General features: G+C 34.2%; 2 protein-coding genes across 5 annotated transcripts; one reads left to right on the forward strand and one right to left on the reverse strand.

Annotated features, from left to right (window-relative positions):
* Positions 1-16,815: 16,815 nt before the first annotated feature.
* GET1 (guided entry of tail-anchored proteins factor 1) lies at positions 16,816-36,148 on the reverse strand. 4 transcript variants are annotated; one of them, XM_074300507.1, is made up of 6 exons: positions 35,969-36,148; positions 35,169-35,281; positions 27,884-28,049; positions 27,081-27,148; positions 21,427-21,541; positions 16,816-17,725 (listed from the first exon to the last, which is right to left on the reverse strand). In XM_074300507.1, the coding sequence occupies exons 2-6, from the start codon at positions 35,190-35,192 to the stop codon at positions 17,652-17,654; spliced, it is 447 nt and encodes a 148-aa protein (XP_074156608.1). In that variant the 5' UTR covers positions 35,193-35,281; positions 35,969-36,148; the 3' UTR covers positions 16,816-17,651. The 4 variants fall into 4 exon arrangements, with proteins under 4 accessions (XP_074156608.1, XP_074156606.1, XP_074156607.1 ...); XM_074300505.1 differs by having other exon boundaries at positions 35,249-35,281; positions 35,969-36,143; XM_074300506.1 differs by lacking the exon at positions 35,169-35,281 and having other exon boundaries at positions 35,969-36,137.
* A 503-nt stretch (positions 36,149-36,651) lies between these two features.
* HMGN1 (high mobility group nucleosome binding domain 1) lies at positions 36,652-43,459 on the forward strand. Its single transcript, XM_074300509.1, has 6 exons — positions 36,652-37,145; positions 38,046-38,078; positions 38,175-38,204; positions 38,280-38,330; positions 41,094-41,225; positions 42,511-43,459. Exons 1-6 carry the CDS (start codon positions 37,131-37,133, stop codon positions 42,556-42,558), a joined length of 309 nt encoding a protein of 102 aa, XP_074156610.1. The 5' UTR covers positions 36,652-37,130; the 3' UTR covers positions 42,559-43,459.
* The last annotated feature ends 14,517 nt before the right edge of the window (positions 43,460-57,976 follow it).

Consider the following 57,976-nt stretch of genomic DNA (forward strand, 5'->3'; position numbering starts at 1 on the left):
AATAAAATATTAGCAAAAAGACTACAGAAAATCATCTCCAGGATAATACACTGACCAAGTGGGATTTATACCAGGAATGCAGGGCTGGTTCAATATTAGGAAAACTATTAGCATAATCGACTATATCAATAACAAAATTAACAAAAACCATATTATCATCTCAATAGATGCAGAAAAAGATAAAATCCAACATCCATTCCTACTAAAAACATTTGAGAATATAGGAATAAATGGACTGTTCCTTAAAATAATAAGGTGCATATATTTTAAACCGTCAGTAAACATCATATGTAATGGCAATAAACTGGAACCTTTCCCAGTAGGATCAGGAGTGAAACAAGATTGCCCACTATCACCATTACTATTCAGTATTGTACTAGAAACACTAGCCTCGGCAATAAGAGCTGAGAAAGAGATTCAAGGAATTAGAGTAGGTAATGAGGAAATCAAACTATCACTCTTTGCAGATGATATGATGGTATACATAGAGAACCCCAAAGACTCTTCTAAAAAGCTATTAGAAATAATTCAAAACTTTAGCAAAGTTGCAGGATACAAAATAAATCCACATAAATCCTTAGCATTTTTATACATTACCAACACAATCCAACAACAAGAGATACAAAGAGAAATTCCATTCAAAATAACTGTCGATAGTATAAAATATTTGGGAATATATCTACCAAAGGAAAGTCAGGAATTATATGAGCAAAATTACAAAACACTTGCCACAAAAATAAAGTTAGATTTAAATAATTGGAAAGACATTAAGTGCTCTTGGATAGGGCGAGCGAATATATTCAAGATGACAATACTCCCTAAACTAATTTATTTATTTAGTGCTATACCAATCAGATTCCCAAGAAACTATTTTAATGACCTAGAAAAAAATAATAAAATTCATATGGAAGAACAAAAGATCGAGAATTTCAAAGGAAGTAATGAAAAAAAAAAAAAATCAAATGAAGGTAGCCTAGCTGTACCTGATCTAGAACTATATTATAAAGCAGCAGTCACCAAAACCATTTGGTATTAACTAAGAAATAGACTAGTTGATTAGTGGAATAGGTTAGGTTCACAGAATAAGATAGTGAATAAAAATAGCAATCTAATGTTTGACAAACCCAAAGATCCCAACTTTTGGGATAAGAATTCATTATTTGACAAAAACTGCTGGGAAAACTGGAAATTAGTATAGCGGAAACTAGGCATGGACCCACACTTAACACCACATACTAAGATAAGATCAAAATGGGTCCAGGATTTAGGCATAAAGAACGAGATCATAAATAAATTAGAGGAACATAGCATAGTTTACCTCTCAGACTTGTGGAGGAGAAAGGAATTTGTGACCAAAGGAGAACTAGAGATCATTATTGATCACAAAATAGAAAATTTTGATTAAATCAAATTTAAAAGCTTTTTATACAAACAAAACTAATGCAAACAAGATTAGAAGGGAAGTAACAAATTGGGAAAACATTTTTACAGTTAAAGGTTCTGATAAAGGCCTCATCTCCAAAATATACAGAGAATTGACTTTAATTTATAAGAAATCAAGCCATTCTCCAATTGATAAATTGGTCAAAGGATATGAACAGACAATTTTCAGATGATGAAATTGAAATTATTTCCACTCACATGAAAGAGTGTTCCAAATTACTAGTGATCAGAGAAATGCAAATTAAGACAACTCTGAGATACCACTACACACCTGTCAGATTGGCTAAGATGACAGGAACAAATAATGATAAATGTTGGAGGGGATGTGGGAAAACTGGGACACTGATGCATTGTTGGTGGAGTTGTGAAAGAATCTAACCATTGTGGAGAGCAATCTGTTATTATGCCCCAAAAGTTATCAAACTGTGCATACCCTTTGATCCAGCAGCGCTACTACTGGGCTTATATCCCAAGGAAATACTAAAGAAGGGAAAGGGACCTGTATGTGCCAAAATGTTTGTGGCAGCCCTTTTTGTAGTGGCTAGAAACTGGAAAATGAATGGATGCCCATCATTTGGAGAATGGTTGGGTAAATTATGGTATATGAATGTTATGGAATATTATTGTTCTGTAAGAAATGACCAGGGGCAGCTAAGTGGCACAGTGGATAGAGCACCAGCCTTGAATTCAGGAGGACTCGAGTTCAAATCTGGTCTCAGACACTTAATACTTCCTAGCTGTGTGACCCTGGGCAAGTCACTTAACCCCAGCCTCAGGGAAAAAAAAAAAAAAAAAAGAAATGACCAGCAGGATGAATACAGAGAGGCTTGGAGAGACTTACATGAACTGATGCTGAGTGAAATGAGCAGAACTAGGAGATCATTATACACTTCAACAACAATACTATATGAGGATGTATTCTGATGGAAGTGGATATCTTCAACATAGAGAAGATCTAATCCAGTTCCAGTTGATCAATGATGGACAGAATCAGCTACACCCAGAGAAGGAACACTGGGAAATGAGTGTAAACTGTTAGTATTTTTTGTTTTTCTCCCCAGGTTATTTTTATCTTCCGAATCCAATTCTTCCTTTGCAACAACAACAACAACAAAATTCGATTCTGCACATATATATTGTACCTAGGATATACTATAACATATTTAATATGTATGGGAATGCCTGCCATCTAGGGGAGGGAGTGAAGGGAAGGAGGGGGAAAATTCGGAACAGAAGGGAGTACAAGGGATAATGTTGTAAAAAATTATTTATGCATATGTACTTTCAAAAAATGTTATAATTATAAAATTAATTTAAAAAATAAAATAAAATAAATTCCTTTGTCTTTTTACTTGTAAGTTAAAACTAATCATATTCTGGGGTTTCCTACATATAGCAAATACCTAATAATTGACTCATTGTGTTGATACTTATTATCTTTAAACCATTATATACATTTTTATTATAACCAAGACTTTCAAATTCACTATTATAGTAAACTAATTATGTTTTGCATCTCATTAAATACTTCATTTTATAATTATCTCCTTCCATTAAACACTCAATTCATATAATAAAATCAAGATTAAAAAGTTTTGTCCAATATTTTTGTTACATTGCTTTCTTAAATTTTACAATATAATTTAGAAATACAGTAACACAATATCATGTAGCATAAAACATGAAACAAAACCAGAAGGCATTTCATTTAATTTTCAAATTATCCCATATAAAAATCATTAATCGTAATACCTTTGACATTTTAAACCCACTATACAGTTATCAGGCAGAGAACAATTACATTCAGTTAAGTAATAATAGAGGGCTTAATATATGTCAATCACTTTGTTAAGCACTTTATAATCATTACATTATTTTGATACTCACAACAATCCTGATAAATGGATATGATTGTTATTTTTCCATTTATAGGAAACTGGGGCAGAGAAGAAAACTTAAATTACAGTTAATTTCTGCAACTGTAACACAAGTTTGCGTTTTTCTAACATTTTTTCCTGATCTGAGATAAGAGGAATTAACAGGATGAGAGGGAGAAGATCTCTGAACTGGGAAAATTACAGGGGATTTCTTCTTTAAATACAATCTTTTTCTCTTTTTCATGGTCAAGAGAGGTTAAGAAGTGGCTATAAAGTATAAACTATATGCCTTTTTTCCCCCTTTTAGAATCAGCCAATGGTATTCAGTTTGAACAAGTAGTTGGAATTTCATAGTTTAAATCTGGAGGAAACAAATCTCACAAGTAGATTAAGCCAAAAAAAAAAAAAAAAAAAGAATAAACAAAATTGGAATTAGTATGGGGGTTACTAGAGACAGTAACCAGGAACCCCACTCAGAGGAAGACTGAGGGGAGGAGATAAGTCTATCATGAAAGTTTCTCACCCAGACAGCTTTTCCTAGGGTAAATACCAAAGAACATTTCTCAAAAAATCCCTGCTTTTGTTTCTTTGAAAGAGATGGGTAGAAAAGTGACATTATACACAGTGAAAAAAGTGCTCAGGTGACCAAGCACCATAATGTTGGGTAGAAAGGATGACATGCAAAGTGAAGATCATTTTAAATGGATTTGATCTCCTTTAGCAAAAACTTCTGAGCCTTTTCAATCTTACAAGGGAAGGCTTTTACCCAATTAGTAAAGGTCAATAAACCCAAAAGCAGTTTGAAGCCTCTGTAAGGGGTCATATGTATAAAATCTGTCACTCCTCCCCTAAATATGTTCCCTTCCTCCTGATGGGCTTCAGGATTGGTGGGGAGGAGGGAGAGGTTTAAAAGTCCTTTCAGGATTTACTTGGGCACAAACTGGGCAGGCCCAATAGATCTGTTTAATTGTTTCTCTAGCTTGTGACCAGTGAAAATAGGTTTCACAAGGATTGGAGGGCATTTTTCCCCAGTAGCTTGGTGTAGGCCAAAGAAGAGCTTCCAGTGGCTGGCCTCTGGGATTAGAAATGGACCTGAGGATGTTTGAAACCACCCAAAAGGAGAAAAGATGTACCCTCTTTCTTTAGCAAGTGCTTGTTCCTGGGAACTATGAGGCAATATAGGAGTCAGGGAATTGGAGAATTAAAACTGACATGGTCAGAGGCAAACAGGCAGCAGCAAAGGCAGCTAAATCTGCAAGCCTGTTTACCTTGGCCAGAACTGAATCCCCCTTCTAGGGTGTAATAATTATAGAATTTCCCCTGCATATTTAATGCGGTAATTATTTTTGCTGTCAAAGTCTCCTTTCTTTCCATATAGCCCTATGAGTATGCAAAACATTAAATGCGTATTTGGAGTCAGTATAGATGTTCACTCTCATTCCTTTCCTCAATTCTAAAGCTCTTGTGAGAGCAAAAATGATCTGAATCTGGTAGGGAGTTAGGTGGGCTTAGAGGCTTCCTCATTTAGAAAGGCTGTGACAGTCACTGTTCCAAAGCAGGAGGGTCACCCCAAAGACACCAAATTTGAGAAGTAAGCAAAGGGTCTTGGATCAAGTCCTGAGGGCAGAGTCAAGACCCCTGGGACCTGGCCCTGCCTTTCATCATCATCCAGCATAAAAGACTTTAGGTAGGACTAAGGCTAAGACAGTTTGAGCTTTCAGGGTCTTAAAAGTGATTAGCCTGATCCGGGACCCCCCCCCATTCAAGGGGAATTTTTTCAGGGCCTTGAATAGAATCATAGAGACGTTTGGCAATAACCAAAGTTAGGTATCCAGATTCTACAAAATCCAGCCATGCCCAGGAAAGTACCCAGCAATTTCTTTGAGGAAGGTTCAGAGAGTGGTAAGATTGTCTGCTTTCTCTGTCACTGTGGGGGGAGTAGGGGGTGGGAATTAATTCATGGCCTAAATACTTAACAGACTGATAGGCAATGTAGGCCTTTAGACAAGAAATTTCATAGTCCTAGCTGGGAGAAGGGACTAGAAGTTAGGGGTTTATATGCCTGTAGACAGAGAAGCCTCTCTGGTTGGGCTGCAGATCAAGCTATTATTATTACATACTAGATAGCCAGTGCCTTTCCAAATATGTGGGAGGCTGTCACAGAAGCACTGAGCTTCTTCCATGTTATGGACATGATGGCCCATGTTAATTGGTGGGGGGTTATATTTCCCTGGATTTGCCTCTTCAAAGGCAAAAACAAATTGTGAGTCCTTATACAATGGTATGGGGGGGGGGGAAAGCATCTTTAAGATCTAAAGCAGAAAACCCCTGTGTCCCCTCGGATACTTATACTGATAACCAATCATGTAGTAATAATTCTATCCTATAGCTTTGTCTTCAAGTGGAAGACAAAGACACAAAACTGGGAAACTGAGTCAGAAGGATCCCACCTTGAGCAGGGGCTAAGGTTGTCTTTCCAGCTCTTGTCCAAATAAGACGATCACTTATGACAATTCAGAAAGGCATTCCTCTTTAACTTATGGGCATTCCTCTCTAATGGTGAATTACTGGCTTAATGATCAGACAATCAGACTCAAAACTGAAGAGAATATCAGTTACAGTCCTAAGAGATTTTATCTCTAATAGCAAATTCTACAATTGTAGTTTAAGGCTAGATAACATTATTTTAAAAAGTTTACCAGGATCTGAGTTCAAATTTGATCTCAGACACTTAACACTTGCTAGCTGTGTGACTCTGGGCAAGTCACTTATTCCAACTGCTTCAGAAAAAAAAAAAAAAAAAAAAAGTTTACCAGGACTTTCACATATAGGAGATTGTATGCAACATGTAGATTCTTAGTAAACACATTCCTTGTTTAGAAACTATACTTGCTAAACAGGCTCATTTCTCAGGACTGATGACCTTGCTTACTTACCCTGATGATTTCAAGAAAACTGGCAAGCTTACAAATTAAGGGGAGTTGGCAGAGACCCCAAGGAAGGGGCTAAGTTTGCTTGCCCACCCCAAGCATTCTTAGTATTTCTGTGGGCTGTACTGTTTGATACCTCTCCCCATTCTGTGAAGAGGAGAAGGGTGCTGCATACCCTCATACTTGAAGCTTTCACCTCATCCTTCTCATTCCACACACAGTAATTACCTATTTTGGGTTTAACATGATGACAATGACTCCAAATAATTTCGTTAGCAATTTTAGAATTTTCCCAATAGCCAAATAGTCTTAGCTATAATTTCCTCTTAATTTTCTAGCAAAGGTGAAAATACCTAATTCCCTAAATTATATGTGCAAAATATTATAAAATGAGATTAGCAAGGCTAAATAAATTTTCTACCTTCTATTAGTTGTTCAGTTTATTCTGTGTCCAAGTTGTTGCAACTTTGGAAGTATTTAGGGAGGATCCCTGTTCCCTTAAATAATTTTCCCTTTTTGTTTTAGGGAGAAAACAAGACAATTCTTAAAATTGAGATAGAATATATTTTTTAAATTGGTTTAACTTTAGTTCATGAGATTTCCTAAATTCTAATTAAATCTTCCAGACATACTAAATTGCCATTTGGTTATTTTCCAGTTTACACAAACCAACTCTCTTTTATGAGCCAGGAAAGAGTTAAGATACCAGTTTTTACTGACAGGGTCCTCAGAAATCTGACTCTCAATAACTTAAAAGCAGGCTGTTTGTTGACAGAGTTTTTAAAGTAGTAGCAAACTGTTTTTACTATCTTAAATAGCAAATTTCATCAAACAATATATTTTCTTTCTCTCCTCACCCCTTCATGATATAACTCTGCTGCAGTCAGGGAAGTAGGGAAAGGGGAAGAAAAAGAAAGAGACTCTCTTTCCTCTATGCACTATCCTCCTAGTCCTGGGAAGGTCTTAATTTAGTTGAATTTGCTTCCAAATTACTTTACACACACATATATAGAAATCATTTATCTCAATGCTGACATTCATCATATGTTGGTCACATATAAAAACCCATAAAGTTGTCAAATATGAAGCAATTGTATCCAAAAAAACAGTTGATATTCATATTGCATATTTTATGCCAAGCACTTTTACAATTATGTGATCTTTACAACAATAATTATTATTTCTCTTTACAAATCAGAAAATGGGGCAGAAACAAATAATTTGCCATAATTACATAGTTAACACATATCTACAACTGAAACAGATAATGGTGGGCTTTCCAAATGGGCTTTCTCACTTCACATTGCCATGCTGGGTATTGTCAGAGGCACCCGGATTCTTCCCAGTTTTTTAAACAGAAGCTGCTGAAGGCTGATGTGACTGGTGCCAAGATCTCCTTTTGATGGTAATTTTAGGTGCCAGGGTCACAGAATGCTGATCATGGAGACTGATCCCCACTCCATTCCCATTCTCCCAAGCCGGATTGGGGAGGTGATTGAATAAGGTTATGTAGGGTCCCAACGGCTGTTGCTGCTTCCCCTATTTCTACAGGTGAGGTATAATTTTTGTTTTTCTACAATTCTTTAGCATTCCCTTTTCTTATTCTGATCTGAGATGAAAGAAGTTAGCAAACAGAGAAACTTGGGTTATATTGATCTTGTTAGCAATCCTCACAACTGAGATACACTCAGGTCTCCCAAGAATGGAATGGAGAGGGTCCCTTAATACCTTCTGGGGTGCTTTTGCAAAGGAGCAGAAAGGGACTCTGAACAAGAACAGAGTCAAGGAAGGATTAGCAAAAAGTTGCTATTTTCCTACTTTGTTTTTTTTTCTTTTTCTTTCAGAATAGGGTAAATTCCTGGTATGTTTCAGGAATTTTTCTTGCAATCTTAAAATAACAAATTGCCAAATTTCTTAATCATTGCTCTCAAAACTTTGAGAATCTGCTAAGATGTTATTTTATTTTTAATTAGCTAACTTTATTTCTTTTTGTAGCCCCCAGCTTCACCAGAGCTGAAGTCCACAGAAAAAAAGTTAGGATTTCTCCCTTTTTGAGGTCAGAGTCAAGGATATCAGGAAATCTTTCCCAGAATTCTAACTACAGCATATGAGTTTTTTCTTGTTGGTTGCATTTTAAATCTTTCCAGGCAACAGAATCTATCTCACAGAACAAACATGATAAACATTCTTCATAGAGAATCTGACAAGACAAAAATGCTATTTCCCTTAGGAGCTGTATCCCATCAATTTCAGACTGTGTAGTTCTCAGATCAAGAAGAAGCTACAATCAGAATAATACAAAGATCTTGCACTTCTAAATTAAAACATGGAAGAGCTTGGAACATTATACTTTGAAGAGCAAAGGAATTGGGTTTGCAACCATGAATAACTCACCAATAAAAGCAGAATTTTAAAATCATGAATTTTTTTAAAAAGGTCCTTTAATGAATTGAAAAATTTGCAGTTTTTATGACAAAAAGGCCAGAACTCAATGGAAACATATAACATATAAGATCTAAGAGGTAAGTAAACATAAGGTAAACATTAAAAACCAATTGGCTTTTAATGTTATATGGGAAAATGTTATCTATATTTTTAATAATGTTATCATTGCTTGGGTAGTTTAAAAGAGCATACATAGAAATTTTGAGACTGAGTTGAGTATGATGGAAAGATTCTAGAAAATAAAATTGGGTAATAAGAGGCAAAATGGAAAAATTATTCTATACAAATGAGGCATGAATATAACTGTTACATGAAAACAGGTGGGAGTAGAGAGCTGGTAGTGCTGGAACCTTATTCTCAACGTAACTGGGTCAAAAAGGGAATAATATATACATCTATAAGGGTGTGAAAACATTCTAAATTTATAAATAAATAAGAGGATGATTTGACAGAATAAGGGAGAAACTTTTAGAATGTTTTGTAGATCAAGAAGTAGGATGGTGGGGGGGAGGATAAGGGAGAAATTCTTAGAGACGTAGAATAGAACATGAGGGAAGTGAGGAATTCTTTAAAAGGGTGCAAATTTAGGAGGTAGCATTAGAAATAAACCAGATTGTGAGGAGGAATAGGTTAAAAAAAAAAAAAAGAGAGGGTGAGAATAAATACGAAAAATAGGATGGAAAGAAATTCATCACTAATAATTATAACTTTGAAGATTGTTAAGGACTATGCCTAAGTGAAGGGGCAGGTCAATTCTTCGAGAGCCTCCACAGCTGTGAATCATAACACTTGAAAGAGTTGCAAAGCAGCCTTTACTAATACAGATATACCTTGTGGATTGGGAATGAAATAAATTGGAGACAAGAGAGAAGAGGAGAGAGGTCAGACAATGCAACTGCTTCTCAATGGAAAAGTCAGAGAACAGCAACTCCCTCTCAGTCTCCTAGTATCATCATCCTCTCACATGAAGAGATCCATTCTACAGGTCTGAGTTAGATCTCCAGCAGCCACTGGCAGGTGGCTCTCATATCATAGCAGAAGATGAATGGAATGAACTCACAAATAAAACAGATGAATGGATTAAAAATTAGAATTCAATATGTTGTTTATAAGAAAATACATTTTAAGAAATTTAGGAATTTAAGACATATATAGTTAAAATAAAGGGTTATAGTACAATGTATTATGCTTTAGCTGAGGTTTAAAAAGGTGGGGGGATAGCTATCATGATCTCAAAGTTAAAGCTAAAAGAATTAAAATAAAGAAAATTATGATAAAAGGAACCATAGAAAATGAAGTAATATCAATACTAAAAAATACCAAAAGCTATAGCATCTACATTTTAAATGTTAAATGAATTATAAGTGGAAATAGTAATATTGATGAGATCTTCAATGTTACGTGTGGTTAGCAGAGGAATTAATAAAAATTAATCTCTGAAGCAGGCAGGGAGAAGGCATAAGGCACGTTAGAGATCAGTTTGGTCTCATCCTCTGGGGAGGTCATCCTGTCTGACATCCAAGTTATGTCAAACTGCTATACATCCTTTGTAGGGATCTCAAGCAGTCTCATCTTACTATGCCTTGTCAGAAATCCCAGTTATGTCCCTGAGGTTAAATTTTCCCTATAAAATCTACTTATGGGCCATTTCATGGCTGCTGACTTTCTTTGGGTCAGTCCACCATGTCACTCTGCCTCCTGAGGTCTTTCTCCTTCTGCATCCCCATGCCACATGGTATCCCCCCCCCCTAACTCTATTATGTTTGTCAATCTCATTCCTCATCTTTACAACTAACTCTTGCAGGGTGCTAAGGCCCTTTCACAATTTAGCCTGCCAGTTAAGGACATGCCCCAAACTCATGAGGTGTTTCCTTTCTCTTGGGTAATTGTGAGTTCTAATGAGGAACTTATCTTTCATATGTTCTCACAACTCTATGTATCCCTTTATTTTGTCTGTAAACTATTCCTCTAAATGAATTTATCTTTTTCCAAAGAGAATGACCATTGTCATTGTGAATTCTTCACATGATTGAACCCTAACTTTTGGTGCCTGCCATCATTGGGTGTCTACATCACATACATCATTTGGTCCTTGAACATTTTCATGGAAGTCATATTGCAAAAGAAAATATATTAACTCTCAGGAAAAATAAAGTTAAAAAAGCATCCATCAATCTGCATTCAAACACAACCAGTTCTTTTGCTGGGCATGGAAAGCATTCCTTCAAGTAGCCTTGGATCATTATATTGCTGAGAATGGCAAAATTATTCACAGCTGATCATCCCATAACTCTGCTGTTGCTATTGCTTGTACAGAACACATTTCACTTTGCATGAACTCATGGAGGTCTTTCCAGGTTTTTCTACTCATCATTTCTTATATTACAATAATATTCTATCATAATCACATGCAACTTATTCAGCCATTCCCCAATTAATAAGCATCCCCTCAATTTTCAATTCTTTCTCATGAGAAAAGAGCTGCTATAAGTATTTTTGTACATTTCCCTTTTTTTAATCTCTTTTGGGATACATGACTAGTAGTGATATTATTAGAACAAAGGATATGCATGATTTTTATAATTCTTTGACCATACTTCCAAATTGCTTTACAGAATGGATGAATCACTTGACAATTCCACCAACAACGCATTAATGTCTCATTTCCTCCAACATGTGTCATTTTTCTTTTCTGACCCATTAAGTCAATCTGATATGAGATAGTACCTCAAAAATGTTTTAATTTGCATTTCTCCAATAAAAATGAGTTAGAACATTTTTTCATAAGGCTATAAATAACAGGATTAGTTCATCTGAATAGTTCAAACAACAAAATAGATAAGCCTTTGTTTAATTTTATTAGAAAAAGGGAAGAAGAAAAACAAATTACCAGTATCAAAAATGAAAAGAGTGGACTTACCACCAATAAAGAGAAAATTAAAACAATAACTAGGAGCTAATTTTGCCCAATATATAATCTAAGTGAAATGGATGAATACATACAAAAATATAAATTGTCCAGGACAAATAGTTCCATTTTAGAGAAAGAAATTAAACAAGCTATTAATAAATTCCCTAAGAAAAAATCTCCAGCATCAGATGGATGCTATGAATTCTATCAAACATTTAAATAATGATTAATTCCAATGCTATATAAACTATAATAAAAATAGGGGAAGAAGGAATCCTACCAAATTCTTTTTATGACATAGATATGGTGCTGATCCTTAAACCAGGAAGGACTAAAACAGAAAAAGGAAATTATAGACCAATTTCCCTAATTCATGCAAAAATCTTAAATAAATTATTAGCAAAGTGATTACACAACTTACACCAGGATAATACACCATGACTAAGTATAATTTGTAACAGGAATGCAAGGCTTGTTCAATATCAGTAAATATCAGTAAAATTGACTATATTAATACCCAAACTAACAAAAATCATATGATAATCTCAATAGATGCAGAAAAAGCTGATACTTAGTGTTTGACCTATATTGGATTGCTTGCTTTCTTGGGGAGGTGGGGCAAAAGGAAGAGCAGGAAAAAATTGGAAACACTAAGTTTTGCAAAGATGAATGATGAAAACTGTCTTTGCATATATTTAGAAAAATAAAATACTAGTAAGACTTAAAAATTTTAAATAAAAAGATGACATTTGACTTTGTTTGTTTCAGTATATTTGTTTTCATTCAGTTCCATATTTTATAGTCAAAAATTTCAATATTATCCTAGATACTAATTACAAAAAATATGACTTGTATATAAAAGATTAGCATTACTCAAAATTTTGTCATTTTCACTCTTAGTAAAACTGGAACACCAATTTGTTAAAGCAAAGTTCAGAATTGATTTTAAAGAAAAAAAAAGCTAGACTATAACAAAAAGTTACAAAACACAACTTAAGAGCCTGAATTTTGAATTTTTTATTATAGTTTTTATTTACAAAACATATGCGTGGGTAACTTTTCAACATTGACTCTTGTAAAACTTTCTGTTCCAAATTTTCTTCTCCGTTTCCCCACTCCTCCCCTAGATGGAAGGTAGTCCAATACATGTTAAATATGTTAAAGTATATGTTAAATCCAATATATGTATACATTTTTTAATTATCTTGCTGCACAAGAAAGAATCAGATCTAGAAAGAAAGTTTTTCCTTTCTTGAGAAGGAAAACAAAAATGCAAGCAAACAATAACAGAAAGAGTGGAAATGCTATGTTGTGGTTCACACTTATTTCCCATAGTTCTCTCTCTGGTTGTAGATGACTCTCTTTGTCACTGAACAATTGGAACTGGTTTGAATCATCTCATTGTTGAAGAGAGTCACGTTCATCAGAATTGATCTTTGTATAGTCTTGTTGTTGCAGTGTATAATGATCTCTTGGTTCTGTTCATTTTATTTAGCATCAGTTCATGTAAGTTTCTCCAGCCCTCTCTGAAATCATCCTATTGGTCATTTCTTACATAACAATAATATTCCATAACATTCATATACCACAATTCATTCAGCCATTCTCCAATTGATGGGCATCCATTCAGTTTCCAGTTTCTAGCCACTACAAAAAGGGCTGTCACAAACATTTTGGCACATGTGGGTCTTTTTCCCTCCTTAAGATCTCTTTGGGATATAAGCACAGTGGAAACATTGCTGAGTCAAAGGGTATGCACAATTTGATAACTTTTTGAGCATAATTCCAAATTGTTCTCCAGAATGGTTGGATCTGTTCACAGTTCTATTCCCAGTTTTCCCACATCCCCTCCAACATTCATCATTATCTTTTCCTATCATCTTAGCCAATCTGAGAGGTGTGTAGTGGTATCTCAGTTCTAATTTGCATCTCTATGATCAATAGTGATTTGGAGCACCTTTTCATATGACTAGAAATAGTTTAAATTTCTTCATCTGAAAATTGTCTTCTTATCCTTTGACCATTTATCAATTGGAGAATGGCTTGGATTTCTTATAAATTTGAATCAATACTCCAAAAAGCTTTTTTTTTTTTTTTTTTTTCCTGAGACAATTGGAGTTAAGTGACTTGCCCAGGGTCACATAGCTAGGAAGTATTAAGTGTCTGAGGTCAAATTTGAACTCAGGTCCTTCAGACTTCAGGGCTGGTATTCTATCCACTATGCCATCTAGCGACCCTCTCAATTCTCCATGTATTTTGGAAATGAGGTCTTTATCAGAACCTTTGAATGTAAAAATGTTTTCCCAGTTTATTGCTTCCCTTCTAATCTTGTCTGCATTAGTTTTGTTTGTACAAAAACTTTTTAAATTAATATTATCAAATTATCTATTTTGTAACCAATAATGATCTCTAGTTCTTCTTTGATTACAAATTCCTTTCTCCTCCACAGGTTTGAGAGGTAAACTATCCTATATTCTTCTAATTTACTTATAATATCATTCTTTATATCTAGATCATGAACCCATTTTGACTTGATGTTGGTACATGGTATTAAGTGTGGGTCAATGCCTAGTTTCTGCCACACTAGTTTATAATTTTCCAAGCAGTTGAATTCTGAACTTTTTAACAACTGATAATGATAAATAGGTAATTGAGAAATAACAAAAACTGATTAGATTATTTTCATACAGTATGTTAACTAAGATAAATCAACAAAATAGACCAAAAGAGCCCAAAAGGCGTTTTAATCAAGAAACAGGATTTATTTATCATGTAAACAGAGATGGTGGCCAAAATGATAGTGTATGATATGAACTCAAACATGAAATCTTGTGAAGTATGATGGATTAAAAGCAGTACTGATTCATAAAAGCAAGGAGAAGGAGATAAAACCAGTTTAAAGTAAATTTGTCAAGAGATCCAAGTGAACAAAACATTTTGAGGACTAACTTAAGGATGAAAATATAAGGACAACACAAGAAAAATGAAAAAGCCTGGCAAAAACTTTTATAACAATTTTCTTATCAATGGTAGAGCCACCAAATTTGGACATCACAATCCCAGATATGTTTGTGGAGTAGATAAGACATGACACTATAAGAGAAATAAAAAGATTGGAACAAAAAATAGATCCCTAATAAGGGCATTATTAATATGTAACAAGTTGGCTTTCACAACATTTTACAGTGGATCAAATGTTTATGAAAGCTAAGTGAATAGAGCACTAGATTTGGAAAATAGAAGATCTGAGTTCTAACCCCTCCTCTTACATACACTTGCATATGACTAAATAAATCACTTAAAAGTCTCTTGGCATTAGTTTTCTCCATCTACTTCATAAAGTTTTATGATCAAATAACTTAATATATGTAACTTCCAAACTTTAAAAATCAATTAAAAATTTATCATCTTATGGAGAAAGCAAGAAAGTTTTCTAGCACACTGGATGGATTCCCAGTGGAAAGCACTTAAGAAAATAAGGACAACAATCACACAAGATGCAAAGCTATTCATGGGTTGGCATATGTATCACAGGAAGAAACATCCAGAGAGAGAAAATCATGCATCCATTTAAGTAAATATTTGAGAAAAGATTAATTGGATCTGTGCCAGAGGAAGGAAAAATCCCAATAATGCTAAAAAGGATATAGTGAGGTATAACTTACGGACTTTGCTCAATACTGATCCTCCTTGATTTCTCAGCACTATTACGTTCTTCTAGATTTTTAGACTCTTAAGTTTTTGTGACACTGCTCTCTCCTGGTTCTTCTATCAAACAGCTTCTTCTCAGTTACCTCTGCCATGTCTTTGGATAAAAGTGTTTCAAGCTAAAACTGGCAGTCTCTTATATATCCTGTTATACATCTGCTATCTTGACTATGAGAATTTCATCAACTAATTGTTAAAGTAACACTTCACATGTTAACTACTGAGGAGAAAACAATGCATCAATTTCCTTTTGAATATATCTCACACTGAATGTATCATATATCTCAAATTCAATATGTACAAAAAAGAACTTATTCATTGTCATTATCTCAAAATCCTCCCACCTTCCTTATACTTTCTAGGGCATAGTCATCCTCTCAATCACACGGGCTTGCATCTCAATATTATCCTTGACTCCTCACTCTTACTAATCTATGTATCCAATCCATTGCCAAACCTTGTTTTTAACTTCCCATCTTCTCTTCACTCATACAGTTACAACCATATTTCAGGCCTTCACCAATGGACTATTCCAATAACTTTCTAATTGCTATTTCTGTCTAATGTCTTTTTCCACTTTAATCTATCCTCCCCTCAGATACAAAGGTGATTTTTCTAAAGCACAGATCTGATCAGGTTATAGAACCTCCCTATCCCAATTCCTTTTGTCCCCTATCCTTTCCCCTGGAATTAATGAGCTCCAATGGCTCTCTATTTCTTCCAGGATCAAATAAAATCAACTCCCTTTGGCATTTAAAGCTTCCAATAATGAGGCCCCTCTCTATGTTTCTGGCCTTCTCATACTTTGTTCCCCTCTGAACACTATACAATCTAACTATACGAGACTACTTGAAAATGACACTCTAGCTCCCATTCTCTATCTATGACTTTGCAGCCTGTCCTTCATGCCTGGAATGCCCTGGACTTTCATCTTGTTTTACCTTCCCTGGCTTCTAGCAAGACTCAGCTCAAATTCCACCTTCTACAGGGCATTTTTTCTGGTTATCTTATTATGTCTTCCCTTTTTGGATTATCTCTCGTCTAACTTGTATATCTCTTGTGTGTACCAGTTTCATGTTGTCCCTTCCACATAAGCATGGAGTTATCTCTTTCAAATGAATGAGATCCTTTAATGCAGGGATTGTTTTTGCTTTCTTTTATATTCTCAATACTTATCATAGTTCCTGATTCATGATATGCACTTAATAAAAATGTTTTGACTGACAATCTAAAACTAAAAGCATTCTAGTATTGTAAAATGAATTTAAGTGTTCAGATCATCTGGGTTCAAATCCAATTTCAACATTTATTAACAAGTTTTAACTTCCCTAAACCTTATTCTACTCACCTGTAAAATGAAGACAATATTTGCATTATATCATAAGGTTTTTGTAAGGAAAGTGCTCTGTGAACTATGTAACCCCACATACAGGCAAGCTATATGCCTACAGTGATTTAGCATAATGAACAAATGTTGGTTAAGTAAAAATTACTATAAACCTTTGAAAAAAAGCTTTTTAGTTACTATTAAGCCAATAACACAGGTTTAACACAATGTTGTTTTATAGACAGTCCAAATGGAATCTGATATAATAATTTAATCAGATTTCAATTAACTTTTTTTTTTAACAGAACAAGGCCATTTCATGAGCATAAATATTAAATTCAGTCTAAATATTAATATAAATTTCATAAAAGTTTCACATACAAAAGCAGTTCATGCACAAAACATATAACAAACATTTATAAAAAATGAAAATCTAACTTTTTTTTAACAATAAGCTAAACTTATAGTTAATCTATAGTTTAGCCTTAGAGAAAAGACAGATAAACAAAGATTTAACACCAACAACTATCACAACATAAAGTGAGTTTTGGCAATAATAAGAATGCTTTGAGTATTAGTGAATATATTTTGTAGACCAGACTAAAAAAAAAAAAAAGTCATGTTTTAGTACTGGTATCATTAAAGTTATTTCCTTTAGCAAATCAGGATTTAAAACAACACTTTATAGTACTTTTATGGCAATTTAAAAACATCTAGTTTTCTGACAGTGCTTACTAAAAAAAAAAATAATAATAATCTTAGATTATATTAAATATCTCATAAATGCCACCATTATTAAAGAAAACAAATTAGCATTGAACTTATGATATGTATGTATATTCAGACCAAAATGTTTCTGGTTCAATTATAACAATAATAAACAATTTTTTCTTAGCCTTGGTATACCTACATTCCAGAAAAAGGTATATTGTAGAAAGAAAAACTTTAAACTAGATTCTTAATTCTGATAGTGGAAAAGTAATTTAAAGTCCTGGAGTTCATTCTTCTTTTCAACTAAAAGGATGAAGCATGATAGCCACAACTTTATTACAAACGACAAGCCAACAAGTAATTCCAACACCACCTGAAAAATGATTAAAAAAAAAATCTACATATAATAGGCTGATATCATTACTAAATTTATAGCTAATTTAGAATAGACAAAATTTTCCAAAGAAAGAATTCATATTTTCTTATTCTCAAATCATTTGTTTGTTTTTATACAAGCAAAGGTCTATATTCCTAAATATAGTAAAAGACATTTCACAATTTGTTTTTGCACTTTTTAAATATTGAAGTACTCTGTATATTACCATTTGAGAGATTTACAAAGCAACTATAAAAAAACAATATGATGGGGGCAGATAGGTGGCACAGTGGATAGAGCACCAACCCTGAAGTCACACGTCCTAGCTGTGTGACCCTGAGCAAGTTACTTAACCCCAATTGCCTCAGCAAAAAAACAAAACAAAAACCAAAAAACCCCAATATGATAACTAAGTTCAAAAATCTATCTCTGACCAACACTATAATTATTTCCAAAATTCTAAATAAGCCACTTAATCTCTCAGTGTCCCAAGCCCCAATCTATAAAACTATAGATTGAAGAACATTTGCCTATTTTCATGTGTAAAGGGAGTTTCCTTCTAGAAAAAGTACCTTTCTCCAGAAAAATCATAGCTCTGGATCATATATTTGTGGGTATTCATTTATTTACTTTTGGGATGGAAAATATGTATACACACATATATATGCATACATACATATATGTGTTTATATATATATACTTATATGTCTTATGTCTGACATAAAATCACTACCAAAAAGTGTTGACATTCTGAATTGTTCAAGAAAACCTTCAACTAAAATAACTTGGTTATGGGTACAGGGCTGAAGCTCTGAAAAGGTGTACTTGAATCTGAGACAGCAGAGCACTTAAGGCTAATTATCTATTTGATATGAGATAATGGCTCTATATACATATATTTAGATGAGATGGTGATGTGATGCCTCTCCTCACAATTAGTGCTTGCTGATTGTGTGGTGGTGAGGTTATCGTAGGCAATAACTGTTGGGCTGAGGGAAAGAGGTCAGAGTCACTCTGCAAGCTAGAGAGAGACTTCAGGCTCCAGACTACAGAGTCTAGGATTCATCTTTGGCAAGCTGCATGGCAGCTTGCCTGCCTCCTTCACTTATCCTCCTAAAGACCAAGGACTTTGACTGATCCTGACTCTGACCGATTCTGAGGTCCTCCAGAGAGCTAGCCTGGACATTATAGTTATGCACAAATGCAAATCAATGCATTAAGAACAGAAAGGAAACAATTAAATTGGGGGGGAAAGTCTTCATAATTTTCTCTAACAAAGGTCTCAATTCTAAGACATATAAGGTATTGATTCAAATGTTTATAAAATAGGGACCATTCTCCAACTACCAAATGATCAAAGGATATGGGGAGAAAAAAAAAAAAACGAGCTACCTACAACCATAGAAAAAATGCTCTAAATCAATGACAATTAGATAATTACAAATTAAAGCAACTCTGAGGTTTCACCTCATAATCATCAAATTGACAAGGATGACCATAAAAGGGAAAATTACAAAGGAGGGAGAGGCTATAGGGAGAAAAATACCTTAATGCAATTGTGCTGGAACTATAAATTGGTCCAGTTATTCTAGAAACCAAATTGCAACCATCCCTACAAAGTTACTTAACTATTTATATAACTTTTAATCCAGTAATATCTCGATTGGTCCTATACGCCAAAGAGATTAAAGAAAGAGGAAAGGATTTATATGAATGAAAATATTTGCCGTATCAAACTAACAATTGAGGAATGACTACACAAATTATCACATATGAATGTAAGGGAATACTACTGTGCCATAAGAAATTATGAAAGGGAAAATTTCAGAGAAATGTGAAAATGTATGAAATGATGCAGAATTAAGTAAGGAGACTCTGTAGGACAAATTATACAATAACAACAATATTGTATAATCAAGTAACTTGGAAAGAATTAAGAATTCCAACAGATACAATGATCAACTGTGATTCTAGACAATCACAAATGAAGAAATGTTACATGATTCCTGAGAGATGATAGGCTCAAGATGCAAAATAAGATGTGTGTATATATTAAGATCTGGCTATTTAAAAAATTGTTTTAATGGGCTATACATATTATTCAGAAGATGTCTCACTCGCAACCCCCAGGAGGGGTCTAATCTAGGGGGAAAAATATAATTCAGATATAATTTCCTTAACAGAAATTTTTGTTTATAATTATAAAAATATTTGAGCCACATTTCTCTTCTCCTACGTACATGTATATTAAAATTTACACTACTTACACTAGTATATATTTTCATTAATTTTCACCACAGAACATATTTAAATTTTTTTTTGTTTTCAGTTTCTATTTCTCTCCCTCCTGAACTTATTAATATGGCAAGAAATACAATATCCATTATATATGTAAGATTGTGAAAAACATATTTCCACATTAGCTATGTTAAGAAAAGAAGGTGAGGCAAGAAAAATAAGCAAAGGGAAAGAAAATAATTGAGTTCATTTGAAATTGTCAGAGATCAATGTTATGATCAAAGTAGCAAAGTCTTTCACAGTTGATTGCTGTTACAATATTGCTGTTACAGTGTACAATGTTGTCCTGGTTCTGCTCACTTCACTTTCAGCTCATACAAGTCTTCCCAGGTTTTTCTGAAACTAAGACTTAGCAAAATTGTATTCATATTCATATACTGCAACTTGGTCAGCTCTAAATCAATTGATAAATATTACCTCAGTTTCCAATTTTCTGCCACCACAAAAAAGAGCTATTTTTGTATGTATAGGTCCTTTTCCTTTAGTTTGTGTTAGTAATGATGTTGCTGGGTTAAACAGCAGGCATAAGTTTAATATCTTTTGGATATAGTTCCAAATCACTTTCCAGAATGATTAGCCTAGTTTACAGCTTCACCAGTGCATATATTTTCCCACATCCCCTTTAAAAATTTTTACTTTTATTAAATGTCATCTTAGCTAATTTGAGAGGTATAAGATTGTACCTCCCAGTTATTTCAATTTTCATTTCTCTGATTATTAGTGATTTTGATAACTGTTTTTATATGAATAATGATAGTTTTGATTTCTTCAACTGAAAACTGCCTATTCATATCCACTAGACATTTGTCAATTGGGGAATAGCTCTTATTTTTATATAATTGGTTTAATTATATATATAAAATATAAACATTATGCATGTATTTAATTATATGTCTAGTTTAATTCCCTATGCATATGAGAAATGAGACCTTTTCTGTCAGAGAAATTTGCTGTAAAGATTTCCCCAGCTTCCTACTTTTCTTCTAATTTTGTCTGGACTGTTTTTGTGTAAAACCTTTTAAATTTAAGGTAATCAAAATTATCTATTTTACTTCCTCTTATTTGGTCTTCCCTTATAAATACTTCTGTCATGTAATTTTTCCATAACCCCTTAATTTGCTTATCATATCACACATTTGTCAAAATCATGTACTCATTTCGATCTTTCTAGATGTACAATATGAGATGTTGGTCTATTAGGTTTGCTTTCTCCCAGATTGAATAAAAACTACTGTAAAATTAGAAAACAATGTGAGTTCTTGCCCCAATTACTTGGATTCTGGGATTTATCAAACACTAGATTACTGAAATCACTTATTTCTGTATTCTGTGCAGTTAATCTATTCCACTGATCGATGACTTATTTATCGAATATCAGATTGTTTGCCAAAGGGTCTTACCTGCTACTCCAGTAGGAAATGCCACTAACCGTTCTAATGGAGCTATCCATTTACTTGGTAGCACAGTCACAGGATCCGAATAATACTTCCAAATAAGTGAGATCATTAATAAAGCCTAGGAAAAAAATTCTGGTAAGTGAAACATAGCATTAATACAAAATTTATGGAAGAATAATAAGAAGTAACATATCAAAACCTATGGAATGCAGCAAAAACCATAAGCAAAAGAAAACCTGCATCTCCAAATGCTTACATCAATAGAGAAAGAACAGCTCAATTAACTGGGTATGTAATTTTCAAAAAACTAGAAAAAGAATAAGTGAAAATCGCAATTAAAAATCAAATTGGAAATCTTAAAAAAAAATTAAGATTAATAAAACTGAATTAAGAAAATCACTGAATATATAATTAAATTAGAACCAATAAGATAAACCATTCATTAATATGATTTTTAAAAAGAAAGAAAACCAAATCACTAGTATTAAAAACAAAAACGGTAAATATATCATGATTGAAGATGAAACCAAAACAATTATATAATGAACTATTTTGTTCAATTACACATACAACAAATGTTGAAAGGAATGTGAAAAACTGGGACACCAACTCACTGTTAGAATTGTGAATTAACTTTTTAGAGAACAATCTAGAATTATACTCAAAGATTTACAAAACTGATCCTGCAATGCTATTATTAAATCTATTTCCCAGATTATCAGGGAAAAAGGAAAAGAATCTATATGTTCTTAAACATTTAAAGCAGTTCGTTTTTGTGATAGCAAAGAACTGGAAATTTGGGGGATACCCATCAATTGGAAAATGGCACAAGTTGTGGTTTTTGATTATGATGAAATACTACTGTGCTAGAAGAAATAATGACCTGGTTGATTTTAGAAAAACATAGAAAGACTTGCAAGTAATTTAGGGTAAAATGTGCAGAATCAAGAGAACACTATACACCCATAGCAGCAATATTGTTCAAAGAACAACTTTGAATAATTAATTCATTTTGAGTATTACAAATATTCAAATCAACTACTAAGGATCAATGAAGGAAGATGCTATCCACTTCCAGAAAAACAACTGATAAAAAGAAATATGGATAATAGTTTTACATAAACATTTATATATGCACATACATATATCATATATGTTATACACACATATATTTGTGTCTAATAGTAACCTTCTCTAGGATAGAATGGGGAAGGAGAAAAAAACAAAAGTGGCATTAAAGAGGATAAATGAAAACTTAGAAGGAAGCACAGAAAAGTAGCATAGCTTTGAAACTATATAGATTACATAGGTTTTTTAAAATAGTTTGAAATGGAAATATATAGTTTTATATTGAATCTTTTTTATTCTGTGCTATATACACAGAAATATCCTTTTTTAGTCTCTTTGTATTTAAGTTCAAAATGAATAAAAAAAATTTAAGGTTTATGAACAGGTTTTATTTATGTAAGCTTATTAATATAATTATAAAAAAGTAGATGTTAACTATACATAAAACATATAAGGTCTTTTTTCTTTTTCTTTTCATAGTATTTTATTTTTCTAATTACATGTAACACTAGTTTTCGATATTCCTTTTTGATAAGATTTTGAGTAACAAATTTTTCTCCTTCTCTAATCCCCAAGAAGGCAAACAATCTGATCCATGTACAATCACATTAAATACATTTCCTCAAAACAAAACAAAACAAAACAAAAAAAACAAAAAATGAAAACAGTGTTTCAATCGGTGTTCAAAATCCATAGTTTTTTCTCTGGATATGAATAGAATTTTCTATCATGAGTCTTCTGGAATTGTTTTGGATCATTATTGCTGAGAAGAGTTAACATTTATCATAGCTGATCATCACAAAATGTTGCTGTAACAGTCATAAAGCATTCTATGAAATATTTCCATTTCACTATATTACATGCCAATATCTACAGGGATTACTGCCTATAACTGATGCATAACCAAAACAGCTAATGCCTCATTAACTCATTGTATTTGGTCTCGACTTTTTTCAATCTAACATATTGTTTTTTCTTCTCAAATTTAGATAGAATATATTCTCTTTGAATTAGTTTGGAAACAAAGTCAAAAGCTCTTCCCCAAACTTTTATCTTATATTTTCTACTGGGAAACTTTTTTTTTAATAGTTCAACTCCCTGATCCATGGAACAGAACTCAGTTTATATGAACTTTATAAATCCTCTAAATTTCATCTTACCAGATTTGGTCCAATATTCTACCCTGTCACAGAATTACCAAGTCCACTGTATTACACTATTCTGGAGGTATAGAAGTGTTTGCTGCTTTTAAGGGAATGCGAAGTAAGGAAGATATGGTCACTGCTCTCTGATATACCTTCTGATTTTTATCCAAAAAAAATTCCTGATCCCTTAGGACTTAAAGTGATACTGACTTGGATGGTTTCTTTAACTGAAAGTGCTCCTCCATATTCTTGAATTATGACCCCAAAGTGGTACAGACAATGGAATTGATAGATTCCCCTCAGAGTTTCTCTCCCTCTTGACTGAAAATAATCCTCCCTGACCTTGAAATATGACCCCAAAATAAGCAATAGGCAAAGTAGGTAATAGGCAATGGAATTGCTAAAAAGTGATAGGTTTTTCATTTAGTGCTAGCACAGGGGTCCCCTATAGTCTCTCTTTCTCACCAGTTTCCAAATCTGCTTAGCTAAGCATTTCTGATTTGGGAGTTCACAAAGCAGCTGCTCCTTCTCTCAATACCACCTAGTTCCACCATAGTTGTTTCATCTACATGGGCTCCACTCCTGTATAACTGCTAAGCTGTCTTATACTAGAACGTCTCACTCAGACCTTTTTTATTGGCTCCTGCCACTGTAGAATGTTTTGAGACATTATTTTAAAGTTGTTTGAAGGGCTCAGATGAGTGCTTTCTCTACTCTGTCATTTGGCTCTACTCCCAGAAGACTATCAGTTGAAATTCTGAGTAAGAAGTGACACCTAAGGATAAGCCTCATAGGAAACTAAGACTTTTTAAGAAGGAGATGTGAGGAAAGAATATATTCCAAGTTCCCCTATGGGGGAATATGCTTGCACAAAAGCAGAAAAACAGAGTACTACATTCAGAGAACAAATAGTCTGGTATAGGTGGAATGTGCAATATGTAAAGGAAAAAAAAATGTGAAATAATTCTGCAAAGATATAATGGAATCAGAGAGTGAAAAGTTTAAATACAGAATAAAGAGAGGAGCGGTTAGGTGGCACAGTGGAAAGAGCACCAGCCCTAAAGTCAGGAGAACCCTAGTTCAAATCTGGTCTTAGACACTAAACACTTCCTGGCTGTGTGACCCTAGGCAAGTCACTTTACCCCAATTGCCTCAGCAAAAAAATAAAAAGACACAGAATAGTTACTTATATTTATACCATATTTTTAGAAATAATAGTGAGTCACTGAAGATTCTTCAGCAGAGAAGTGAAAACAGAACTAAGATTTATAAAGATTCATTAGCAACTGAATGGAAACTAGAATTGATGGGAAAAACTGGACCAGGGATATCAATTAGGAAGCTAGTACAATAGCCTAAGTGAGAGGTGATGAGGCACTAGAAAGAAAAAGAATGAAAATTAGATATAGCTTGGAAGAAGAATTTACAAGAATTACAAATGAGTGGATATAAAGAAATGAGGAAGAATTGTCAAGAATAATACTGAGGTTGTGAACCTAAGGAACTAGAAAGTTAATGGTGTCCTCCATATAGGAGGTCCCAAAGATGTTTTAAGCTATTAAAAAGCTATTAAAACTTAAATTTCCCAGAATCTTTGGAAAACACTGTATAAAAGAAGAAAGAGTAGTTTCAAAGGAGGGATGATTTTTAGGGTTTTTTCTTTTTTCTTTTTCTTTTTTTTTTTTTTTGTTTTGTTTTTGATAGAAGGGGCATTGGAATTACTGAGAGGAAAAGATAGAATATTGCCTTAGATATGTCTGGTGAATAGTTGGTAATGAAGGGGTAGAATACAGAAAATAAAATGTTTTTTTTGTATGTTTGTAAAGACTTGGAAATTATCTGAATATAATTAACTGAACCCATAGGAGCTAATGAAAAATCACCAGAAGAATGTGTGTAGAGAAAGAAGAGGGATCTAGTTCAAAGCCTAGAAAAAGGGTGAAATATGGATGATGACAAGTAAGAGGAGAAACAGAAAAGTATGTTACAAAAGCCAAGAGAGTAAGACAATCTAGGAAAAGATAGACCAGTGATATCAAAAGCTACAGAGGAGTCAAGGATGAAAACTGAGAAAAGAACAATGAATTCTGCAACTGAAAAATCATTAGTAGTTTCAGTGCAGTAGACTTTTCACTTCTCTAGTCATAGAGTGGCATAATTAATGTGGTTCATGGGGCATATAGCCCATTTTCTCCTTCTACCTCAACTCTACCTAGGATAGATGCCAGATGAGGTTTCAAAAGTTTCTAGCTCAAGACAGAGGAAAATTTTCATTCAGTCAAAAACTCTTGCACAGACTTATCACAGGCAATGGAGTCTGGAGTTGTCTCTCTAGATCTGGATCTGTGGAATTTCTACTCTGATCTAATTCTATATGTCTTTTTGGGTTGCTAGGTGGAACAAGAGATAGAATGCAGGATCTGTGGTTAAAGACCTGAGTTTGAATCTTGCCTCAGACACTTACTAGCTACATGTACCTCAGTTTTCTCATCTGTAAAATGTGAAATGTAAAATGTGGATAATAATACTAGCATCTAGGGTTATTAAGATGAAATGATACACAGAAAAAACACAGATAAAATACTTTATAAAGCTTACAGTATCATATGCTAGCTATCCCACTGTCTGAAATTCTTTCCCTGGATTACCACTAAAGCATTTCTATAACATTCTGCCACTGAGGTTCAGCTGTTATAGTCACATCTTATCCTCATTTCACTAGTGACCAGATAGCTTTAAATACAAACATCACCTTTCCTGTGGCCAAGCAGACTAGCTCTGTTTCAAAGTCAACAGTTTATATATCAGACAAAACCATAAGATGCTATCTTATAGGATCAAAAATTTTGTGCTAGAAGATTGTAGAGATCATCAAACTCAATCTGTTCCTTTTGCAAAATGAATAGCCTAAGGCCAAGAAAGGTTAACTGACTCTTTAAATGTGTAAGTACTAGAGCTAAACTTTAAATTCAATCTCTGAATCTAGACTGAGCTCCACTGTACCATGTTTTCAGTTCTGCTATCTAAATGAACTGACAAATCCTTAAATTTGATGAAGGCCCTGAGATGTAGAGCAACTTGTCTAAAGTACACAGCTACTAAATGACAGGGACAGGACTCAAACCTACTGAAGACTCCAGATCCAATTGTCTTTACATTACATTCTATGTATAGGATATATATATACATGTGTATATATGTTCATTCTATATATTGATATCAGAGCAATACACCAGAAGAATCCTCAACATGATAGCAAAGAAAAATGCACATAACTATTAGGTATTCCCCAAACTTATTTCATAGAATGCATTATACTTTGCCCTCCATCCTGGGAGACAGAATATGAAATATAAAATTAAACAGATTTAATAACACATATTCTCTTAATAATAGCACATAATAAGATTTCCAAAATTATTAAAAAAATCAAAGAATGCTTACCTGTAATATATAAAAAACAATGTTTATGACCCATTTAATTTTGGCTAATTGAGCTGTTCGTGCTTTCACTGGAAGGAAAAAGACAGAATGAGAAGGACAATTTATATAGATGGAAATAAGTTTTCTTTTTTTAAAAGATTTAATATATAAGGATTTTAAAACTCTCAACTGTTATTCTCAACCCTCCCTCCTTAATAATAAGTCTGGTATATTTCCACAATATGTGACTTTATAAGTTTCCCCTTTAATCTATAGACTCTAAATGAGATTCACTTCATTGTTGCAGACACTTATCTAATTTTATTCAATATTCTGATTAACTTTCCTATGTACAAGTAAAAAGACAATTTGTTATAAGACAGTAACAGAAAACTTTCCTCTGCCTCATGCCAACCAAACAAATTTGTATATGTCACCTTTATTTTGGTGGTAAAAATTCACCCTTGGCATCTTCCTGGAGGTATAATAAAAATCCCTAATAATCTATCATGAGACTTTCTGTCTGAAGTCATTTTATCTAGATTGATTCTATGCTAGAGTAAATATCCATCTAAGCTTTGAGATAACTTAGAATATTCCTTAGTACTTGGCAAGTAAGAGTGCATTATAATCATAAATACTGTTTCTAGTTGAATTATTTTCCTTTTTAAAATTTCTACTAGTACTAAAAAAGACTACCCAGGAAAAAATATTCATAATCATTCTAAAAATTTTCACATTAATTTTACATGAAAAGAAAAACTTGCATTAAAAGTATCAATCTGAATTATCTGTAAGCATGTTGCAAGTAATAAATATCATACCATGAGTTTTAAGCTTATCAGTCATTTTATTAATCTTTCGTTCTAGTCTGGCATATTTGGCAAATTCATCCATCATACTAATAGCTGAAAGATCTTGTTTCATGGTTTGTATTTCTGCTCTCATCTGGGACTCTTGGTCTACATCCTTTTGTAGCAGCTTGGATATCTGACCAAAAAAAAGCAAATATTTAAAGTGCTATTCAATCAAAAATCATTACTAGTAGTATCCTCTTGTTTACCACTTTTTTATATAGCACATATCATGATTATCAGATAAGGAATTAAATTGAAGCATTTTTTAAATATTTTTAATTGAAAAATATATAGTCAAAATCCAAATAAGAAAACTTATACAAAGCAATCAAAGTTGTTCAGTGATTTTTCAATCAAATCTAATGCTCCATGACTCCATTTAGAGTTGTTTTGGCAAATATATTAGAGTAGTTTGCAAGTAGTTTGCAATTTTCTTCTCCAGTTCATTTTACAGCTGAGGAAACAGAGGCAAACATGTAGAGGGCTGGAACTCTGAAAAGGTGGACTTGAATCTAGGTCAGCAAAGTACTTTTAGTTAAGCATACACTTAGTACTTAGTATGGTGATGTAATGGTTGCGTGTGCTTAGTGTGTTGTAGTGATATAATCGTACTGAAGTATTTAAGGGAGCTTCAGCCACAGACACAGAGAAGACTTCAGGCTCCAGACTTCAGATGCCAGACTCCATCTCTGACCAGCCTCATAGTGGCTGTCCTGCCTCCTTTACTCCTCCACTAAGACCAAGAACTCGGGCTCATCCTGAAGTCCTCCAAGAGCTGGTTTAGATATCACAGATGCAGAAAAAACATTTGACAAAATCCAATATCTATTCTTATTAAAAACACTAGAGTATAGGAATATTTAAATAGAGTTTTCCTTAAAATGATCAGTAGCAGCTATTTAAAACCATCAGCAAACATCATACATAATGGGGATAAACTGGAACCATTCCCAATAAGATCAGAGGTGAAACAAGTTGCCCACTGTCACCATTACTATTCAACAGTGTATTAGAAATGTTAGGTTTGGTAATAAGAGAACAAAAAGAGATTAAAGGAATTAGTGTAGGTAATGAGGAAATCAAATTATTCTTTGCAGATGATATGATAGTATTCTTAGAGAATCCCAGAGCATCAACTAAAAAACTATTAGAAACTATTCAGAACTTTAGCAAAGTTGCAGGATACAAAATAAATCCACACAAACAGGGTTAAGTGACTTGCCCAGGATCACTTTGATAAAAAGTGTCTGAAAGCAGATTTGAATTCAGAAAGATGAGTCTTCCTCACTCCAGTATTGGTACTCTATCCACAGATAAACCTAGCTGCCCATTTGAAAAATAAAGAACTGTTATTGGCAACTAAAATAACAGAAAAAAAAATTTTTTCTCTAAGGTCTTTTAAAAAATAACATTACTCCCTCTGTTTTTAAAAATATTACTCATTTTCCCATACTACTCCTCCCCCTTGAACATTTTCTTCTAACAAAACATAAAAAAAAAAAATTCACCAAAACCTACATATTAACTGTGTCTAAAAGTTATAGAGCATAAGCTGTGATCCGTAACCAGTTATCCTTCCCCTATTCACACACTTCACTACCAACATAAGAAGTCCATGTGTTATTATTTGTTTTCTAGTGTAGTCATTACATAATCAGGAATTAAGCTACTTTTCAACATTTCAATTTATATTATTTAAGTCAGTAAGTATACTATTCTGCAAATTCTATTTACCACAAATGTTGGTTATGGACCTACAAAGCCTCAAACAAGTATTTTCATGTTTTTCTAAATTCTTCATATTTGTCACTTCTTACAATAAAATAACATTATTTTACATTGATGTATCACAATTTGTTCAGTCTGTCCTCAATTGATGGGAATTCACTTTATTTCTAGTTTTTTGCTATCATAGAAAGTGAGGCTAGAAAAATTTTAGTATATATAGTGCCTTCCTATCTTTATTCCTCAGGATTTGTATTCAGTAGTGAATCTAAGTCAAGGAATTTTTCTTGAATAATTAAAGTGTTTCAAAGAATATGAACAGACAATTTAAGATGATAAAATTAAAGCCATCTATAATCATATGAAAAAAAGTTCTAAATTACTACTGATTGGAGAAATGCAAATTAAAACAACTCTGAGGTACCACCTCACAACTCTCAGATTGGCATTTAAAATGACAGGAAAAGATAATGATAAATGTTGGAGGGCATGTGGGGAAACTGGGACTCTAATGTATTGTTGGTGGAGTTGTAAAATGATCCAACCACTCTGGAGAGCAATCTGGAACTGTGGCCAAAGGGCTATAAAACTATGTACACCTTTTGAACCAGCAGTCCTATTACTGGGTCTGCATCCTAAGGAAATCAAAAAGGAGGAAAAAAGGAGCCACATGTGCAAAAATGTTGTAGCAACTCTTTTTCTGATGGCAAAGAACTAGAAAATTAGTAATGCCCATTAATTAGGGAATAACTAAATAGGTTATATGAAGTAATGGAATATTACTGTTCTATTAAAAAATGAACAAATTGATTTTAGAAAGGCCTGGAAAGATTTACATGAATGAATGATGAGCAAAACAAGTAGAACCAAGAATAACATTGTACATAGTAAGAGTACTGTGTGATGATCAACTATGAAAGACTTTAGTTCTCAAAGGTTCAATGATACAAAGCAATTCCAATAAACTTTGGATAGAAAACCGCTTCTGCTATATTCACTTTTTTTTTCCTTTTTCTTTTTCTTTCATGTTTTTTTTTCTGACTTTTCTCTCTCAATATGATGCACTAAGATGTTATTTTAAAAAATTAATGTACTTATATAACCAGAAGAAAGAAAACAATAAAAAGGGGGAGTGGGGATTATAGTGTTGGGAGAATATAACTCACTTGAGTTCTCCCAAATTCCCCTCCAAACAACTTTAAATAACACCTCAAAACAAATTCTGGAGTAACAGACACCACAAAAGGATGGATTGAAACAATTTTCTAGCCCAAGACAACTTATTAGGGTCAGTAGGAAAAGTCTTTCGTATTAGGATGAAAGTGAAGCACAGTCCAGCACAGGCCAAACCCCAGCAAACCAGCAAAAGGTCTTAGGGACAAGTATCAATGAAGCAAGGGAGGATTCCAGAGCTTTTAGCACACAGATGTTAAGGAGGGTCATAACTTGTCAAAAGCCCAGGAACACTAGTACACCAAAACTTGTGGCTGCAGGGGAACAGGGATCCTGGTCACAATACAGTAGAAAAGAGTATTTGTGGTTGCTCATAGACTAGAGCACAGGCCAGGAGAGTAGTGACCATATCTCTCCTCGGATCATTGATTTCTTTGAAGAAATTTAAATTTACAGAGCCCCCAAACTACCTTTAAGAGTACCAGCAAGAAAGGAGGAGTTAAGAAAGAACTATGGGAAATGAGTGTGGACCACAACATAGCATTTATACTTCTTCTGTTATTATCCACTTGCCTTTTTCTTTTCCTTCTCAGGTTATTTTTACCTTATTTCTAAATCCAATTTTTCTTGTGCAGCAAGATAACTATATAAATATGTATACATATATTGCATTTAACATATACTTCAACATATCTAACATGCATTGGTCTACCTGCCATCTAGGGGAGGAGGTGAGGGGAAGGAAGGGAAAATTTGGAACAGAAGGTTTTTCAAGGGTCAATGCTGAAAAATTACCCATGCATATGCCTTGTAAATAAAAAGCTATAATTTTTAAAAAGGAGTTAAAAAATCAAGCTATAGACTAAAAAAATAAGCAAATAACAATCAAAAAAGGAACCTTAACACAGAAAGTAACTACAGTGACAAAGATTAATACACAAATTCAGAAGTTAACATAGTCAAAACTGCTACATCCAAAACTTCAAAGCAAAATGTGAATTGGTCTCATGGCTTCCCCAAAAGAATTCATGGAAGGGCTTTTTCAAAAAGTTCAAATAAGAGAAACAAGAGAAAAAATGTGAAAAGACAAGAGAATGATACAAGGAAATAACGAAAAAAGATTAAACAGCTTGGCAAAGGAGAAAAAAAAAAAGAAAGAAAGAAAATAACATCTTAAAAAACAGAATAGGCCAATTGGTAAATGATGCACAAAAAATCCAATTGAGTGGAGAACTCCTCAAAAAGTAGAACTGGTCAAATTAAAAATATATAAAAAGCACACTGAAAAAAATAATTCTATAAAAATTAGATAGGCAGATAAAAAGAAATATATGTGACAGAGGGCATGGGTTTGACTTGAATGTATGGGATATCTAAAAAAATGTAAATATAAGGAATTCACTGGGAGAAGAGAGGAGTGACTTATTTCACAAAAAAAGAGGCACCAAAGAGCTCTTTTACAGTAGAGAGAAGGATAAGGTGAGAGGAAGGGGGGAAACCCGTGAACCTTATTCTTATTCAAAGGAATAATAATCACACCCAGTTGGGTTAGAATTCTATCTTACCCCCCAGGAAAGCAGGATGAAGAGGAACCAAGAAGTATGTGTAGGGGTGGTGAGGGAAAATACTGATTGAAGGAAGGGCAGATTGAGAAAGGTAGTCAGAAGTAGTTAAAAAGAAAAGAATTTTGAGGATGGACAGAAAAGAGAGAGTAGAATAAACAGGGGAAAATAAGATAGAAGAAAATTATGATTAGTAATAATGACTGAAAAAAAAAATTATAACAAATTTCTATGAAAAAGGCTTCATTTTACAAATATATAATTGAGACAAATTTATTTTTAAAAATAAAAGCCACTTCCCAATTGATAAGTGATCAAAGGGTATTAACCAGGCAGTTTTCTGACAAAAAAATCAAAGCTATCTATAATTATATGAAAAATGTTCTAAATAACTACTGATCAAAGAAATGCAAATACAACTGAGGTACCACCCTACATCTACCAGATTGGTTATTGTGTCAGAAAAGGAAAACAACGAATGTTGGATGAGATACAAAAAACTGAGACACTAATGTAACCTCTGGAGAAGAATCTGAACTATTCACAGAAAGCTATAAAACCATGCATACTCTTTGACTCTGCAATAGTCTACTAAGAGATTAAAAAAAAAAAAAAGGAAAAGGATCTATACATAAAAATATTTATAGCAGCTCTTTTAATTGGAAATTGAGGGAATACCCAGAAATTGAGGAATGGCTGAATAAATTGTGGTATATGATTGTGAGAGAATATTATTTTTCTATAAAAAATGATGAGCAATATGCTTTCAGAAAAACCTGGAAATATTTATATGAACTGATGCAAAGTGAAATGAGCAGAACTAAGAAAACATTGTACATAGTAATAGAAATATTATTCAATAATCCACTGTGAATTATTTAACTATTTTTATACTGTTATCTCAGAGTTATAAAATGACCCAAGACAATTCTGAAGGAAAAAACTTCTAGAGTCGAGTCTGAATGCAGATCAAATCATACTTTTTTTTTTTTTTTTTTTAATGTCTCTTGGCTTTCTTTTGTTTTTACATTCAACTGGAAGAACATGAAATAATAAAGAAAAAAGAAAAACTAGTGTTTCCCAGCAATTCATAGTTCTACCAACACATGGCTGTTATTGAAACATCCTACATTTATTTCTCTCAATCTATATCCTTCCCAACATCTCATTCTAAAGCACCCACTCTTTGCTATGTATTCTATGAATTACCTCTTCAGTAACTGACAAGCTTTCTGTCATCTTAATTTCTCAATACTTCCATCTTCTTCTTACACTCAATGAGATTTGGTTCTCTTCTGATGAAAGGTTCCCTGACCACTCTTTCCAAAAGTGACTGTAATTTCACTCACCATTCTCTCCTCTTCCCCTCCCAAATCACTGGCTGTGGTGGAGTTAGAATGTTACTTGCTCTCCAACTTTCATGCTGTCCCTCTCTCACCATACCTCAAGAACCTCTTCTCCTCTGAGCTTCATTTGATCTGTATTTATCATCTAAACAAGATTATTTTAACTCTTTATTTATTAACCTTCAGGATATTATCCTTTACTCAAGGAACTCAATGCCTCCATCACAGTCTTGCTCTCTTTCTCAACTCTCTGTTCAATATATAAAGACACTTCATACAAAGCTGCTTCAACCACCTTCATTTTCTAGTTGCTCAATTTCCTTATTTTCTACAACCTACTCTTCCACCTCATTTTAGCAAGAGTTAATCTATCACTCACAAGTGTTTCACATGCACTGAACTCTGAAATTCCATTCTCTGATCACAATATACTATCAATCTTTCTTTCCCATTGCTTTGCAAACCTTAACCTTGTTCTTGGTCCTCACCAGGACCTCTAATCCCTTCACCTCTCACTTCCTTCTCAGACCATCATCCCTATACTGGATACAGTTGTGAGTATGGTGCCCTCCACAGTAATAGGGAAGTTTGGAAGAGGGGAGGGTTTGGGGGGGAAGATAAAAAGTTCAGTTTTAGAGATGCTGAAAAGATGTCTACAAAACATCCAGTTTTAGACAGTAAATAGGCAGTTTTGAGTTGTGGCACTTTTGAGCACTTGGCTGGTGAAGTTTTGGTGATTTCTTGTAAATACAAAAAGGAAAGTATACTATATAATGCAATGCTCTCATACTGTCATGTGACATTACAGAAGATAAGATTCCGGTTAAAAAATGTTTTAGTTTTAAGAATTTTATTTGCTGTACAGTATTTATGATAGTGGAGATTTCACATGTTAGGAAAAGTGAGTATCATCTGAAATCAATGTTTTTGGGTTTTATTGAGATGCTAGCACAAAAGGTCACAAAATTATAGGAAACAAAATGTTTCAACAAAAATGTTCTGTATGTTACCAATTTTATTTTATGTACTGCATTTTATGAGTTATTTCATGGTTACTATGTTAGGAAATGCATATATTATCAGAATTGATGCTTCATTATAAACTTATTATAAACCAATTAAAACAATTCAGAGGTTTCACCCCCAGGCCCAGCAAATTGTTAAGAATTTTAAAAGATGGAAATAGGCAATGCTGAAGAAGCAGAAAGGCATATTAATACACGGTGAACTATGAATTGGTTCAATTATTCTAGAAAAGAATTAGCAAATTTAAATTAGTTAGATGCTCATATCCTTTGATCCAGAATTCCCACTACTGAGCACAAACCTAAAAGAGGTCCAAAACATAAAGCCAGATACTATCTAATACTATAATATCCATGGCAGCTCTGTGGAAGCAGAAAACTTTTAAGTAGGCATCCAGTTTGGAAAGCGATATGTACATACCATTGTGGTACATACAGTGTACATAGTTGTGAACGTGGAGGCAAGAAGACTTGACTTCAAATACGGCCTTAAACACTTACTATTTGAGCCATCCTTGGCCTCAGTTTTCTCATCTGTAAAATGGGGATAATATAACCGTATTATGTTGTGAGAATCAAATGGAATAATTATAAAGAACTCAGCACAGTGCCTGGCACATAATGGGGGCTTAGTAAATATTTGTTTCCTTTCCTTCCTCCTTCACATTACTTGGATTCATGCTGTTTTCCAAGGAAGCTGGCCAACTTAATGCTCCTACTACTTGGAATTCCATATCCTTCCCATTGCCCCGAATTTTGTGTTCCGCCCCCTCCTGCCTCCCCCCTGCAGTTTCCGCTCTGAAAGTTCACTATGGGTGCCAGCAGTCCGACTCTCCCGGAGGGCAGTTACTGTCTCCACACTCTTCAAATTACACCTAAGTTAACTTAAAATGTATCTTCCGGTCGGCAATAAGCAAGCACCTTAGGAACGAACAATGGGGTTGGGGGGGGGGGTTGTTTGTTTTGTTTTGGTCTTTTTTGCTCCTTAAATCTGAAAGAAAACCGGTCATCCTTTCTCCTCGGGTTCCTAAAGAGACCAGAAGGGAAGGACCGGCTGGGCCAGATTACTGATGCCCAACTAACTGAAGCTGCAACCTGGCGGCGACTCCGGCCTAACGTGGGGGGTGGCAGAATGAAGGGGGAGGAGTTTCAACATCTCCGATCCCCATCGAGGCTCCGGGAAACCTGGGAATTGGGGATGCGGTAAAGGCAGCTACTTACGACAGAAGAGAAGGAGGGGAGGAGAAGCTTAAGTAGATTACACACAAATACAGAGCTAAGCACGAGTAGCCAAACGCATCCCTCTCTCTCCTCTAAAGTCATCTTCACAAGATTCCTGGGGTCCTGCAGAGAAATCTGCCCAGGATTCCCCGCGCCGAGGCGCCTGCGCAATCGTGCTTCAGGGTTCGGAGAGTCCGGCGCTCGGAGATTCCCACTTTGCCCCCACCCCACTCTCCCGGCTTCGGACCGAGTATGGCGCCTCCTTTCGTGGCACTAAGCACTCCTCCTACACCAGTACCTCTAGGAAATCTGGCTTTCAGACCTGCTTTTCACGTCTTGGGAAAAGATGGGGTAAAAGTGAAAAACAAACACTCATCTAAGTTTTTTAATATGATTTCCCCCACTTCTTCTAGTGCAAGCTCAAAAAGCGTTCAAACTTCGTCACTTTGGGAAAGAGCAGCAGAAAAAGCTTAAGCTTTCTGGCTCTCTAACAAGACAGGGGTGGGGGTAGGGAGGATGAGGGGTGTATTACGTAAAACGAGTCCGCACCGTAGAGGTTCGGGCTAGGGTGTTAGAACCTGGAACGAAGGAAAGACACGTGGCTGGTCTCGGCCAATGAGAGTGGAGACCGAGCCGGCAGCGCCGCTTGGAGCAGAGAGAGAGACAGACGGAGAAAGAGAGACGGGGAGAAGGAGTAGCGGTTTGCTGGTGGGTGGCCAGCCCCGCTTCCTCCTCCGGTCCCAGGATCCCGGAAGAAGAAAAGTGAGGACTAGAAAGAATGGAATGGGAGGGTGAAGGGGTGGAGCGGAGATTGCGAGTGACTGTGTCTCCCGCCTATGCCAGATTTCTGTCGGCGTTTGAACGGCAGGAGGTGGGCATGCCTAGCCAATTGGCTGTGGCGAAGAGTGGCCTGGGCCGGCGGGAAGAGGGAGATGGAAGAAGGGGGAGGAGGCGGGATTCCAATCCGGTTCCATCTAGTTCTCGGACTGCTCCCGCTGTGGGTCCTAGCAGCCCAGCGGCGGGAGGAGGAGCGTCTAGGCCCAGCAGCCTTGCTTTGAGAAGAAGCCCTCACGGCCGCGGCTCTTTGCCTCCGACCCCTGTGGCTCCCGCCGCTGTTCGCCCTGCTCTGGGGAGAGGGAGCTGATCCACACTCGCAGTCAAGATGCCCAAGAGGAAGGTGAGTATGGGACTCCCGGCGCACTACCGGCCCCCCATTCCTTCGGCCGCGAGCGAACTTGACACGCGTGAGCAGCTCCGTGTACAGATCCCGGGGAAGCTTTTGGGACGCGCAAATAAAGAGGCAATAACTTGCCCGAGGGAGCCCAAGATGTCTGATGCTCTAGGCCCTGCTCCTGGAAAAAGTCTAGTCAAGCGTTGATTAAGCACCTCCTGTGTGCCTCCCTTGTGTTCCACTAAGTGATGCGTTAGGTATACAAATACAAGGTCTTGCTTTGCAGCTCACAGTCTTAATGGAGGAGACAACATATAAACATATGTGCACACAAGACAGACATTAAATTAAAGATAAAGGCCTTCTGGGGGAAAGGCCTTGTCATGTCATCCCTCCGTCCTCGGGAAGACCTGGAGACCTCACTTATGGTGGCTTCCTTACAAGGAGAACGAAATTTCTCTGCCTACCAGCACCACCTCTTTTTTTTTTTTCTCTTGAACTTTGCAATCTTCACTGCTTCCTCAAATTTACTTTTCTCCTACTTAGAACTAATTGGTTGGCAACAGCTCCTGTAGCATTAGGAAAGAGACCTGGTTTGGGGAATTTGAAGGTTTTTCTAAAAAGACTTGAGTGATGGAGAGTTGGAGTGGTATTTTTGTTTTGATTTATCTATGTATCTGATTTCTTGCCCTCTACTGTAATGACATCTGGCAATGAGATTGGCCTTCTCAAAATTTCTACTTCAGGTTGGGCTGCAGTTTGAAATTTGAATCATATTCCTATTTAAGCTTATTCTGAAGATAGGGGGGCAAAAATCCCCCCCTAATTTGGAACTGTATTCTGGGAAATTATGGATTTGGATTCATTTGGTGTTTTTAATACTAACTTTTGTATTTCTTTGACTAGATCAATTCTGCAGAAGGGGAAGCAAGGGAGGAGGTAAGAGTGTTTTAATTTCAAGAAATGCGAGTCTTGGGGAATGAAGCATTAAGTTGTAACATGCATATCTTAAATAACTCTTTTTTGTTTTTTAAGCCCAAGAGGAGGTCGGCCAGATTGTCAGCTGTAAGTAAAGCCAACTTTACTCACCTTTGTTTTCTATTATTTTTCAGACAACTTACAGATACTTTTGTCTTTCAGAAACCAGTTCTTGCAAAGGTTGAACCTAAACCCAAAAAGACAGTTGCGAAGGTAAGATTTTGTATGTGAGAAGCCCTTAGAGAGACAGCTAGATGATTCAGTGGAGGGAGGGAGTGAAAGCCCTCCAGTCAGGAGCACTTGAGTTCAAATCCAGTCTCAGATACTTAACACTAGCTGTGTGATCCTGGGCAAGTCAATTAACACTCATTGCCTTGCCTCCAAAAAGGGGGAAATTAGAAAAGGACCTAGAAATTGTTGGATAGTGTTAAAATTATTAGTTTGAGTTTGTCTTTAATGCTTCTCTTCCCACTTCCATTCAACCAACCCTCCTATTTATGGCTCAGTGTCTGAATCAGTTAGAAAAACCATATTGTTTTATTCTCCCTTCTGGCAATAATCAAGAGAAGTATAATTTTGCTAAACTTAGAAACTTAATTAGATCTTGATTTTTCACTTAAGAGTGAACTACTGCTTTTCTCAATATGGTCTAAATTGCTAGAAGCAATTATATAATCAAGAATATTTTCTTTATAAGCTTCATTTTGAGAAGCCATCCAAAGTGAAGAGAAAAAAATATTTATTCTTGGAAGAGTTAATTATTAAATTTGCATCTGATGCAAATCATAATCTTATTAGTTGTCTGAGTTAGGTTGCTCATCTAAAACAAAACTGCCATTATAGTTTTTTAATCTATATTAGAATTTAATTAATTTATTTAGAATTTTTTATTATTTAGAATTAATTTATTAGAATTTAATTACTTATTTGGCTTTGAAGTCAGTGTAGAGAATAATTCCACAACTATTTTTAAATCTATATGTCAGGTGGATAATTTTTAATTTTTTTAATTTTGGTAATATTTTCTGTTTATGTGCAGATTTTTTTCTTATAATAGCTTTTTATTTCTAAAATAAATGCAGATAATTTTGAACATTCACTATTGCACAACCTTGTGTTTCAGATTTTTCTCCCTTTCCCCCACTCACCCCCCCACCTCCAGACAGCAAATAATCCAACCTACATATGCAATTCTTCTGAACATATTTCTGAATTTATCATGCTGCACAATAAAAATCAGATGGGGGGTGGGGAGGAAGGGAAGGGGGAAAAAAGTAAGCAAACAATAACAAAAAAGGTGAAAATACTAGATTATAATCCATACTCAGTCTCCATAGTTCTCTTTCGGGATGCAAATAACTCTTTCCATAACAAATATGTGCTGATTTGACATTGAATCACCACAGGTTTTTCATTCTCGTTTACTGTTTTTAATAAAAATGAGTTTTTAAATCTTTGTTTTGTACTTCTGAAATTTTGGTATAAGAATAAAGCCCAAGAGAGGTATGAGTATGTTAAACTGATGAAGGCTTTTAATGCCACAAGAGAATTGAGAGTTAGAATAGCATTAGATTAATTTTATTCAGATTGTTTTGTTTTTTTCACTGCTAACCAGCTATAATATCAATTGCAATTTTAGAAATTCCAGTAAAATTTCTCAGGCTGTTTACATGAATAATGTTTAATTTTTTTTCTCTCCATATTTTACTCTCCTTTCTCAATAAAAGGCTTTTTTAACATTAGTTTTTTGATAATAGTCACCACTTTACTTTTAGAGATACAGATGTATGGGACATCATTCAAGTTTTCTTTGAGAAAACAATGCCACCTTTATTTTAAATGTTTGTTTTACTCACAAAAGCCATTGATTGAATGGAATGATTTAAAATTTGCTTTATTCTTTTACTAATTTGTGGCACAATCTTCACCCTAGTCAGACTTAAAATAGTTATATGTAAGAAGCAACAAATCCCCAAACAAAAAATAAAACTAGGTTGTTTTAATGTAATATATAGATACATATCATTATATATATCATATTTCAATTCTGGCTAATTTGAGTAGAAATAAGATTCACATTGTAAGAATTATACTAGTTTAGTGAATTAATTCTCTAAAAATTTCCTATTAAATTCCTAAATGCATGAAGTATTTCATACAAAAGATCCACTACATTCTTAAGCTCCCTTTTTACCTCCATCCAAATGAATTCTTTTTGAGTGTGTGTGACAGATTCAACATTGTCACAGAAAGAAACATAAAAAAAAAAACCACTCAAGTTTATACCATATTAAAAGGTATGATTCACATATGAAAAATGGTACATCAATGAAAACATTGTTTTCAATTGTGTCTGACACTTTGTGACCCCAAATGGGTTTTCTTGTTTTTTGCAGAGATACTAGTTTACCATTTCTTTCTTTCTTAATTTTCTCAGTGATTTAAGAAAGACAGGTTAAATGATTTGCCCAGTTACAAAGATATGAGTGTCTGATGCTGGATTTGAACGCCAGGCTAAAATGTTTTATCCACTGAGATATTAAAGAAATAGGACTTTTTCGAAAACACTGCTTAGTCCAAAGACTAGAAAGCTATATAAAACAAATAAATTAAGGATACTGAATACCAATAATGTGCAATTTAAAAATTAAAAGTATAGTCCATTATCCTTAAGTACAAAGTTAGGATCATGTTAGATGTATACACTTGGATTTATCAAGAGGATTATGAATAAGTATTTAATGCAGGTAGTAGGTGCATCTCTCAAAAAAATATGACTTAGGGAATGTGTGGATGACCTTTATATTACTGTAAAGTATGCAAAGTGTTTTATCTATGTTATCTCAAATAAGCCTCACGGTAACCCTGGTAAGATTTTGTGTTTTGCTCATGGAAAAAAATTATTACGTAATTCAGATTAATAGGCAGCATAGTTTCAATACCTAGGAAGTAAAGCACTGTTTTTAATGTCTGTAGGATAAATCCGAGGACAAAAAAGTTCACACAAAAGGAAAAAAAGGAGCAAAAGGAAAACAAGCAGAATCTACTAACCAAGAAGAGAATAAAGAAGACTTGCCTGCAGAAAATGGAGAAACTAAAAACGAAGAGGTCAGTACTTGTTTGTTGCCATATGCCTTGACTTTCTCAGGTAGCAATTTTTCCTGTTAATAAAAGCAGTACTATGAAATAAGGTAAACAGATCTCATTGTCATGGTTTCTGACTGTATAATATTACATTTCCAAGTGTATTTAGTTAACATAAATTTCTATTCGAATTTTAGGTGACTGAACTAGAATATTTGCATCTGGACAAAATTTTACCAGTATAAGTGCTATAGATTTAGAGACAGAAGAAATCATCTAGGCTAACCCTGTCCTTTTAACAGTTGAGGAAACATTACGCTGAAAATAAATATTCTGTCCAGATCATATAGGTGGTAAGTGACAGAGCTAAGATTTGAATACTGGCTCCCAATTCACCCTAAATACCTACTATAAAAGAATAGCATGTTCATCCATTCAAATGCCGTAAATTCTTTTGGAGGAGATACTATAGATCTGTAAAGAACAAATGTGAAGAGAGTGCACAGTATTTAGGAAGACTAGATACAGCCAGCTGGTTTTCCTGTCAAAAGTTGCACTTGAGCTACATTTTGAAGGAATAAGGGGATTCTGTACTGAGGGGAAACCATTTAAAATAGACAGCAGGAATATGGGAATGGAGATTGGAGATAGAATGTTATGTGTGAGGAATAACGAAGTCCAATTTGGCTTGATCCTAAATGCAAGAAGGGAACTTCTAGAAAGATAGATTGATACTAAGTTGCAAAGAGTTTTGAAAACCAAAGTTGTTTATATTTGATCCCAGATATACTAGAGAGGTTCTGGCATTTATTGAGGTAGAGAAGTGATGGGGTCAAGTCTAGGCTTAAAGAAAATCACTTTGGCAGCTTTAGATAGATTGGAGCAGATGGTCATTTGAGTCAATAGACCAATTAGGCCACTGCAGTAATCTGTATGAGAGGTAATAGGGCTGAAGCTAAAGTAGCAAATATATAAATAGAAGATTTGGATGCAAGAGATGGAAAGTTAGAAATTAACTATATAGGGTGAGTGATAATGATGAATAAAGGATAATTTGGATCACAGACCTAGGAGATGGGGAAGAATGGTAGTGCCTTTGACTGACAAGAAAAATTTATTATATGAGTATGTTTGGAGTAAGATATTGTGAAATTAAGGTGTCTTTGTAACATCCAACTTGAAATATTTCTTAACATTTTGGTTTTATTCAAATTACTAATTTGGAGATATTGTACAAATAGTCCTTTCTATGGGCTATATCAAATATAATGAGCAATTTTATAATTTTTTTGTTTTATGTTCTTTCCAGGTTCCAGTCTCTGATTCAGCAGGAGAAAAAGAAACCAAATCTGAATAACATCTTATACCAAGTCTTTTAACAATTGTCCCTGTTACCTCCCTTCTTGTACAATTCAGAGGAATATTTTTATCAACTATTTTGTAAATGCCAGTTTTTTAGTAGCTGTAGAAACACATTTTTAAGAAAGAGGCAATCCGACCTCATCACATTAATTTTTTAAAACATTTGGATAAGTGTAAGCCAATCTAAAATGGCTTTATTTAAAGTCCTATTTAAAGAGGTGAAATCATGTGCTGGTTGTTGATTTGGTTTTTTTGTTTGTTTGTTTCTGTTAATACAACCAGAAATTAATAGAATGTTGATTAGGAAAATGGTGTCTTGTGCATAGACTTAACATTCCGTAGGCAGTTTTTACATCATATTAAATAAAGCATAGATAGCAATTTGGACTTGTGACCATGAATTTTAAAGATCTTAATTTTGATTGATCTGTATCCATTTTGTCTACAATTGTCTACAAATCTTGTGTACAATTGTTTACTAAATAAAATTACTCCCTTAGTGTTGGATCTCCCCTTCAAAATTGTGTGCTCTCTGTAACATTGTCATATTGGTAGGGGTGGAACAGTTTTTTTTTCTTCCAATAACTTTGTTAATGTGCTTTAAAAAAAAAAAAAAAAGACTGGAAAATGTGTATGAGTGTAGTTTTATCAAATACAGAATTAGTAGAACTCTTTGTAAAATTCCTAATACCTTATCCATGTCAGGATGATGGTATATAATAACCTCTTTTTAGGGAGAGTTGCCTCCAAATTTAAAGTAAGAAAGTCAGTGAAATAAGTTTAGAAAAGGATTACAGTTATGTAATTTTTAGGTTTTTCTAGCATTTTTTAAATGTACAATTTATTCATAGTGTCTATGTACTGATGACCAAACTAATAAAATCTTGATTATAAAAGAATTTTCGTTTCATACCCCATGTATTAAATTTTAACACAGGCATATCTTGGTTGTTTTTTTTTTTTGTTTGTTTGTTTGTTTTTTTAATGTCAAGTTTTATGGATGATCCATTTGTAATGAATTTATTATTTATGTATATATACTATAAGTATGAATATAAGTATTCATACTTATGTGAATATGCAGAGAGGCAGTGGTGCATAGTGCGTATAGAAATAGTTGGCTTAGGATCCAAGATCTTGCATTCAGGTTCCCCCTCTGAGATGTAAGCTGTGTAATCATGGGAAAATCATTGACCTTTTTATCCTCTAGACAATTCTTAATACAGTTTTAGAAAGGGTAACAATTTGTATTAGTAGGCAAAGTTTCTTCATCTGGGATTTCCATGTATCAACGAAATCACTATTTCCTATGAATATCTTAATATAATGGTTCATTAAAATGAACATTTCTTATTCTTTTTTATAAAGAAATACACCTATAGTTATGGCCCTTTTCCATTTACAAAATGCAATGCACATTTTTTAAAAATGCATTCAAGTATTTGATCCTCAGTGGCAAAGTATAATTTGATAAGAAAAATAAGCATAAAGCAGTATAAATATTTGCATAAAATGATAACTAAACCATAGTAAAGCCAAAATAATGAAATTCTTTTGATTTGAAACTACTTTCCCTTGTACTGGAGAGGAATTTTTAACAACTTAAAGCTACTTACATAGAGATGTTATTCCTGGTTCCTGAGAGCTTTTGTACTTAAAAAATAATAATAATCTTGTCATTGAGAGAGACTATTATTGTACAATAAATATGGGGGAAAACCTTTTTTTTTGCTGAGGCAATTGAAGTTAAGTGACTTGCCCAAGGTCACATAGCTATGAAGTGATAAGTGTCTAAGGTTGGATTTGTACTCAAGTCCTCTTGACCTCGGGTCTGGTATTCTCCACAGAGCTACCTAGCTGCCCCAAGAACCAAATCTTAAGAAATGATACAACCTTTGAGACATCTCTTGTCCCCCTGAATACTTGGGAGTTTTCTCTTTTCAAATTTTCATCCTTGTGGTCTGCATTTCTACTTTTAGGTAAGTATGTTAACTTTTTCTTGCCCACATAGTCATAAGTGGGGAAGACAATGGGGACCTAGCATCAGGGTTTGCAAATTTTACTATAACACCAGCATGGTAACCTTGAGGTTGACTTAAGACTTAGGTTTGCCACAAATACTTAAGTCATCTAAATACAAAGTAATAGTGTCATTTATGCATATATAAACAAATATATAAATAGGCCAAAGGTTTTTCAGTTATCTCATTTGTGCCTCAAAACCCTGAAAACTAGGTGCTATTCCCATTTTGCAGAATGGACAGAACAGATTAAATGATTTGCCCAAGATCACATAGCTAATATCTTGAAACTGACTGAATTTGGGTATTCTTCATTATTATGAAGCCTATTGGCTTGTATCCACTGTGCCACCTATTACACCATGTATTTGCATATCTTGAACTATTTCTTGATTCCATGAAGAGAACCAAAATGACAACATTATCAGTGGAATATCAACTCCAATAGTAGCTAGCATTTATATAGAACATGACAATCTTGAGGTCGGTGCTATTCCATTTTGTAGATGAGGAAATGGGCTTATAGACTAATAAGTATCCCCCCCAAAAAAATTTTTTTTTCTATTTTACAATTTGAGTTCTGGTTTGTTGATAATATCAACATTGTAAAAATTAGTTCCCAACATAGGATAGGGTTTTGAACATTTTTTACAAAAATTCCCTAGCTGTGTAGTAGTGGGGCAGAGGGCATATGCAGTGTAGTAACAAGTATAAATCCAAATTCTTTTCCAGAGTGAATCATTCACAGCTCCACCAGATCTTAGTTTTTCTAAAGATTTGAGAGAAGGGAGTAAGTGAAGTATTCTTTCTGTTCTTATTTCAGGAAGAAATATGTTTTTCTCTATTCTTTTTGGCAAAATCCAAAGTATTACCTGACTGGTCGTAATTCTGTTATTAAAATAGCCTTCAATGGAGCAATTATAGTACTAGATTCAAATATGAAATCATTAAGTGTACTTAGCTGGAATTATTTTCCTCAATTTTTTTTTTTTTAATTAAAGCAAATTGCAAGAAAAAAATCCCAGATTGTTTAAAAAAAAAGCAATTTGCCTGTTATATTCACAAGGGCATACTTGTTAAATCTCCTTATTTCATACATAACTAATACTATGAAATGAGAATTGAACTCAGAAAAACGATCCCCCAAATGTGAAAGTTGGAATGGCTTTCTGTGATAGAAACCAAAATCATAAAGCTAGAAGATACACTTAAGTGAGAATTTCCAGAGACCAAAGTCTGTCCTGATTCCATTAGATTTCTTCAAAACAGCAAAAGACCAATAACATTGAGAGCTAATTGCACTGCCCTTTGCCAGGAAAATCATTAGTGTACAGAAAATTAGCTTTCTAGAATCAATTGTTAAATTTTCATCATGAACATTTTGGCAAATTAAGGCTTAATAATGCTGTGTATGAAGAACATTAAGGCCTATTTGGTTGAAGTGGAATGTAAAGAAAAGATAATAATGTGAAAAAAAAATTGGAAAGATTAGGGTCAGATTGTGATAGACTCTAGATATCAAAAGTCTTTTGGCTGTTGAATTTATTCTACAGGGGTTTTTAGAAATTTTTTAATTCAATTCTCATTTTGTAGATGAAGAAGCAGACATCTCAGAAATGAAGTGATTTTCCCAAAGACATGGAAATAATAATACTTGAAGAACCAAGATGGGAATCAATGCACTATTATATTCTAATTTATATGTGAATCGAGTCAGTGTTGTGTTTTTTAAATTTCTGAACTTAGCAAACACTGGATTAAAAACAAGGGGTTCATACATGAAATTGTAAATTCTTATTATGTAAAGCTTATTTTTCTTTATTTACATATACAATAATTCCATCATAAAACTTTTAAAACTTTACTTGTGTTTGATTCCTTCTGTTCTCTTAAGCATTTTAACAACTCTGTCTTTAACTCCCCTTTCCTTGTTTTCCTTCTCCCTCCCATTGAGAGGAAAAATCCTTATATAGAAAGACAAAATATGGGGGCAACTAGGTGGTACAGTGGATAGAACACCAGCCCTGAAGTCAGGAGAACCTGAGTTCAAATGTGCCTTAGTCACTTAACATTTCCTAGTTGTGTGACCCTGGGAAAGTCACTTAATCCCAATTACCTCAGCGAAAATAAACAAATTTTTAAAAAAGAAAGAAAAAGAAAAAACTCTGCTAAGCAGTCATGTAAAAATACCTTTAAAAAAAAAAATCTGTTTCAATGTTTTCAAATAGCCATCTCTTTTTTTGTGACTATCTTCAACTTCAGATTACCTGACAGCTGTTTGAGGAGATTCTTATATCTAGTTATTAATCAGAAGTTTGGGCCTAGAAGAAGCAATTAAACAACTTCATCACTAACAAATTTGGATGAGATAGCTGGATGGTATCATGGCCTGGGTTCTAAACTTGGGAATCAGGAAGAAGACCTTACTTCAAATACTGCCACCAAACTTAATAACTATGTGATTCTAAACAAGTCAGTTAATCTCAGTCAACCTCATAAAATGAGTTTAATAATAACATCTAATTTATATTAGAATATTTTATAGAATTTATATTAGAATATTTTGCAAATTTTATGGCACTTATATAACTGTTACTCTTATGTATTAACAGAGATGAATGATCCCATTCCATGTCCACAAGCAAATCTTTATTGGGCATTTTTTTTACTGGAGTACATTAAAGATACCAAATTACTAAGATATATATATATATATATATATAGCATATATCCTTAATTATCTAGGTTAATATTACATGTGATCTTTTCTATTTGTAGTAAGAAAATCAGGGTTCACAGGGTTATAAAGCAATAGTCATCAAAGCCATTTGGTACTGGCTAAGAAATAGAGCAGTGAATCACTGGTTAGGTTCACAAAATACAAAAACCAATCTGGTGTTTGATTAACCTAAAGATTCCAGCTTCTGGAATAAGAACTCACAATTTGACAAAAATTGCTAGAAAAACTGGAAAATAGTATGACAGAAACTAGACAGAGACTAACATCTCATCCCTATAACAAGATAAGATTGAAATGGGTTTATGATTTAGACATAAAAAGAGATACTATCAACAAATTAGGAGAATAAGGAATAGTCTGCCTTTAGATCTTTGAAGGGAGGAATTTATAGCCAAAGAACTAGAGAACATTATGAAATATAAAATGGATAATTGTGATTACATTAAATTAAAAAGAGTTGCACAAGCAAAACCATTATAGCCAAGATTAGAAAGGAAGCAGAAAGGTGGGGGGAAATTTTATAGCAGTATTCCTGATAAAGGCCTCATTTCTAAAATATGAGAGAATTGACTCAAACTTGTAAGAATATAAGCCATTCTGCAATAGCTAAATGGTCAAAGGATATGAACATAATTTTCAGATGAAGAAATCAAAACCATTTCTAGTCACGAAAAAATGCTCTAAATCACTATTGATTTCAAAGTTGACAATTCAAAGCAACTCTCTAAAATTAACTTACATTGGCCAAAAGAAAAAACTGCACTTCCTTATTTGGGAATTTCCTATCCAATGAAATTACAGATCAAGTTCCTATCTCTATCCTTTTTAGAGTACATTTTTTCATAGGTAATTCTTGGTACACATTCTTTGATTCAGCAGCGTCTCCACTACTTTGTATCCCAAAGAGATAATAAAAGTGGAAAAAGGAGCCACATGTGCAAAAATGTTTGTAACAGCCTTTTTGTAGTGGCAAGAAACTGGAAAACTTGAGTAGATGACCATCAGTTGGGAATAGCTGAATAAGTTATGGTATATGAAGGTAATGGAATATTATTGTTCTATTAGAAATGATGAGCAGGCTGATTTCAGAAAAACCTGAAAAGACTTGCATGAACTGATGCTGAATGAACTGAGCATAACCAAGAAAACATTTATATAGTAACAAGATTATATGATGATCAGTGGTCAATGAGGTACTGAAGGCAATTCCAATAGATTTGTGATGGAAAGTGCCATGCACACTATGGAGACTGAATGTGGATCAAAGTATAATATTTTCCCCTTTATTGACATGACTAATTTGAAAATATTTTGTATGATTTCATATATATAATCAACATCATTTTGCAATGTGTGTGGGAGGGGCAGGAAGAAAAGAATTTGTAACTCAAAAATTTTAGAAAAGTAAATATTAAAAATAAATATAAAATGCTAACTATAACAATCAAACAAAAAACAACCCCCATTCACAGCTCCACCAATGTATTTGTGTACTTATATTTTCACAGCATTTATTATTATTGTCTTTGTCCTTTTTTACCAGTTTGAAGGGTGCTAAGGTAAAGCCCTGGAACTGTTTTGATTTACATTCCTTTTAATGGTTTGGAGTATTTTTTCTTGGAATTGTGAATACTATACAGTTCCTTTGAGAACTATTTGTTCATATTCTTTGACAATTTATGTTAGGAAATGCTATTGGTCTTCTATAGGTTTATTAATTTTTAATATATCTTGAGTAACAAATCTTTATTAGAGAATTTTTATACAGATTCCTCCCCCTCCCCCATTCAACTGCTTTCCTCCATATCCTAAATGCATTAATTTTGTCCATGGAGGTTTTCAGATTGAAGTAATCAAAATTACCTATTTAATATTTTGTAATTGCCTCCATGTCTTGTTTGGTTAAGAATACATTTCTTTCATAAAAAAATGGAAAAGAACCAACATGTGCAAAAATGTTTGTAGCAGTCCTTTTCATAATGGCAAGGAACTGGAAACTGAGTGGATGCCCATCAACTGGAGAATGACTGAATAAGTTATGATCTGTGACAGTAATGGAATTCTAATGTTCTATAAGAAATGTTGAGTTGGTTGATTTCAGAAAAGCCTGGAAAGACTTAAATGAACTAATACTAAGTGAAGTGAGTAGAACCAAGACAACATTCGTACATAGCAACAAGATTATGTGATGATCAACTGAGATGGACTTCCCTCTTATCAAAGCAATCCCAATAGACTTGTGATAGAAAGAGCCATTTGCATCCAGAGGGAGGACTATGGAGACTGAATGTGGATCACAGCATAGTATTTTTACCTTTTTTTTGATATTGTTTGTTTGCTTGTTGTTTTTTTCTTTCTCACTTTTTCCTTTTTGATCTTGTTTTTCTTGTGCAGCATGATAAATGTGGAAATATGTTTAGAAGAACTGTGCATGCTCAATCTATATTGGATTATTTCTGTCTAGAGAACCCCGGTGGGGAAAGAGGGAGAAAAATTTGGAACAAGAGTGAATGTTGATATATTTTTACATATTTAACATGTATTGGACTACCTACCATCTAAGGGAAGGAGTAGAGGGGAAAATTTGGAACAGAAGGTTTTGCAAGGGTCAATGTTGAAAAATTACCCATGCATATGTTTTGTAAATAAAAAGCTTTAATAATAATAAGTATAGGGAATCCATACCAAAAAAAAAAGAAAAGAAAAGAAAAGAAAGAAAAAGAGAAAAAAAACATTTAAAGGCAAACAAAAACAAAAGAATGAATGTTGAAAACTATTTTTGCATGTATTTTGAAAAATAAAAAGTTATTATTAAAAAAAAAAAAAAAGAATGCATCTCTTAGCAATTTGAAACTATGCTCAAAGAGCTATAAAATTGTGCATATGCTTTGATTCAGCAATACCACTACTGGATCTGTATCCCAAAGAGATCATTAAAAAAAAAAAAATGGAAAAGGATCCACAGATACAAAAATATTTGTATCAGCTTTTTTTGTGTTTAAGCAAGGAATTGGAAATTGAGGAGAATGTCCATCAGTTAGGGAATGGCTAAACAAGGTATGACATATGAATGTAATGGAATACTATCGTTCTATAAAAAATGATGAGAAGGCTGAGTTCAGAAAAACTGAACTGATTCTGAGTCAAGTGAACAGAACCAGGAGAACATTATATACAGTAATAGCAACATTGTATGATGCTCACTACTTAACTCTTTTTAGCAATGCAGTGATCCAAGATTGTGATGGAAAATACTATCACTGTCCAGAGAAAGAACTATGAAGACTGAATGCAAATCAAAGCATACTGTTTTCATTTTTGTTGTTTTTTTCTTGGTGGTTTTTCCCTTTTTCTTTCACAAAGTGACTACTATAGAAATATGTTCAACATGATTGTACACATTTAACATATCAGATTGCTTGCTGTCTTGGGTAGGGTGAAGGGATGGAAGAGAGGGAGAAAAATCTGCAGCTCAAAATCTTACCCAAATGAATGTTGAAAGCTATCTTTATATTTTAAATGGTAAAAATAAAATATTATTTAGTAAAAAGAAATACATCTTTTAAAAAGCAGTGAAAGATATATGATCTATTTCTCATCTAATTTTTTTATAGTATGATAATGAGGTAATATATCCTTTTAGAATGTATTGTGGAGTGTGGTGTGAGGTGTTGTCTAAATCTAATTTCTTCCTGACTACTTTTCAATTTTCCAGTTTTTTTTTTTCCTTCCAAATAGGGAGTTTTACCCAAAGCAAATTGTTTTTGGCTTTATCAAACACTAGGTTGTCTCCATTATCTTATCTGTTCCATTAAGCAATCTATTAATTAATATCAGATAGTTTTAATGGTTGCTGCTTCATAATATAGTTTGAATTTTGGAAGTGCTGTTCTCCTTTTATCCTGCCTTCTTTTTATCATTTTATTTGATATTCTAGATTTATTGTTTTACCAAATGAATTTCGTTACTATTTTAAAAACTCTGGAAAGTATCATTTTGATAATTTGACTGGTACATCACTAAAACTATAAATTACTTTTGGTATTATTGTCATATTTATTATATTGAAAAGGCCTACCCATGAGTATCAAATTTTCCTCCAGATATGTAAATTGTTCTTTAATTCTTTAAGAAGCACTTTGTAATTGAATTTATACAAATCTTTTGTGTGCTTTGGGTGGTTGATCTTCAAATATTTTATGTGCATTTTTTAGTTATTTGGAATGAGATTTCCCTTTCTATTATTGTTGCTTATGTTTTATTACTATTTTATTAAATACTATTGAATTTTGAGGATTGTTTTGTAGCTTATACTTTTACTGAAGCTATTACCTCAATTAGTATCTTTGCTGATTTGGTGGGGTTTTCCAAATAAACAGTCATAACATTAGCAAACTATTTCCTTCTTATCTATCTTTATTCCTGTAATTCAGATGCAAGGAATAGACCACAGATCCTCATAATCATTTGCTAAGGTAATTGTAGGCAATGATGAGCTAAAAGCTTCAGTTATTTAAGATGATAATTTTTTAATGCTCCAAGAACGATGTTATAAATATCTTTTTTGGGGCAAAAAAAAAAAAAAAAAAAAAAAAAGGTTCCACTCCATTGCAATTTAGTTCCTTTTTCTTTTCTAAATGCTATTGATTGTATTTCCAGAACTTTTTGAAAAAGGTTCTACTGTATCCCCGTTGATTATGACACTCTTGATTTAGATACATTTTATACTATTAAAAGAATATCCATCTATACTTATAGTTCATAGGGTATTTCACATGAAGGAGTGTGCTTGTCATAGCTTTTTCTATATCTATTGAAATGATAATATGGTTTGGAATGTTTTGGTTTTTTATATGATTATTTTATTGATTGTTTTCCTAATATTGAACTATCCTTGCATCCCTATAAATTCCACTTGATCATGAATGGTTTCTTGGGCCAATTGTTATAATCAATTTAATAGGAATTAAATTTTTTGAGTTAATATTCATTAATGATATTGATCTGTAGTTTTTTTCTCTGCATTTTATCTTTTCCTGATTTAGGTATTAGGACTATATTTGTCTCATGAAAGGATTATTATAGGTTCTTTCTCAATTTTTCAGAATAACATGTGAAGTATGGGTAGTATCTACTCTTTAAAAGTTTAATATGTCTCCTATGAATCCATTAGACCCCGAGTTTCGTTCCCTTCTTCTCTTCCCCCATCTTTGGTAGTTTCTTTTCAACTGAGATTGCTGAGATTACATTACTTAAAATCTGTATTTAGTCTTCTGATAATTTGCGTGTTTTAAATTTTTACAGATATTCTTCTATTTCAAAATTCTTTTTACAATTACTATTGCTAACTGTATTTCCCTCCGTTTATTCTCTCCTTTTACTCTTTCCTTCCTCAAAAGTGTTTTGTTACTGACTAGTCCTTCCCTCAATATTCCCTTTCTTTTATCACCCTCCTCCCTTCTCATATCCCATTCCTCCTATTTTCCTATATGGTAAGAGAGATTTCTATACTCCTGTTGAGTATGTATGGTTTTTAAGTATTTGAGTCAATTCTGATGAGAGTAAGGTTCACTTTCTTCCCCTTATTCCCCTTCCCTGAAAAAGCTTTTTCTTGCATCTATTTTTCTAATGGCATATAATTTGTACCATTATACTTCGCCCTTTCCCTTTCTTCTAGTAAATTTCTCTCTCACCCCTTAGTTTCATCATTTTTTAAAAAAGATATTATCTTTTTACATTCAACTCACCCCTGTGCCCTCTATCTTCCAACTGCCACAATGAGAAAGTTCTAATGAATTATAAGTATCATCCTTCCAAGTAGGGATATAAACAATTCCTTTTTAAGTTCTTTATGATGTCACTTTCCTGATTATCTCTTTATGCTTCTCCAGAATCCTGTATTTGAAAATCAAAATTTCCATTCAGCTCTGATCTTTTCATTACAAATGTTTGAAAATCCTCTATTTCATTCAATGACCTTTTCCTCTGAAGGATTATATTCAATTTGGCTAGGTGATTCTCAGTGGTAATTCTAACTCCTATTGTTTTTTGGAATATCATATTCCAAGCCCCCTAACCCATTAATGTAGAAGCTGCTAAATCTTGTGTAATCTTGACTGTAGCTCCACTTGAATTGTTTGTTTCTAAATGCTTGCAATATTTTCTCTTTAACCTGGGAGTTCCAGAATTTGGCTATAATACTCCAGGAAGTTTTCATTTTGGGTTCTCTTTCAGGAAGTGGTCAGTGTATTTTTTTCAATTTCTATTTAATGCTCTGGTTCTAGAATATCAGGACAATTTTTCTTGATAATTTCTTTTCTTTTTTAATCAAATACTTTTTGTTTTATTTTATTTTCAAAATATATCCATAGGTAATTTTTCAGCATTGACAATTGCAAAACCTTTTGTTCCAATTTTTCCCCTCCTTTCTTCTACTCCCTCCCCCAGATGGCAGATTGACCAATACATGTTAAATATGTTTAAGTATAAGTTAAATACAATATATGTATACATGTCCATACAGTTATTTTGCTCTACTAAAAGAATCTTTCCTTGATAATTTCTTGAAAAATTATGTCCAGACTCTTTTTTCTGATCATGACTTTCAGGTAGACCAATAATTTGAAATCATTCTTTCTTGGATCTATTTTCCAGGTCAGTTGTTTTTCCAATGAGATATTTCACTTTTTTTTTTTTTTTTTTTTTTGCTTTATTGTCTTGATTTCTCATAGCATCTCATAGTCATTAGCATCCATTTGCTTAATTCTATTTTTTGAGGAATTATTTTCCTCAGTGAGCTTTTGTATCTCCTTTCTCAATTGGCCAATTTTGTTTTTTCAAGTATTTTCCTCATTAGCTTTTTGCATTTCCTTTTGCAACACTCTTAATTCTTTTCCTAAAATTTCCTCTATCTCTTACTTGGTTATCAAAAATCCCTTTTAAGCTCCTACATGGCCCAATTCTTATTTTTCTTGGAGGTTTGGGGTGTAGGACCTTTGACTTTATCATCTTCTAGATGTGTGTTTTGATCTTTCTTATCACCATGGTAACTTCCATTGCCAGAATCTTTTCCTGTTGTCTGCTCATTTTCCTAGCTTAGTACTTGGCTTTTAACTTTTTGTTAAAGTAGGGCTGGGTTTCCTGGGTAGAGGGTGCACTGAACCAGACTTCAGGGATTTTGTACAGATGTTTTCAGAGATCCTTAGAGGAACCTGATCATAAGCCCTTTTTTCTTCCCTGGAGCTGTTAAATGTGTTCTGGCCGGCCCAATGTGACTATAAGATCTAGTGTGCTGAAACAACAGAGTTCTGCTTTGCTAATGCTCAGGCCCTAGGACTGGAGCTAGCCCTAGAATTGATGGTACCTAAGGTACCTAAATGAAATTAAAGTTAATTGAGGTCTAGTGGCAGGTTCAGAGTATAGGGAGTCAAATAGAGCTCCCCTGCAACCCCTTTGGATTCGGCACAAGGATACAGAGGTAAATGATGTCTAGTGGCAGTGTAGAGTACCCTGTAAAGGAAAACCTAGATTGTTAAAGGAGGTTTATTATGGGGTTTGGAAGTAAAGTTAAAGTCTAGTTAGTAAAAGGTGAAGGTAGAGATAAAAGGGCACAGGAAATAGGATTCCAGTGGACAGAGATCCTTGGCAGCCAGAAGTAAGGCTGCCATGTTAGGAACCTCTGCAAAGAGAGAGCTCCAGATTGGCTCTTTTATAATGAAAGATTTAGCTAAAGGGGCCTGTGGGTGATGTCCCAAGTTGGCTCAGATCTGGGTGGAAGTTGTGAGAGCCCTGATCTCCTATTGGAATTCAAAAGGGTGCTTTTGACAGGATTTGTGAATCAAAGGTCCTAGCTTATTGAATTGATAATGCATCAGCTAGGAGGGGCTGGGAATCAGAAAGGAATGACTCTAAAAGGATTAGTTTCTTAAAGGAAGCACAACCCACATCAGAATGGCCTGTACTAGCACTATACTGGAACTGCACACTGGACTTTCACCCTGTTGCCATAGATCCACTCCCCTGACTTTCCTAGCCCTCCCTTGTATTCTTGGGACTGAGAGGTCCAGAACCCTCTAGCACAATTGCTGATTCAGAGATCCCTCCTTGCTGATGCTGGGGACTGGTGGAGCTGTGCTGGTGCAGATTGCTCTGGGTTTACCTGCTAGGCTCCCACACTGGTTCCACAGACCTTTTCTGCTCACCTTCCAAATCCTCTTTGATGTCTCTGAGCTGAGAGGTTTGGAAGCCACCAGTATTGCTGCTGATTCAGCGATCTGGCTAGGTCTGGGTCTGGGTTTGGGTCTGGGTCTGGGTCTGGGGCTGGATCTAGGTCTGGGACTGGAGCTGGGGCTGGGGCTGGAGTGTCTGGGCCAACCAGTGGCCTGCATTGGGACTTCACACTGACCTTTCTTGTTGACTTCTAAATATTTTTCGGCTGGGAAATGTTCTAATCTGTCTTTTAGAGTATTCTGATCTTCTAAAATTTGTCTAAAATAATTATTTGAAGAAATTTAGAGCAGTTTGAGAGAGAGGTTGGGCGAGTTCCTGCTTTTATTCTGTCATTTTGGCTCTGCCCTCTCTCATCATTTTCTTTTACAGAATTATTGTTCCTATATTTATTCTTTGATTTAATCATCTAAGTCATTTAGTCACTTAAGATTTCTTGTTTAGTCTTCATTCAGATCTATATCTTGTTTGTTTTTCAAGCCAATCTCTATTCATTAAAATAATGTAAGAATATAGTAAGAACAAGTCTTTTAAAAATGTCTTGACTATTTCTGCCTTTTTACATTTGTTTGAATTATCTAGTGAAGACCAATTTTGGTAAAAGATCCATGTGGTACCAAAAATTATGTATACTCGTTCATTGTCCCATTTAGAAGACACTATAAGTATTTTAACTCTAGTTTCTCTAGAAATTCATTCACTTAAATATTTTCTCTTTTGTTTATCTTTCATTTAGATTTATCCTAAATTGCTCAGTAAACATCAGTTTTTGTTTTTTAATCTTTATTTGGATTCCAGGAATCCTAGACTATGAAAACCATTGGATTTGCTTTATCTTTAATGCATAATTTCTATTTTGGAGAAGTTTGAGAGGTCATGGGAACTGGATGTCCAGCTTACCAACTTGTTACTCACATGCCCTGGAAGTTCCATAATGGCTCTTTTAAAATTTATTTATTCTTGGAAAATGGACTATCCTAAGGCCTTCCTTCACATCTGGGGAGGAATATTAGATGCCCCTTCCTCTGGCATCTACTAAATTTAGGCTTTATTTTTCATCTTAGGGGAGGGGAGGAGTTCCCCCCCTTTCTTTGATGATAGTTCCCTATTCCTCAACTAGAGGCTGAATTCTTGATCTCCTTTATTCCAAGAACCTGAGTTAGAGTGACCACAATGAGGCTTTCTTCCTTGACTGAGAATGAATCTCTAAAAATCTAGATCAGACTCAAGGTGGATCTTTCCTTGGTGGTTGTTCCAGTTCTGATTTCTCTGGGGCACAGACTCAGATCTCCTAACCTCTGGAGACTATGATTGTAGTTACCTGAGTACTTATTATGTGAGCATGAATCACAAATCTTTCTTTCTTTTGGGGACCTGAATCAGGTTGCAGCTATCTCATTGGCCTTTGATGGACCAGGATTGACCCCATCCTTACCCCAGGATGTCTGACTTCTTGCCAAAGTTGGGGGAATCACATTTCTCTCCTCTTCTGGGGACAGGAAGCAGAATCAGACCTATCTTCAGGCCTCTGGCCTACTGGGAAAGTAGATCTTGCTACTGCCAAAACCCTATACCTCACCCAGGGGCTTCAACCTCAAGGATATCATTTTCTTCTTTCTATGGTCCCTGTCTCTTCCTCTTGAGATGGAAGTTTCAGAGCTTTAGACTCTATGCCTAAAGGCTGAATCATGTAATAATCAGGGGCTAATTAGTTAGAACCTAACATGTTCACCAGCTATTATACTATAAGTCGCCTCCTCTTCTCAGCTGAGCTCCTTGAAAAATTATCTACAATTAATATCTTTCTTACATCTCACTTTCTTCTAGGTCTGGGTTTGGTTTTTTTTTTTTTTTTTTTTTTTTTTTTTTTTTTTACATTATTCAACAAAAATTGCTCTTTTAAATTTACAATGATCTCCCTTATCAAATCGAATTGCTTCTTCTTGATATTCATCCTCCTTGATCTTTTTACAGCATTTGATACTTACAATTACCTTTTCTTCTAATTATTCTCCTCTCTGGATTTTTAGGACTCCTATTTGCTCCTGATTTGCTGGATTAGTAAGCACCCATGGAGGAGGGACAGGGCAAGAGGGAAGGTGATTCCTGTGATTGCCCTTGGCCTTCTTCCTTTTCCCCTTTATGCTTTCTTATTTGGTGATTTCATAATATCATTATCAACCCTATGTAGATAATTCCCAGAATTATTTATCTCGCTTAGTCTCTTTCCTGAACTGTAGTAGCAAATCACTGTCTTTTGTTGGACTTGAACAGAATTCCTGACTATAGGTCCAAAACAAAACTGAATCTCCCCCCCACCCCCAAATCCTTGCTTCTTCTGAACTTCCTCATTCCTTTGAGACCATCATCCTTCACATCACCCAAGTTTACAACTCACTGTCATTCTCAATTCCTCCTTTTTGTTC

The sequence above is a fragment of the Sminthopsis crassicaudata genome, chromosome 3, assembly GCF_048593235.1.
Source record: "Sminthopsis crassicaudata isolate SCR6 chromosome 3, ASM4859323v1, whole genome shotgun sequence".
NCBI lineage: Eukaryota > Metazoa > Chordata > Mammalia > Dasyuromorphia > Dasyuridae > Sminthopsis > Sminthopsis crassicaudata.

Coding starts and splice junctions, on each gene's coding strand:
- HMGN1 (XM_074300509.1), top strand. Junction 38,079..38,174: donor AAGGGGAAGCAAGGGAGGAG/GTAAGAGTGTTT, acceptor TTGTTTTTTAAG/CCCAAGAGGAGGTCGGCCAG. Junction 38,331..41,093: donor CCAAAAAGACAGTTGCGAAG/GTAAGATTTTGT, acceptor TAATGTCTGTAG/GATAAATCCGAGGACAAAAA.
- GET1 (XM_074300505.1), bottom strand. CDS start 36,070: ATGACTTTAGAGGAGAGAGAGGGATGCGTTTGGCTACTCGTGCTTAGC. Junction 28,050..35,248: donor GGCCAAGGATGGCTCAAATA/GTAAGTGTTTAA, acceptor TTTTTTGGTCAG/ATATCCAAGCTGCTACAAAA. Junction 21,542..27,080: donor TTGTTTTTTATATATTACAG/GTAAGCATTCTT, acceptor TTTTTTTCCTAG/GCTTTATTAATGATCTCACT.